The 71734-nt window shown below is 43.2% G+C and overlaps 5 protein-coding genes and 2 long non-coding RNA genes across 8 annotated transcripts in view; 4 read left to right on the top strand and 3 right to left on the bottom strand.

The window, feature by feature from the left end:
* LOC311108488 (myosin-6-like) overlaps window positions 1–5651 on the top strand; it is a gene marked incomplete at both ends in the record, with an annotated part of 5799 nt that extends 148 nt beyond the window's left edge. Inside the window, one exon of the mRNA XM_084151119.1 lies at window positions 1–5651. This exon is cut by the window's left edge and continues 148 nt beyond it. Within this exon, the coding sequence (XP_084007245.1) occupies window positions 1–5651 (5651 nt within the window).
* A 7681-nt stretch (window positions 5652–13332) lies between these two features.
* On the top strand, window positions 13333–22803 carry LOC311108723 (uncharacterized protein). Its single transcript, XM_084151452.1, has 2 exons — window positions 13333–15375; window positions 17249–22803. Exon 1 carries the CDS (start codon window positions 13755–13757, stop codon window positions 14718–14720), a length of 966 nt encoding a protein of 321 aa, XP_084007578.1. The 5' UTR covers window positions 13333–13754; the 3' UTR covers window positions 14721–15375; window positions 17249–22803.
* An 89-nt stretch (window positions 22804–22892) lies between these two features.
* LOC311108724 (complement C1q-like protein 2) lies at window positions 22893–24325 on the bottom strand. Of its 2 annotated transcripts, none has more exons than XM_084151453.1 (3): window positions 24036–24325; window positions 23633–23770; window positions 22893–23277 (listed from the first exon to the last, which is right to left on the bottom strand). In XM_084151453.1, exons 1-3 carry the CDS (start codon window positions 24271–24273, stop codon window positions 22985–22987), a joined length of 669 nt encoding a protein of 222 aa, XP_084007579.1. In that variant the 5' UTR covers window positions 24274–24325; the 3' UTR covers window positions 22893–22984. The 2 variants fall into 2 exon arrangements, with proteins under 2 accessions (XP_084007579.1, XP_084007580.1); XM_084151454.1 differs by having other exon boundaries at window positions 24024–24288.
* A 2225-nt stretch (window positions 24326–26550) lies between these two features.
* Window positions 26551–27873, bottom strand: LOC311108247. The gene is made up of 3 exons (XR_014610496.1): window positions 27628–27873; window positions 27333–27470; window positions 26551–27109 (listed from the first exon to the last, which is right to left on the bottom strand). It is a non-coding gene; the product is annotated as an uncharacterized lncRNA (long non-coding RNA).
* Window positions 27874–43178: 15305 nt separating this feature from the next.
* On the top strand, window positions 43179–44655 carry LOC311108317. The gene is made up of 5 exons (XR_014610505.1): window positions 43179–43399; window positions 43587–43728; window positions 43870–43943; window positions 44275–44370; window positions 44535–44655. It is a non-coding gene; the product is annotated as an uncharacterized lncRNA (long non-coding RNA).
* A 17109-nt stretch (window positions 44656–61764) lies between these two features.
* Window positions 61765–68627, bottom strand: LOC311108512 (zinc finger and BTB domain-containing protein 1-like). The gene is made up of 2 exons (XM_084151148.1): window positions 68466–68627; window positions 61765–65056 (listed from the first exon to the last, which is right to left on the bottom strand). Exon 2 carries the CDS (start codon window positions 65050–65052, stop codon window positions 62956–62958), a length of 2097 nt encoding a protein of 698 aa, XP_084007274.1. The 5' UTR covers window positions 65053–65056; window positions 68466–68627; the 3' UTR covers window positions 61765–62955.
* Window positions 68628–70688: 2061 nt separating this feature from the next.
* Window positions 70689–71734, top strand: part of LOC311108487 (zinc finger and BTB domain-containing protein 25-like) — a gene marked incomplete at both ends in the record, with an annotated part of 1893 nt that continues 847 nt past the window's right edge. Inside the window, 2 exons of the mRNA XM_084151118.1 lie at window positions 70689–70861; window positions 71330–71734. The exon at window positions 71330–71734 is cut by the window's right edge and continues 847 nt beyond it. Coding sequence (XP_084007244.1) covers window positions 70689–70861; window positions 71330–71734 — 578 coding nt within the window. The remainder of the gene's footprint in view (window positions 70862–71329) is intronic.

Raw genomic sequence — 71734 nt, 5'->3', positions numbered from 1 at the left:
AGATCCAAAGCAAAGAGGGGGGAAAGGTGATCGTAAAGAGGGAGGACCAGACTATCGTGACCGTCAAGGAGGTGGACGTCCATCCCCAGAACCCGCCAAAATACGATAAAATCGAAGACATGGCCATGTTCACCTTCCTCCACGAGCCAGCTGTGCTGTTTAACCTCAAAGAGCGTTACGCAGCCTGGATGATCTACACCTACTCAGGGCTGTTCTGTGTGACAGTGAACCCATACAAGTGGCTTCCTGTCTATGACTCTGAGGTGGTGTCTGCCTACAGGGGGAAGAAGAGGACTGAAGCCCCCCCTCACATCTTCTCCATCTCAGACAACGCCTACCAGTATATGCTTACTGATCGGGAGAACCAGTCTGTTCTTATCACCGGAGAATCCGGTGCTGGGAAGACTGTCAACACTAAGAGAGTCATCCAGTACTTTGCCAGCATTGCAGCAGTTAGTGGGGTTAAGAGGGATCCAAGCAAGGGCACCCTGGAAGATCAAATCATCCAGGCTAACCCTGCACTGGAGGCTTTCGGTAATGCCAAAACACTGAGAAATGACAACTCATCACGTTTCGGCAAATTCATCCGTATTCACTTCGGGACCAGTGGGAAACTGTCCTCTGCCGACGTAGAGACTTACCTTCTTGAGAAGTCCCGTATCACCTTTCAGCTCAAAGCTGAGAGGAACTACCATATTTTCTTCCAGATATTGTCCAATCAAAAGCCAGAGCTGTTGGACATGCTGTTAATCACCAACAATCCATATGACTACTCCTACATCTCTCAAGGAGAGGTAACAGTAGCATCCATCAATGATTCTGAGGAACTGATGGCCACTGACAGTGCCTTCGATGTACTCGGCTTTACTGCAGAGGAGAAACAGGGGGTCTACAAGTTGACAGGTGCCATCATGCACTACGGCAACATGAGGTTCAAACAAAAGCAGCGGGAAGAGCAGGCAGAGCCTGACGGTACAGAGGCTGCTGACAAGTCAGCTTACCTAATGGGGATCAACTCTGCAGATCTGATTAAAGGACTTTGCCATCCCAGAGTCAAGGTTGGCAATGAGTATGTCACCAAAGGTCAAGGTGTAGATCAGGTCTACTACTCCCTCGGTGCATTGGCTAAGTCAGTGTATGAAAAGATGTTCAACTGGATGGTGGTGAGAATCAACCACTCCCTTGACACAAAACAGGCTCGCCAGCATTTCATAGGCGTACTGGACATTGCTGGTTTCGAGATCTTTGACTTCAACACCTTTGAACAGCTCTGCATCAACTTCACAAATGAGAGACTGCAACAGTTCTTCAATCATCACATGTTTGTGCTCGAGCAAGAGGAGTACAAAAAGGAGGGCATTGACTGGGAGTTCATCGACTTTGGGATGGACTTGCAAGCTTGCATTGACCTCATTGAAAAGCCACTTGGGATCATGTCAATTCTAGAGGAAGAGTGCATGTTCCCCAAGGCCAGTGACCAGACCTTTAAGGCTAAGCTATATGACAACCATTTGGGCAAGAATAGAATGTTTCAGAAGCCAATTCCAGGTAAGGGCAAGGCAGAGGCACACTTTGCCCTGCTCCACTATGCTGGCACTGTTGATTACAATATTTCTGGCTGGCTGGTGAAGAACAAAGATCCATTGAATGAAACAGTGTGTGGTCTTTACGCAAAATCCTCCCTCAAGCTGTTGAGTCATCTTTTTGCCATCATAGCAACGGAGGGAGGTGACAAAGGTGGTGGAAAAGGAGCCAAAAAGAAAGGGTCTGCTTTCCAGACTGTATCTGCGCTTCACAGGGAAAACCTAAACAAGCTGATGAGCACCCTGAAAACCACCCATCCCCACTTTGTCCGCTGCTTAATCCCAAATGAGAGCAAAACGCCAGGGATCATGGACAATTGCCTTGTGATGCACCAGCTTCGCTGTAATGGTGTGCTGGAGGGCATTCGAATCTGCAGAAAGGGCTTCCCAAACAGAGTCCTCTATGGCGACTTCAAACAGAGATATAGAATCCTGAATGCATCCGTCATTCCTGAGGGCCAATTTATTGACTCCAAGAAAGCTGCTGAAAAGCTGCTGGGTTCATTGGATATTGACCACACTCAGTACCGGTTTGGCAACACCAAGGTCTTCTTCAAAGCAGGCTTGCTGGGTACATTGGAGGAGATGCGAGACGAGCAACTCTCCCGCATCATTACCATGATCCAGGCCAATGCCAGAGCCATCCTCATGAGGGCAGAGTACCAGAAGCTTGTGGAACGCAGGGATGCTCTAATGGTCATCCAGTGGAACCTTCGCGCCTTCTTAGGGGTTAAGAACTGGCCCTGGATGAAGATGTTCTTCAAAATCAAGCCACTGCTGAAGAGTGCTGAGTCTGACAAGGAGATGGCAAACATAAAGGATGAGTTCACTAAGCTCAAAGAGGCCTTTGAGAAATCCGAAGCAAGACGGAAGGAGCTTGAGGAGAAAGTGGTGAGTATTCTCCAAGAGAAGAATGACCTGCTCCTACAATGCCAGTCTGAGCAGGACACACTAACAGATGCTGAAGAGCGCTGTGAGCAGCTCATAAAGAGTAAGATCCAAATGGAAGCCAAATTGAAAGAACTGACAGAACGTATGGAGGATGAAGAGGAGATGAATGCAGATCTCACAGCAAAGAAACGCAAGCTGGAGGATGAGTGCTCTGAGTTGAAGAAAGATATAGATGACCTTGAGCTGACATTAGCCAAGGTAGAGAAAGAGAAACATGCCACAGAGAACAAGGTGAAGAACCTCACAGAGGAGATGGCTTCCCAGGATGAAAACATCATGAAGCTGACCAAAGAGAAGAAGGCACTGCAGGAGGCTCATCAGCAGACACTCGATGACCTACAGAGTGAGGAGGACAAAGCCAACACCTTGACTAAAGCTAAAGCTAAGCTGGAGCAACAGGTGGATGACCTTGAGGGCTCCCTGGAACATGAAAAGAAAGTCAGAATGGAGCATGAGCGCTCCAAGAGAAAGCTTGAGGGAGACCTAAAACTGAACCAAGAGAATTTGATGGATTTGGAGAACGACAAACAGCAGCTGGAGGAGAAACTCAAGAAGAAAGATTTTGAGATGAGCAGCCTGACTGGAAAGATTGAGGATGAGCAGGTGGCTGGAGTTCAGCTCCAGAAGAAACTGAAGGAAAACCAGGCACGAATCGAAGAGCTTGAAGAGGAGTTGGACGCTGAGCGAGCAGCCCGAGCCAAAGTGGAGAAGCAGCGGTCTGATCTCTCCCGTGAGCTAGAGGACATAAGTGAGCGTTTGGAGGAAGCGGGAGGGGCCACATCTGCCCAGGTGGAGCTCAACAAGAAGAGGGAGAATGAATTTCTGAAGCTTCGCAGGGACCTGGAGGAATCCACGCTTCAACATGAGGCCACTGCTGCATCCTTGAGGAAGAAGCATGCGGACAGTGTGGCCGAACTGGGTGAGCAAATCGACAACCTCCAGCGTGTCAAGCAGAAGCTAGAGAAAGAGAAGAGTGAGCTGAAGCTGGAGCTAGACGACCTGTCCTCAAATATGGAGAGTGTGGTGAAGGCCAAATCCAACATGGAGAAGATGTGCCGATCGATGGAAGACAATATGAATGAATACAAGACCAAGTATGAGGAGGCCCAGAGGTCCCTCAATGACTTCTCCTCACAGAGGGCCAGGCTGCTCACTGAAAATGGAGAGTTGGGACGTCAATTGGAGGAGAAAGAGTGCCTGATTTCTCAACTCACCAGGGGCAAGAACTCCTACACCCAGCAGGTGGAGGATATGCGCAGGCAGCTCGAGGAGGAGGTCAAGGCAAAGAATTCACTGGCCCATGCTGTGCAGTCTTCCCGTCATGACTGTGACCTGCTCAGAGAACAGTTTGAGGAGGAGCAGGAGGCCAAGGCAGAGCTGCAGAGGGCGTTATCCAAGGCCAACACTGAAGTGTCCACATGGAGGGCAAGGTATGAGACTGATGGAATCCAGAAAACTGAGGAGCTGGAGGAAGCTAAAAAGAAGTTAGTCCAACGGCTGCAAGAAGCAGAGGAGGCTGTGGAGGCTGTGAATGCAAAGTGTTCCTCCCTCGAAAAGACCAAGAGTCGCCTCCAAAATGAAATCGAGGACCTGATGTTGGATCTTGAAAGATCTAATGCAGCATCTGCAGCTCTGGACAAGAAGCAGAGAACCTTTGACAAAGTCATGGCTGAGTGGAAGCAGAAGTATGAGGAGTCACAGTGTGAGCTTGAGGGTTCCCAGAAGGAGGCTCGGTCTCTCAGCACTGAGCTCTTCAAATTGAAGAATGCATATGAGGAATCCTTGGATCACCTGGAGACCATTCAAAGGGAGAACAAGAACCTGCAGGAGGAGATCTCTGACATTACTGATCAACTTGGTGAGGGAGGGAAAAGCGCCCATGAATTGGAGAAACTTCGGAAGCAGCTGGAGCAAGAGAAAGCAGAGCTCCAGTCAGCACTGGAGGAGGCGGAAGGTTCCCTGGAGCACGAAGAGGGCAAGATCCTTCGGGCACAGCTGGAGTTCAACCAGGTGAAGGCGGATATTGAGCGCAAGCTGGCCGAGAAAGATGAGGAAATGGAACAGGTTAAGAGAAACTACCAGCGCATGGTGGAGTCACTGCAGACCTCCCTCGAGTCTGAGACCAGGAGCCGCAACGAGGCCCTGAGAGTCAAGAAGAAGATGGAGGGTGACCTCAACGAGATGGAGATCCAGCTTAGCCAAGCCAACAGACAGGCGGCTGATGCCCAAAAGCAGCTTAAGAGCATCCAGTCATACCTGAAGGATACCCAGCTGCAGCTGGATGACTCTACACATGAGAATGAAGACCTGAAGGAGAACATTGCACTTTTGGAGCGCAGGAACAATCTGTTCCAAGCGGAGCTGGAGGAACTTCGGGGCGTTCTTGAGCAGACAGAGCGTGGCCGCAAGCTGGCCGAACATGAGCTCACCGAAGCCACAGAGCGCATGCAGCTCCTGCACTCTCAAAACACCGGCCTCATCAACCAGAAGAAGAAACAAGAGGCTGATCTGCTCCAACTGCAGACCGAGGTGGAGGAAGCGGTACAGGAGAACCGCAATGCTGAAGAGAAGGCCAAGAAGGCCATTACCGATGCAGCCATGATGGCTGAGGAGCTGAAGAAGGAGCAGGACACTAGCGCCCACCTGGAGCGCATGAAGAAGAACATGGAGCAGACCATTAAGGACCTGCAGCACCGTCTGGATGAGGCGGAACAAATCGCAATGAAGGGTGGGAAGAAGCAGCTCCAAAAGCTGGAGGGACGCATCAAGGAGTTGGAGAGTGAGCTGGAGGCGGAGCAGAAGAGGGGCACAGAGTCCATCAAGGGGGTGCGCAAGTACGAGAGGCGCATCAAGGAGCTCACCTACCAGACGTCGGAGGATCGCAAGAACATGGCTCGCATCCAGGACCTGGTGGACAAGCTGCAGCTGAAGGTGAAGTCCTACAAGCGTGCCTCCGAGGAGGCGGAGGAACAGGCCAACGCCAACCTGGCCAAGTTCCGCAAGCTGCAGCATGAGCTAGAGGAGGCTGAAGAGCGAGCAGACATCGCCGAGTCTCAGGTGAACAAACTCCGGGCCAAGACCAGGGACGGGTCCGGCAAGAAGGGCTTGGATGAGTGATGAGGTCCCAAAACAGCAATATCACAGGTGTGTTGATTAAAACAATTATAACTTTTTTTCTCACAATGACACTATAGAGCAGAATGTAGGATTTGAAGAATATAACCCGTATTCCAGACAATGAGTACGTTTTACATGCATACTTATAATTCATTATGACTTACTTACTCTGATTATTTTAATCGGCGTAAAGGCCATAAGCGAAGTAAGCATAAACCGATTAAAACACCTAGATTTTTTTAGCAATCTTTCAAATTATTACCTTAATCGGAGTTCCTGCTGTGTATTTGATCTGCACATATGCTATCACCAGCAGTGCGAGCCTCCCTCTTTGGCGCGAGTGAAGTGAGTTTGGAAAATCCGAAAGTATGCATCATATAAATTATTTTCAGATGCAAACTTATATGTCCAAACTCAGAATCCAATAGGCTTCCCAAAAAGTATATGATCACTGTGATAAAACGTTTACGTTGATAGGGTATTTTCTGCTTTTTTCAGTCCCATCAGGTTGCCTGATTTACAGCTGTCCATGTAAACCAGATTATAAGGGAAATCGATCTTCTTGCAAAGCATGTAAATGTTTTAATCACACTATTATAGCAATGAGAGTAATCACAATAATCATATTATTGGGCGGCAGGTAGCTTAGTGGTTAAGAGCGTTGTGCCAGTAACCGAAAGGTCGCTGGTTCTAATCCCCGAGCCGACTAGGTGAAAAATCTGTCGATGTGCCCTTGAGCAAGGCACTTAACCCTAATTGCTCCTGTAAGTCGCTCTGGATAAGAGCGTCTGCTAAATGACTAAAATGTAAATGTATTGAATGCATGTACATTTACCTAATTATTTAAGAGGAATAGGCTTCATCGGTTTAAGAATACATACCTAATTCCAATGCCCTAAATAATTTCCCTGTGCTACATCAATCACGTTGTATTGTAACTACACAATTAAAGTGAAATGTGAATACCATGGTCGGTTATGATAATTACTAAAATGTCACGCTTAGGGCTTATGCATGTCTTTACCGTGTTGTACACAGGTTTAAACTATACAGCAGGAAGATGCATTGGTGGATTTGTAAGTGTGGCTTCATGTCTAGTAAGTCTAACATGTCCTGTTGTTTTTGAGGACAGTGTGTAAACCGTAGCGGGGAGATGCTGTGTAATATTGGTGATCTAAAGCAGAGAAAAGGATGGGAAATGTTTTGATGTCAATAAAAGATGTTTCCTTAAATTATTTTGTCTGATATATAACTCCCATGTTGTCTATTGATCCTTTAACTCAAAACATGAGTTACTGTAAGCCTTTCATTTGAAATAAGCCATTGATTTGATTCTGTTCCAGTAATGTGTCCATTATCAATGTAACAATACCGAATTGTCTCCACATTTTTAAAGTACATTGGAAATGAATGCTGCCAACTGTGCACCATAACATCTTAAATCCTTCAAAGACTGAAATGAAACTATCAACATTGTAATACAAATAGGAAAATATCGCACTGCTCTGCACATTGCATAATGTATCCTCTGGTTTTTCTGAGGATTACGTAACTTGATGAATACTCTACAGTTTGAGGAAGTTAACACACTTGGCAGGTGTATCATACATCAGAATACAAGGAAAACAGGGTAACAGGCCTGTACTCGATCCCAACCCCACAGCTTCTCTTCAAACAAGGGAGAGAGAATCTTGTCAGACCAGACTGAAACTGTCACTGTAACTGTGCTGGGTTTGGTTCAAAAGCATTCATTTTTTGTTATGTAAAACCTTACAATAGTTCAATTTAGCACCATTTTGGAAAAAGTATTATTTTGATCTTGCAATGTCAAAACAGTAAGGTTAAAAAGCAACACAAGCATGATCACGGAGGCCTGCTTATCTATATAGCCAAAGGCTATATAGGCCAAATACAGGTACGCTCAGTCACACACCAATCCGATCAGACATAGCCAAACAAACGTATTGCTCTTGTTTTGGCAGTGTCTGAGGCAGAACTGCGTTATATCCTGCCCCTTTTTTATTGGGGTTATATCTCTTTAAAATGAGCGGGTTCATTCCCTACATGTAAATAGATCTATCGCTCTACTGATACAAACATGAATCAGGCATTCAATGACATTGCACCGTATTTTAAATTGTGTCAATTGTATTCTAGCTGATCAGTGACAGCATATATTGACCAACACTGACCTCTAGAGGGGTTTATGGGAAATGTTTGTGGTTCGTAAAAACTACTGTACAAAGAAAATTAATAACACTAATAACATTTACATTTTACATGTTAGTCATTTAGCAGACAGAATGTGAAACACATTCATAGTACTCACGGTAAAGACAAACAAAACATGTATTTAATTTAAATGTAATTCTTTTTTAATTCTGACATTGTATGGAGAAGTGTCATATAGCCTAGTTCTACACAGTGCCCTGGGTTGAAATATGGTACCAACACAACAGTAATATAAAACCATAGCCTACTCAATCAACAGCCATTTTGTTGATTTAATGTTGTGTGTGTGTGTGTGTGTGTATGTGTGTGTGTGTATTTGGGAATGTGTGTGTGTGTTTGCGTGTGTGCGCGCAGTAAATTTACAGTTGATCATCCAAATGGGATGAATATTATTATGATTCGGAAGTCATGGGATATACTTCTATTTGTGCTCTAGTGTAGGACAAAAACAGGGCAGTGGTATGAAGATGTCCTAAAATGTCCTTTCATTCTTATTAAACACGTGATGACTAAAATGACTAAATTATGAGAAAAATCATATGAAAACAACGTTTAAATGAATCAGGGAATTAATTGAAAATGACAGGATATCTTGTGTTACCAGGGCACGTGCTAAAGATGACAGTGATAACGGCGTGTCACATTTTTACAAAGAGCAGAACCTGCCCCCTTTCAAGGCTGTTTTGGTGTCTGTCTCATGTCATCCACCCTCCCAGTATATGGTATGCTGCTATAGACACAAGCATACACACACATTTGTGCACGCACACGAATTGACAGATAAAAGGTGCATGCACACACGGACATACACACCCAAACACACACACACAGACAACAAGGTTTCGGCCCGCATTGCGTTTCCACACTATTATGCCTCTCCCTCTCTGATCTCCTCTGGTTGAGGTGGTTGGGGGTGAAAAGAGAGAGAGAGAGACAGTTGCCTGTTTGATGTGCAGACGGTGGGCCATTAGAACCAGGCACTAGAGATGCACCTCATTCTGGCAGGAGATGGTGATGTCACAATTAGCCTCTAGACAGACGGGCTGCTTGCTTAGCTTGCGATGCTCCAAGGTCTGGGATACCTGAGACTACATCACTATCAGTAGCTAACAGCGAAAAAAATAGGCCAGTTAGGCCAACTTGTCCTACTAAGGTGAAAAACATTGGATTGGTGTAAACATGGGCGAGAAAGAGTTTCCTTCCGTCATATTTTTTTACACCAGTCTCAGCACTATTCCTTTTAAATCCAAGTCACATTGCAATTGACTTTATAATTGAAAGGACCAATCAGCAGGTAAAATAATAACAAAGCCGATTCTCCGCCACTGTTTCGGTAAAAAGCTGAGGGATGGGGTTGGAGAATTGTAACCACTCTAAAATTAACAGACAGACCTATGGATGCAAGGACTGACCCTCCAAGATATCAACATTATAGTTTTAACCATGTTTTGAGGCTGTACAGTGTTTGTTTACATTTACAAACATTGAAGTAAAACAAGCTTATATTTTGGGTTCTGATGGGGAACGACAGTCAAACTAAGCTTATGAGGCATTTATAAGTTATATTCTTCAAGAATCAATGTGTACAGATAATTAATTTATAAGTAAAAAAAATTGATGTAGAAATTGCTGATTGCCCCTTTAAACCTATGACCTGACTCATCATATTATGCATTGCTGTCCCCCAGACATCCCAGAAAAAACAAGAAAAAACGATACAACATAAATGTCTCCTAGCCACACATGCTTTCTCTCCCTAACACTAATACTAAAACTGAAATGTAATCATATGAAAACAAAATATAAATCCTTTTATACAATTAAAATTAAATAAATACTAGCAAATCAGGTCTGAAAACTAACTGAAATTAAACTGAATTCCAAATAAAAAAAACTAATAGAAATACAAAGTAAAAAGAACAAAACGATAATAACTTTGGGATGCACACATACAGGCAGGCAGGCAGGCAGGCAGGCAGGCAGGCAGGCAGGCAGGCAGGCAGGCAGACATACATTCTTGTCAAACACCTCAAACCTGTCAAACAGGACACTTCTTCATGTAAGATATGAAACATAGATTGTGTAGCCATACACACGTGCTGAAATAACATGAATGAAAAACAATAGTAAAATATACCTAACCACATTTTAAATGAAAATCAGTCAATTCAAATAAATTCATTAGGCCCTAATCTATGGATTTCACATAACTGGAAACAGATATGTATCTATTGGTCACAGATACCTTAAACAAAAGGTCAGGGCTTGGATCAAAAAACCAGTCAGTATCTGGTGTGAACACCATTTGCCTCATGCAGCGCAACACATCTCCTTCGCATAGAGTTGATCAGGCTGTTGATTGTGGCCTGTGCGATGTTGCTGGATATTGGCGGGAACTGGAACACGCTGTCGTACACGTCGATCCAGAGCATCCCAAACATGCTCAATGGGTGGTAACATGTCTGGTGAGTATGCAGGTACTGGGACATTTTCAGCTTCCAGGAATTGTGTACAGATCCTCGCGACATGGGGCCGTGCATTATCATGCTGAAACATGAGGTGATGGCGGCGGATGAATGGCACTACAATGGGCCTCAGAATCTCGTCACTGTATCTCTGTGCATTCAAATTGCCATCAATAAAATGCAATTGTGTTTGTTGTCCGTAGCTTATGTGTGCCCATACCATAACCCCACCGCCACCACGGGGCACTCTGTTCACAACGTTAACATCAGCAAACCGCTCGCCCACACGACGCCATACACGTGGTCTGCGGTTGTGAGGCCGGTTGGACCTACTGCCAAATTCTCTAAAACGACATTGGAGGTGGCTTATGGTAGAGAAATTAACATTACATTCTCTGGCAACAGCTCTGGTGGACATTCCTGCAGTCAGCATGCCAATTGCACGCTCCCTCAAAACTTGAGGCATGTGTGGCATTGTGTTGTGTGACAAAACTGCACATTTTAGAGTGGCTTTTTATTGTCCCCAGCACTAGGTGAACCTGTATAATGATCATGCTGTTTAATCAGCTTCTTGATATGCCACACCTGTCAGGTGGATGGATTATCTTGGCAAAGGACACTAATAGGGATGCAAACAAATTTGTGCACAAAATTTGAGAGTAATAAGCCTTTTGTGCGTATGGAAGATTTCTGGGATCTTTTATTGCTAATACAAAATAACCTTCAGTGTGTCTGGCTTGTGGGCATTGGTTAATTGGCTGTAATTGAGTGTCCTGGCAGCACCAAAGAGTCCTGGCCCGTGCCCATGCAGTCTGCCCTCGGTTCCTCCTCCCCTGAGTTTATAGTGCCCAGCCACTTTATTACCCAACCCCGCTGCTCAAGGGCCACCAAGGGATTCTGTCTCTCTCTCTCTCACACACACACACACACACACACACACACACACACACACACTTGTTACCGTGTCACAAGATGCCAAAAGCGTAAAACCTACGTAAAGACAGGAAATGATGTCACAGGAGTATTGACAGATGGGCTAACTATAGCTCTAAAGAGGACATCATGATGTCATGATAGCGGCCATGTTCCAGACAGATTTGGAGGCCACCTGCTGAGCACCAAAATGGATACAAGTGGATTGGCAATCTGCAGTGACTGGTTACATCTGTCACTCTAACACACAGATCACTAGTTACACATGAATGAGCATACTCACTCACTCAAAAAAAACGAAAAAAAGTACACATAGGCCTACATTTCACACACTTGCAGGAATAACCCCCCCCCCCCACCAACCACACACACACACCCTCCCCCCCTCTGGAGGATGAAACGCAGAGGAGCAAAATGTGAGCTGGAGGCTGTCGCCATTGGAGACTGTCACCAGGGGAGACAGACTGACTGACGTAGGCCTGCTGTCTGTCAGCAACATTAATCCAGTGGCCCCTGTCTCTGCCTCCCTGGTGACAGATAATGATACTATGATGCTCCACAATGACCTTGAAAATACTAAAGCATCAATGATTGATCACCAAATCCAATTTAGATCAACATACCAGGCTGCTATGGGGACCACGAGGAACCTTTTCATAGTCTGAATTGAGTTATGACAGAGGTCTGGACCCAACACAGGAAGTCAATATTAATCTTCCATGTAAAGAGAAACAAGTAAACGCATTCCTGGCTGTGCTAGTTGGATGGAGTCCCAGAACAACAAGGTCCCCTCCCTTGACAGTCCCGGGTGCGTCGCCGAGCTGAAAGAGCTGTGCCTGCTTGCTTGGGAACGTAGCTTGCGTCATGGCGCTGACGTGATTCGCGCAATGCCATCATCGTGACAAACCCGACGCCCGTGTGTGACCGAGGTGTGAAATGTGAAAACTTGGATTGTTGCATGTAAAAAAAACGGTCTCCTGTGATATTTGTTTCGCATAGACAATGTGGCTTAAATATATTTGTTATTCTATTAAAAGAGCAATAGAAATTAAATACATAATTATTGTGCACAGCCTTCCTTGTCTGGTAATCGGCCGGCAGGTAACTTAGTGGGTAAGAGCGTTGTGCCAGTAACCGAAAGGTCGCAATTCAAGCAATTCCTCCATCCTTCAAATTAAACTTTGATAGCCAGGGAGACCCTTCTTGGGGTTTTAAAAATATTTCAATAAGATGACAGTTCTGTATTCTATCACAATTGCCAACACGTACACCTAAGCTTAGCTCATACCTCTGTTTGTCCCAATGGTTTACTACGCGGAGCTGTCCATGCAATCGATCGCTTGTGCTCAATGCCAACATCACTCATTGCGCATCAAGACTTTATGTAGTTCAAGTATTAGATGACTGAACAACCAAAAAGTAATCAAAATAGATCCTGGGGAATTAATTAAGCAACCAGCTGTGTACTGAATTGATGTGCATGTGGAACATTTACATTTTAGTCATTTAGCAGACGCTCTTATTCCAAAGCGACTTACAGTTTTTTAGTGAGTGCATACGTTTTCATACTGCCCCCCCCGTGGGAATCGAAACCACAACCCTGGCGTTGCAAACGCCATGCTCTACCAACTGAGCTACACGGGACATGTCTGGGATCTTTTATTTCTAAATCAAAATAACCTTCAGTTTGTCTGGTTTGTTGGCATTGGTTAATTGGTTGTAATTGAGTGTCCTGGCAGGCAGGCAGGCTTTAGCTCTTTAATATAGTCTATAGGCGACATACAGTGTGTGTTGCATGTGGTCGTAAACCAGTATGGTAGGTTTTTATCTTTGTGTTTTTACATGGACGCAAAAAATAAAGATCACTATGTGTATTCATCTATCATGGAGCAATAATTCATGAAGTCTGATGTGTTAAAATCATGGCATTTGAGGATAGTAAAATGGATCAATGCAGGGTAAAAAAAAAAAAATCAATTGCATCGCTTCTTCAAAGACCCGCCTCCCGACCATGTTTTGAGACCAGACCGTCCACTTAATTTGCTGGACAACAGAGAGGCTCCCTTTGTACGTTGCTTCATTTAATGAGTAGGATAAATCACCTCCTCACTGCCGGGACGCAGAGCCTCTATATAATCGCCTAACAGAGCTTTCGCTGGTGTAAACAATTGCGGTGAGTGTAGCAGAAAGCGCACGGACCACGGAGACTAGCGCACCGCACCAGCTCATTTCCTTCCCAGTAAATGACTGGGAATGGTGCAACCGCTTTATGAAGTGAGCCCGTGTTGTATCCGAGCCAAGATGAGCGCGATAGTAATCTGTTTGATTACGAAGTGATCCGTCTGTGTGAAAGACACATTTTGTGTGCGTTAATTAAGCGTCCAACGGGCTAAGCATCTTCTCTTGCACGGTGGATACCATATAATCCTTCAAGACGGACGGCGTGGCGGAGCGAAGAGGGAGAAGGGCGAACATGAGGGACAGGGACTTCATGCCCAACATTGAACGGGGTAAACCCGCCACATACACGGGGGAGAAAAAGGCGAAAATGGCTGCGAAGACTAACAAAAAGTGGGTGAGACTGGCCACAGTTTTCGCATACGTGTTGTCTGTGTCTCTGGCGGCTATAATATTGGCCATATACTACAGCCTAATATGGAAACCGACGTCTGCCTCCTCATCATTTGCGAGACCCAATGCTGTGACCGTCGTCGCGGCGAATACTACTGCGAACATAACCACTAGTAGTGTGCCAAATAATACAATGCACACAGGTACGCAGACGGACGCTAGTACACGTGACGACACGAGGTCCAAGGCATCACCAGTTACCATCAGAACAGAGACGTCTGGGACGGAGGCATTTCAGTGGGGGGATAGTAGTAGTAAAAGTCCCACGGTTCCCGCAGACGACAATACGGCCAAAACAGCGATTGTCGGACCAACGAATGGACAAGTGGTCTCCGCGCAAAGCTACGCAATTACAAACAACAAATTGTCAACTCCGACAGAAGTCAGACACGCGTCTCCAAGTGTCACTGGAGAGGATTCAGCGAACTTGCCGACGCACGCAACCAGGGACCAAGAGGAGAAGTGGTGGACGTTTAGCTTGGTCTCTCCCGCTGTTGGAGTACAACAGGAGCCTGTGGAAGGATCTGGGCTGGATTCTATTCAAGAGAGCCAAGCCACGGATTCTTCTCGGATGAGCGGAGTGACGCTCGCGGAAGCCTCGGCGGCTACAAACGCAGACCAACAGACTCTGCGCACAGACTCTACCTCTGACCAGACCCAGGGTTCATGGGGACCGGTTACCGTTACCGATGCACAACGTGATTCGGATTTAATAACGGAAGGGTCCTCTAATTTACCAGAGCAGAGGCGGGAGGAGCTAGTTCAAATGGACAACGGAGACGCCTCAGCGAGAACTACACAGTCCTAAACGCACATGCTTTTTTGGGCACCATACAAACTGCGGTATAGGGCCTATTCATATAACACATTAACGCTTTTGGAAAATTAGCATTATAGCCTAACATTCCAATATTTAAGTTATGCCTTCATTTGGTACCCTTATTTGGATTGTTGGCATCACAACATTTCTATTGATGCATCTTCAAATGTGACCCCATAATGTTGAGGAAATTAACGAAATAATTTGACGCGTCTGGATTGGGCTAAAGGCCTATGTTTAAATGTGTTGTTTACATTGGACCTTATTCCCAAGGATAAGGGAGCCATGATACACAAACAGCCTATAGCTATTTAACGGGAAAGAGATTTGAATGATCTATCTTTATATGCTCTGTCCCAAGGTAAGATGATATCAGGAATGGATTGGCAGAGGAAAATATGTAGTCCCTCTCAGGTAGCCTATGTCCATAACCTTACACATTTAGCCGCAAGATGCACTGTGTTTTGGTATTTTCAGTAGGAGTAACATTGTGCGCACCGACCTTTGTTGACGTTATAGCCAAATGTAGGCACTTTTTTTTTTACAATATCCATGTGCAATATGTAGCCTATATGAAGAGACAAATAAAACATTTTGATAATAATATTGTTTTTCATGGTTTGTCACGTTTACACTGTAGTAGGTTACAGTGGCGGCTCCTGAAAAAATTCTCAGGAGGGGCAATTTTTCTGATGATTTAGGTGACCTACACACATTTTTAAAAAGATATGTCCAGCAACAACATGAAGACAGGGGCAGCATATAAGTCAATACCAGAAGCATTTATTGACTGATCTCAAAAGTGTTGGCTTACAAAAGCAAAATAAGTTATCACAGTAAAAATAATCAAGGGTGTTCTTTCACATTCCTCAACACTGCATAAACAATATGTATGGCTTTGTAAAAATGAACAACCATATTCTGGCCAATTGTATAGATTTGTAAATATGAACAACCATATTCTGGCCAATTGTATAGATTTGTAAAAATGAACATGAACAGATGTTTTATTTTTTTGAATGGCAGTACCTTTCAAACATGTCTGCTTGCAGTAAGGTAGCACTCACAAGGTGGCCAGAGAAAGAGAACCTTTCTTTGGTGTGATCCAGGATGGTGTTGCAGACCTCTTCAGACAGCCTCTGCTTCTCCTCTTCTCTCAAAGCTGTTCTGGGTCTTTTGGCTCCTGTTGCTTCTTGCAGCTGCTGTTGAGAGGAGTCCCTGAAGGCAAACAGACCAATGTGTTTGTTGGCTTTGTACAGTATTGTTGTCTATGTGATGCACAGGTATATGCAATGTATCCATGTATAGTACAAATACTTCAGTTCCACTTAAAATGGGCAGGGATGCATAAAGTCTTTAGTGTTTAAGTTAGCCTTTGTGTCTCACATAGCCTGGATGTTCAGCACAGTATACAGTGGTGCTCATAAGCTTATGATCCCATGCTAAAGTTGACTAAAAAGAGGAATAAAAAAGAAAAGAAAATTGGTGTCCTTAAAGGTTGGATTTTCCAACTTTTTTAATTAAGTCATTAAGATCAATTTCCAAAAGATGATTTTTTTATTTTTTTATTCCTCTTTTTAGTCAGCTTTAGAATGTGTTCATACACTTATGAGCACCACTGTACAGTACACATAGTATATAAAATAAGATAGATTACACCACTGGCCATATATAATGACAATAATGTAATTTCAAACACAAATGCAGTCTCCTTTCATGCATACATTTTCAAATAAAGCTCTGCTTTGAGAAAGATCGAATGATATTGTTTAATCTTTATCTTACCTTATGGCCTGCACACTGCTTGCGAAGCTGTCGAGGGCACGTTTGATAAAGACAGCATCGATGTCCTTATTCTGTAGCTTCTGGTACGGTGGGCTGGTCAAATGAACCCAATGAACCCGTCCGGATGGCTTCAAAACATTCTATGAGGTCGTCTCGATTCTCGTAGACAGTGTTCACGACTCTGCTGTTGCTAACCTCATCGTTGTGGCGGCGGACAGCTAGCCTGTATCCCTCATCCAGTTGAGTGGCAATATTCACTCTCACCAAAGCAGACAATCTCAAACAGCTATCAATGTGGGTCTTTGACAGCTCATTTTTCTTAATCTTTTCTGAAAGATGGTGCATGTCGGTTACACCAGTCGCTGTCCAAGCGTTGCTGTCTGCCGTTCATGGTTACGTTACGTTACGTATGACGAAAGCGCGTAAGTGCAAGCCCTCAGACACCCATAGAGAATGTATTGAAAGCTCAGAAATTTGAAAAAAAATTATTTTACATTAGAGGCTATGAGAGACTTCTGGGCGATTTTCAACCTGACTGAAATCGCCCCAAAACGGGCGGGGACATTTGAAGCACGACTTTAGCCTGATTGGACATTTAGTGGCTGGCAGATCAGACGTGAACACTGAACTACTGTTGCCATGATATAATTGATTAGAAAAAAAATCCCTTCCTTTTCCCGTTTGGCAGTGCGTCGCCCATATCGCCCTATTGAACACACCGCCCATGGTAGGTTATTTAGACAACCGGACTTGAGATCATGCTTTATGCACTTATTTCAATAACTTTTGCGCACGCACTCCTTCTTCGACTAAATAAATGACCCAATTATCAAATAGAGTAGGGTGTTCTTATTATTTCAACTGGGAACCATTGAGATCTTTATGCTCTGAAAGGTTGCTTTGTCTTTCATATTTTTCAATTAGATATTGCTTGTTGGCGCAAGGGATACTTTTTCAGGGCGGGCGGGGAACAATAGGCTACATTAAACACTTTGGAACGTGTCCATGTATGATCCAAATATACAGAGGTACTGTACAAGAAAGCACGTTCTCGTTGTTGTAAACAAATGATGCACTGGGAGGGAGGAAACGGTGACACAACGGCCCTCAGCTGAGAAAATGTATTATATATTACCAGTGGTGGAAAAAGTACCGAATTGTCATAGTAAAGATACCTTAACAGAAAATGACTCAAGTAAAAGTGAAAGTCACCCAGTTAACTTCTACTTGAGTAAAAGTCTAAAAGTATTTGGTTTAAAATATACTTAAGTATCAAAAGTAAAAGTAAAAGTATAAACCATTTCAAATTCCTTATATTAAGCAAATAAGACGGAACCATTTTCTTGTTTTTTTAATGTACGGATAGCCAGGGGCACACTCCAACATTCAGACATCATTTACAAACGAAGCATGTGTGTTTAGTGAGTCCGCCAGATCAGAGGCAGTAGGGATGACCAGGGATGTTCTGTTGATAAGTGCGTAAATTGGACCATTTTCCTTGTCCTGCTAAGCATTCAAAATGTAACGAGTACTTTTGAGTATCAAGGAAAATGTATGGAGTAAAAAGTACAATATTTTCTTAAGGAATGTAGTAAAGTAAAAGTAGTCAAAAAATATGAATAGTAAAGTAATGTACAGATACTCCAAAAAACTACTTAAGTAGTACTTTAAAGTATTTTTACTTAAGTACTTTACACCACTGTATATTACAAAGTATGACAGCTGTTTCCATGTTGGTGTATTGGCAATGGGCCATGAAATGGGTTGCTTGCAAACTGCAGACATTGGGCAATACCAGAGTGACAACAGTTTACTGGCTGACACATTTCCTAATACATTTCACATTACGTTTACATGAAGAATATATTTCAGAGTTCTGGGGCATTGGACATTAAATGCTTTGTGAATGTGTGAAGGAAAGAAATGAGAAATAAACGGCACCAGAGAGAAAGGGAAAGGTTAATGTGAGAGAGAGAGTTTTCATCTAATCAGATTGAACTCCAAGAGGAATCGAATTTCTTAATTAGCATAGACTTCCATGTTATCCTTCCACCCTATCCTTTCATTCTGCTGAGACCAGAATGGGCTCTGCTCTTCAGTGTCATAAGAATGTCCTGCACATACGAATGGGAATCGAACATGGGACGAGAGCTTAACAGATCTACACACAAAAAACTTGAGTCAACAGGTCCCTTTACATGCCGGCTATTAGGAAAGGTGAATTCCCTTGAAAACAGTGGCCATGGTTTAGCTTGGTCAGTTCTGAAATAGTATAACACAACGATAAAAGTCATAGCCATTGTTTTTCCGCTGTCAATTTGATGCAATGCTGCACAATAATCTTAGCTTGACTCTGTATCATTCTATGCCACAGTGAGTTTTCAGTCCCTGCCTTGACAACCTTCCAGAATCCTTTTCCCAGGGTCGGACTAGCCATCTGACGTTTCGGGCAAATGCCAGATGGGCTGGTCCAATTTAAGCCTAGTGGGCCTGTCTAACTTTTTTTTTTGCAACATGCTAATTATCTGGCTAATAATGGGGCCTCAAGGAGAAAAAAATGGGCCGGTGTATTAGAAATGCCAGGGCCTATTTTTGGTCCCAGTCCGACCCTGCATTTACCTGTGCCCTGCACCATACCATGTGTGCTCCCAGGCTCTCCTGGCAAAACCTGGCCATTGTTCAACAGAAGGCGAGGCCGGGCTCTTCATTACCGTGAGTTACCTCACTCCCGCTCATCCAAGTAATAGCTCTCCATCCCCAATGGGACCTGCATTAGTTCTGCCACAAATAACTGTACCCTCAGAGGACTATCAATTTCGCTGTCATCCCTTACCCATCCTTCCAGTCTTTAACACCCTTCTTCTAGAGACACCAGTGTGTTTTCTTAGGACTAAACTAACAAACAGATGCTAGTCCAAAGAGGAGTCTGGTGAACACTAAAGTGCCCAAAGCCCGTTGAGGGCTCACGGTGTCATGTGGGCCTTTCTGTCCTTCATGCAGGAGAAATGGATGCATGCTATTTCTCTTCATGTTATGTTGAGTGTCGGTAGGAGGTTTTGAGAGTAAGGGAGGTGGAAGGGCAGGGGGGTTTATCTTACAGATAGCCTTTTGATGGTGCAAAGTTCAAGGATCAAGGCCTGATCCAGGTCTTTTAGCAATAACAAATACAAACAGAAAACAATAGGCACTTCAAACTGGTCTAAAGCCAAGAATAAGTAGTATTTTACTGGGTGACTTTCACTTTTACTTGAGTCAAGTAAAAATGACTCAAGTAAAAGTGAAAGTCACCCAGTAAAATACTACTTGAGTTAAAGTCTAAAAATATTTGGTTTTAAATATACTTAAGTATAAAAAAAAATAGATGTAATTGCTAAAATATACTTAAGTATCAAAAGTAAAAGTATAAATCCCTTATATTAAGCAAACCAGACGGCACAATTTTTTTGTTTTATACATTTACGGATAGCCAGCAGAACTCTCCAACACTTAGACAATCATTTACAAAGAAAGCATTTGTGTTTACTGAGTCCACCACATCAGAGCAGTACGGATGACCAGGGATGTTCTCTTGATAAGTGTGTGAATTTGACAATTTTCTTGTCCTGCTAACCATTCAAAATGTAACAAGAACTTTTAGGTGTCAGGGAAAATGTAAGGAGTAAACAGTACATCATTTTATGTAGGAATGTAGAAGAGTAAAAGTAAAAGTTGTCAAAAAATATAAATAGTAAAGTAAAGTACAGATACCCCACAAAACAATACTTAAGTAGTACTTTAAAGTATTTTTACTTACATCACTACATTTTTGCGATAGTGGTGCAATCAGTTGGTTGTAATTTTGGATAGAGCAGACGTTTCCATATATTTTTGTTAGCTGCATGTGTGACATAACTCCGCCAGTCCTACTTATGATATCATTAACAAAGATTATACCGTTTGTAAATCTTTCTCTCCAAAAATATATGTATTTTTTTTATCAATTAGTATATGAGTTTAACCATAATATTTGTTGTAATATTTGTTCTATTTTTTCTGGTGCATTAAACTGAAATTGCAACCAGCTTTCTATCGCTTGTTTAAAAAAATAGCGATATTCTGTAGATTATATCATTTTTTATGACCTTTGTCTTGCTGCAGTTGATAACCAGGCCTACTTGCTGGCCAAAGGACTGGAGTCTGTCAATGTTGACTTGTAGATGTTGGTGTGTGTGAGATAAAACAGTCGTATTCAAGGTCTTCTAGAAGACAAGGTCCATCGTATTCCTCTTGCATGATCTTCTGTTGTTCAACGTATGACCCAGTCTATTGCCAGGTTGAAGAGTAGGGCTGAAATCACACAACCTTGACGAACTCCAGACTTCACAGCAAAGCTCATGTTGTTCGTTCTGACAGTGCATGAGAAGTTGCTGCAGAACTGTTTTATGATGTTAACAACATGGGTGGAGATTCCATAAATTCTTAAGATCTTCCATAAGCTTTCGCAGTGGATGCTGTTAAAAGTATTCTGGAAGTCAATAAACTTTATGTAGAGCTTCCAATGCAACTCACTACATTGCTCAATAATGTTCCTGAGGGCAAAGATCTGGTCTGTACACCTCCTTCCTCCCCTAAAACCTGCTTGTTCGTTCATAAGCACTTTGTCTACAGCTAAAGACATCCTTGGAACGATAATCTTGCAAAATATCTTGTTGGGAACTGATGCCCATCCAGTTGTTGCAGTAGTGTGCCCTTCTTAGGTACCTGTATGATGATCCCCTTGGTCCATTCTGAAGGTATCTTTCCTTTCATCCAGATGTCAGTGAAGAGCGGAAGGAGGATGTTTGCAGCCAAAACTGGATCGATCTTGAACAGCTCTGCATTGAGGTTATCAGGACCTGGAGCTTTTCCATTTTTTAGTGACTTGATGGTAGTGATTATTTATTCTTTGGTTGGTGTTTATGTCTAGATCTTCTGGAGCAGCTTCAGGTGTTTTAATTAGATCCACAGGGGGTTCTCTGTTAAGAACCTCTGAAATGTTCTTTCCAGCTTGCTTCCTGTTCATTTTATGTATTTCACTTGAATTTTCTGCCACAGATTAGGTTAGTGATTTTGTATACTGTTCCTTTCGCCCTTTTGACTCTTCTTACTAGCCTTTTGACTCTTCCAATGTCTGTTTCAGCCTTTTTGATTTGGCATCTGTTTTGTTTTTCAGGTCCCTTCTTTCCTCAATCATTTCCCATGTTTCCGGGGTGATCCATTCCTTGCCACCTTCTGTGTCCATGGTTTTCTTGCTGCTTTTACTGTACGTTTTAACCAGTTTCTCCCACTTCCTATCTATATTCCCCTCAGTTTCCTCCTCATCTTCTTCTTCTGTGTTGTTTGAAAGGGCTTAACACACTTGTTGTGAAAATGCATTATGAAGGTTTTCTTGATGGTTTGGTCTCTCAGCATGCCAACATGTTGGTGGTCCTGAATGTTTCAGCTTTAGTTTGATGTTGGCAATCACAAGATGGTGGCCACTGGCGACATCTGCCCTCCTTTGCACCTTGATGTCCCTCAGCGAGCTTCTCCACTTGCCGTTGATCGTCAGGTGGTCAATCTGGTTCTTGTACCATTTAAGCTTGTGGATATTATTGTGGCTGCCACCTATCACCAGGTTATTTGTGACGCAGAATGTTGCCAGTCTGTCACCGTTATCATGGCTAGTCTGGCTGTTATCATTCTACTGCTGATTGGTTTCCATTCCATTAGAGTTCTCTACACCTTTCTGTAGGATGATGGCGACACCAGAGCGTAGTACTGTTTCTCCAGTGCTGGTTGTCGTGGATCCAGAGCTAGTCCACCTGGCTTCACTCACCCCAGGATCTGTAGCTTGTATCTCCTCATTTCATTGGTAACCTGTGCCAGCTTTCTGGACGCAAACATTGTTAGAAAATTCCAAAAGCCAAAGTGCAGTTTGTTTTTGGTGTTCAGTGCTCCCATAAGTACGTCACTAGTTTCCCGTAGGCTTTCACTGATGGCGGTCATACAAGTCTGGGAATCTGGGAGATCTTCGCATCCAGTTGTAGAATTGTAATTTGTTGCGGTTTCTGTAGCACAAAGTTTTTGCGGGATGCCATTGCTAGCCCCATGCCCAACCATCCACCTTTTCTGGTTTCGGGAGATTTTGGAGTTATTTGTTAGTCCTCTCCCCTAGCCGTTTGTCTTCTTGGTGATGGATTACAGTCTCGTACCACGTGAGGCCAGACAGGCTTTGGGTTGTGTACAAGCAGCTCCGGCGTGTCAAGCCCAACCAACTCCAGCTATGTTGGTTTTGGTTTCACCAGTTCATACCAGCAGCGCAAAACATTTCGGGACTGTATCGACAGTGGACAAATGAAAAAAAATACCAGAAGATAGTTTGAGTGGATTATTCCTTTAATGAAATGTTGAAATAAGTATTTACAATTCTTGCTAAGTCATGAACTGTAATGATCAGCCTTTTACTATTACTTATTATTGGTAGGAAATAGAAGGTGACCACTGAACATGCTAATCCTGCTGTTGTCAAATATGCTACTGCCACTCCAGAGAACCACACAGACTTTGTCTCCTTCCACTAGGTCTAGTGTGATTCCATTGGCCCCGCCGTGGTAAATGCCGGATTTTGGGTTTGCAGTTTCATAGACGGCAGCCATTTTCACACCGTTCTTAAGCAATGCTGCATTCGCCTTCCCTGAATTCCCAACATTGCAAGTGAATGTGAAGTAGTAGGCCCCTCCCACAGGTGCAGTAAAGACACCTGCATCAGGTGAGAAAGCAAGGTGGACAAAAACAACTGTGTGATTATGACACAACAGAACATGGACATACTGCTAAAGAAAAAGTGTAATATAAATATTTTTTAATTAAGAGCGTTACAAAGACACCCCAGTAAAATACATAAAGGTGCAATCTGTAGCTTTCATCATTGCCAGTGCCAACTCAAGGTACTACAAACACTTTCAGCCAAGAACCGAAAGATTAATTAAACCGTTTGATTCGCTAAATCCCATCCCCATAGTTTACAAACAAGTGCAGGGCAGCGCTTGACACAAAATGAAAGTTACAGATTGCACCTTTAATATGATGTTGAGACTTATCTAGTGGGTAAATACCTGTATCTGGGTTATATGCTTCACCGATGTTTGTAGTGACCTTTTTGTACACCACGGTGGTGTCATTGTCGAAAGGTCCTAAGTGATAATGTTCATCGTTGACCGTAAGTGAAGTGGAGAAGGCCACTTTTGGTTTGCCTGTAGAAAGACGAATAATGTCCAGATTACTACACATCAAAGGTTTGAATCCAGATAGTATGACAGCCTGAACTTTTACACTTCTGTCCAATGATAGTGAAATAATTACAGAGCATGATGAACGCACACTTCCATTGATCATGCATCCGTGCAAACACACACAGTGTCCCTGCACGCCCGTAGGAACACTGACACACAAAGAAACTAAGGCTAGGGACAATTTCCAATCATGATAAGAAATGGCCAACATTACCGTTACACTCACTCTCCAGTTTCTCCACTCGGGCTACCAGTTCCCTCAGCAGCATGTCAACCTCGGACGCGAAAGCTGTTGAGGTGGGAACCAGGTTAGGCCAAGTTGTTGGTGAAATTGGCTCACTCTCCGTCCGAGTCTCAACCACACAACAGCACAGCAACATTACCACAGCCAAAACAGACTCCATCGCAGGGCTTTCAACGAACCGGGTGTGAGAGGTTTGCTGAGATGTCTGACTGCTCCTCATATGTTGAGTTAGATATATATGGATTGGTTTATTTAAAATGTAACCAGGGTTGCAAAATTCTGGTAACTAAAAAAAAATTCCCAGCTTTAGCAGAAATCCTGGTTGGAATATTCGTGGAATCAGGAGGGAATAAGCAGGAAATCCGGGACTTCTCCAACCGGGATTTCTGGACAACCTGGGATTTTTGGTGTAATTACCAGAATTTTGCAACCCTAGTATCAGCAAAGTTCACTCAACTCTGTGCATCAACAAATTACATCAAACCAACCCTACGCTTTTTACTGTAATAGAGCAGCAAAGACAAAAGTATATTTTGATTAAAGGAGCATTCCACAACATTTCCATGAAATGTATGTCTGTTTTATCTGCAGAAGTAAAGGAATAAAATAACTAAACATAATACCTGTATGGCCAACTGGCATAACCTTGAAACAACATATTGATGATAACAAGAAACACTTGTTTCTCTTTAACAAATGTTTAAAATAAATTTGAGACACGGGTAGGTTGGATCCTTATATTTGTTTTATTTTCCAGAACAGAACAAAAAGCATTTGTGAACAAAACTGTTTTCTGTGAGACCGCAGTATATATGGTACAAACAGTATCTGAGGCTCCTTGGTTCCAAATCAACTAAACATATGCTCTACAGAGTGCTCAGACTCACTGTAGTTAGTGCTGGATATCTTAGTGGGAGGATTCCTATGCATCTGTGACATCTGATAAACCAGTTATACTGTATTGGTGATTAAGAATAATTATAAAATCATACATTTGTAAAACCTTAAAAAATCCAGTGTGCGTAAACATTGGAGAAATGCACCTGCAGTATTTCCTGAAGGATGATGAGCATCAGCGTTTGATTATTGTACATACAGTCGTATGAAAGAGTTTGGGCACCCCTCCGAGGCTGCATAATCATTTACTCTGTCGTCACAGAAAATGATCACAGTGGCATGCCATTCATTTTCTAATAAAAGCTGAGTACTGGGGTATTGTTCAGACAAAGATGTTTAGTGTAGCAATATTAAGTTGTATGAAATTAAAATCAGATGTGAAAAATAGGCTATGCAAAAATTTGGGCACCCTTGTCATTCTGTTGATTTGAATACCTGTAACTACTTAGCACTGATTAATTGGAACACACAATTGGTTTGGTGAGCTCATTAAGCCTTGAACTTCATAGACAAGTGCATCCAATCACGAGAAAAGGTATTTAAGGTGGCCAATTGCAAGTTGTTGTTCTCTTTGACTCTCCTCTGAAGAGTGGCAACATGGGGGCCTCAAAACAACTCTCAAATGACCTGAAAACAAAGATTGTTCAACATTATGGTTTAGGGGAAGGCTACAAAAAGCTATCGCAGAGATGTAAGCTGTCAGTGTCCACTGTGAGGAACATAGTGAGGAAATGGAAGACCACAGGCACAGTTCTTGTTAAGGCCAGAAGTGGCAGGCCAAGTAAAATATTGGAGAGGCAAAGGCGAAGGATGGTGAGAACGGTCAAAAACAGCCCACAGACCACCTCCAAAGACCTACAACATCATCTTGCTGCAGATGGTGTCACTGTGCATCGTTCAACAATTCAGCGCACTTTGCACAAGGAGAAGCTGTACGGCAGAGTGATGCGGAAGAAGCCTTTTCTGCACACACGCCACAAACAGAGTCGCTTGAGGTATGCAAACGCACATTTGGACAAGCCAGCTTCATTTTGGAATAAGGTGCTGTGGACTGATGAAACAAAGATTGAGTTATTTGGTCATAACAAGGGGCGTTATGCATGGCGGCAAAAGAACACAGCGTTCCAAGAAAAACACTTGCTACCCACAGTAGAATTTGGTGGGGGTTCCATCATGCTGTGGGGCTGTGTGGCCAGTGCCGGAACTGGGAATCTTGTTAAAGTTGAGGGTCGCATGGATTCCACTCAATATCAGCAGATTCTTGGGAATAATGTTGAAGAATCAGTCACAAAGTTGAAGTTACGCCGGGGCTGGATATTTCAACAAGACAACGACCCAAAACACTGCTCAAAATCTACCCGGGCATTTATGCAGAGGAACAAGTACAATGTTCTGGAATGGCCATCCCAGTCCCCAGACCTGAATATCATTGAGAATCTGTGGGATGATTTGAAGCGGGCTGTCCATGCTCGACAACCATCAAACCTAACTGAAGTGGAGATGTTTTGTAAGGAGGAATGGTCCAAAATACCTTCATCCAGAATCCAGACACTCATTAGAGGCTATAGGAAGCGTCTAGAGGCTGTTATTTTAGCTCTACTAAATATTGATGTGATTTTTCTGTTGGGGTGCCCAAATTTATGCACCTGTCTAATTTCGTTTTGATGCATATTGCACATTTTCTGTTAATCCAATAAACCTCATTTCACTACTGAAATATTACTGTATCCATCAGTTATTTGATAGATCAAAATGAAATTGCTGATCCAAACACCCAATTATTTATAAATGGAAATCATGGAAATTGTCAGGGGTGCCCAAACTTTTTCATATGACTGTACATTCCTACAAAACTTTACAATCATTAAAGCAAATGGTATGCTCTCCTCACATTGGAAAAAGCAGGGCACCAGTGAATATGCTCCTGTATCCATTGTCATAGATGCTGTTGCCACCCCAGAGGATAATGTTCACTTGATCACCTTCATCTAACTGCAGTATTACACTATTTGACCCCATGCTGTCAACATTACCCCTTCCAACCATGGCAGCCATATTTTGGCCGTTCTTCAACAGGGCCGCATTCACTTTTCCTGAAGTCCCAGAATTGCAAGTGAACGTGAAGTAGTAGACCCCTCTCACCGGTGCAGCAAAGATACCTGCATTGCAGGGAGAGGAGATGCATGCAATAGATGCATTAATTTCAACATCATACTCGTGGTACACATTCATTTCGTTTGGTTCAATTTATTTAAAAAATAGTTGAATTGCATGTTCGATGTCCGAAGGTATACAAGTCACGGACACTCAAAGCACTATGTTGAGCTCAAATTAGAATTCAAAATAAATCAGAAACAGTAATTATGCTGTAAAATAGGCTACCTGTTCCAGAGTTGTAGGCTTGGCCAATGTTTGTGTTAACATTTTTGAATATCAGGGTGGTGTCAGTATTAAAGGGCCCTCTATTTTGAGCTGATGCAGGTGGGAAGAGTGATGCTGAGAACGCCACCTTAAGTCTCGCTGTGAAGAAACAGCATGTCAAATAATTCAAGAACACACACATACCACAACTGATTTAAATTAACTTCAGCTTTAGAAGTACCGGCCATTGGGGCATTTCACAATATTACAAAATGTAGCAAGAACACCATCATATCGTGCTCAGTCACTCACTCACCATCACTTGCCTTCTCCAGATGTTCCACTTTGGCGCTAAGTTCTCTCAGCACAGTGTAGATGTCCGATTGGGAGCCGGTTAGGCCTTGCGCCCCAGACAGACTGCAGAAGGCCAGCAACAGAACACAGACTGACTCCATCTCTTAATGTCACGAGAATTTCTATCTCAATGTTCAAACTGAACTATTTTATATCTCTGTCTGAGTCCTGAAGGTTGTAAAACTCCAGTTCAATGAATCAGACAGAGTCCCAACATACAATAATCAGTCTTTATTCAGAGAGAGCTCCGAAAATCATACAATGCACAATGTCTTTTATACCTCTACTACGCCCCTAAGTGAGCCAATAAGAAAGCTCCTAGTCAGCCTTAGCCACTATCATATTCTTCTTGCAAGCTCACGCAACAGCCTTTACTTTCCTCTGCAAGCTCACACAACAGCCTTTACTTTCCTCTGCAAGCTCACACAACAGCCTTTACTTTCCTCTGCAAGCTCACGCAACAGCCTTTACTTTCCTCTTGTAGCTATTTCACCCCTACTCAGACTTCCATTACTGGTTTTACAAGACACAAGTACTCTGTTTTTGGGCAAATATGCATCTTATACAAGCAAATATGATTAACTCTCTAAGCTCTCTTACTGTCCTCACCCTATGCAGATATTTGTAAGGATACAAGTAAGTGTTTTTGGCCTGTGTCCCCACCCCGAGCCATTGGAATCCTCACTGGTCATTACAAATATTAACCATATTACGAGAAGGAAGTTAACCACAGAAAAACTAAGTGCCCATCTTTAATCTTTTATTTTTATTGGCCAGTCTGAGATATGCTTTATCTTGGCCAGGTCGCAGTTGTAAATGAGAACTTGTTCTCAACTGACTTACCTGGTTAAATACAAATAAATAAATATGGCTTTTTCTTTGCAACTCTGCCTAGAAGGTCAGCATTCCGGAGTCGCCTCTTCACTGTTGACTTTGAGACTGGTGTTTTGCAGGTACTATTTAATGAAGCTGCCAGTTGAGGACCTGTGAGGCGTCTGTTTCTCAAACTAGACACTAATGTATTTGTCCTCTTGCTCAGTTGTGCACCGGGGCCTCCCACTCCTCTTTCTATTCTGGTTAGAGCCAGTTTGCCCTGTTCTGTGAAGAGTAGTACACAGCGTTGTACGAGATCTTCAGTTTCTTGGCAATTTCTCGCTTGGAATAGCCTTCATTTCTCAGAACAAGAATAGACTGACGAGTTTCAGAAGAAAGTTATTTGTTTCTGGACATTTTGATCCTCTAATCGAAACCCCAATTGCTGATGCTCCAGATACTCAACTAGTCTAGATCCTCAACTAGTCTCAAGAAGGACAGTTTTATTGCTTCTTTAAATCAGCACAACAGTTTTCAGCTGTGCTAACATAATTGCAAAAGGGGTTTCTAATGATCAATTAGCCTTTTAAAATGATAAACTTGGATTAGCAAACACAACGTGCCATTGGAACACAGGACTGATGGTTGCTGATAATGGGCCTCTGTACGCCTATGTAGATATTCCATAAAAGAATCTGCCGTTTCCAACTACAATAGCCATTTACAACATTAACAATGTCTACACTGTATTTCTGATCAATTTGATGTTATTTTAATGGAACAAAAAATTGTTTTCTTTCAAAAACAAGGACATTTCTAAGTGACCCCAAACTTTTGAACGGTAGTGTGTGTGTGTGTGTATATATACAGTGGGGAGAACAAGTATTTGATACACTGCCGATTTTGCAGGTTTTCCTACTTACAAAGCATGTAGAGGTCTGTAATTTTTATCATAGGTACACTTCAACTGTGAGAGACGGAATCTAAAACACAAATCCAGAAAATCACATTGTATGATTTAAGTAATTAATTTGCATTTCATTGCATGCCATAAGTATTTGATCACCTACCAACCAGTAAGAATTCCGGCTCTCACAGACCTGTTAGTTTTTCTTTAAGAAGCCCTCCTGTTCTCCACTCATTACCTGTATTAACTGCACCTGTTTGAACTCGTTACCTGTATAAAAGACACCTGTCCACACACTCAATCAAACAGACTCCAACCTCTCCACAATGGCCAAGACCAGAGAGCTGTGTAAGGACATCAGGGATAAAATTGTAGACCTGCACAAGGCTGGGATGGGCTACAGGACAATAGGCAAGCAGCTTGGTGAGAAGGCAACAACTCTTGGCGCAATTATTAGAAAATGGAAGAAGTTCAAGATGACGGTCATCACCCTCGGTCTGGGGCTCCATGCAAGATCTCACCTCGTGGGGCATCAATGATCATGAGGAAGGTGAGAGATCAGCCCAGAACTACACGGCAGGACCTGGTCAATGACCTGAAGAGAGCTGGGACAACAGTCTCAAAGAAAACCATTAGTAACACACTACGCCGTCATGGATTAAAATCCTGCAGCGCACGCAAGGTCCCCCTGCTCAAGCCAGCGCATGTCCAGGCCCGTCTGAAGTTTGCCAATGACCATCTGGATGATCCAGAGGAGGAATGGGAGAAGGTAATGTGGTCTGAGGAGACAAAAATAGAGCTTTTTGGTCTAAACTCCACTCGCCGTGTTTGGAGGAAGAAGAAGGATGAGTACAACCCCAAGAACACCATCCCAACCGTGAAGTATGGAGGTGGAAACATCATTCTTTGGGGATGCTTTTCTGCAAAGGGGACAGGACGACTGCACCGTATTGAGGGGAGGATGGATGGGGCCATGTATCGCGAGATCTTGGCCAACAACCTCCTTCCCTCAGTAAGAGCATTAAAGATCGACCCGAAACACACAGCCAGGGCAACTAAGGAGTGGCTCCGTAAGAAGCATATCAAGGTCCTGGAGTGGCCTAGCCAGTCTCCAGACCTGAACCCAATAGAAAATCGTTGGAGGGAGCTGAAAGTCTGTATTGCCCAGCGACAGCCCCGAAACCTGAAGGATCTGGAGAAGGTCTGTATGGAGGAGTGGGCCAAAATCCCTGCTGCAGTGTGTGCAAACCTGGTCAAGACCTACAGGAAACGTATGATCTCTGTAATTGCAAACAAAGGTTTCTGTACCAAATATTAAGTTCTGCTTTTCTGGTGTATCAAATAGTTATGTCATGCAATAAAATGCAAATTAATTACTTAAAAATCATACAATGTGATTTTCTGGATTTTTGTTTTAGATTCCGTCTCTCACAGTTGAAGTGTACCTATGATAAAAATTACTGACCTCTACATGCTTTGTAAGTAGGAAAACCTGCAAAATCGGCAGTGTATCAAATACTTGTTCTCCCCACTGTATGTATGTATGTATGTATGTATGTACAGTGAGGGAAAAAAGTATTTGATCCCCTGCTGATTTTGTTCGTCTGCCCACTGACAAAGAAATGATCAGTCTATAATTTTAATGGTAGGTTTATTTGAACAGTGAGAGACAGAATAACAACAACAAAAAACAGAAAAACGCATGTCAAAAATGTTATAAATTGATTTGCATTTTAATGAGGGGAATAAGTATTTGACCCACTCTCAATCAGAAAGATTTCTGGCTCCCTGTCACGATCGTTACATGATGAAGCGGACCAAGGCGCAGCGTGATATGCGTACATTCCTTTATTGCAGTACACAACACGAACCAAAACAACAAAACAAACGATACGTGAAGTCCTGGGTTGAACACAAACCTTCCAGAACAAGATCCCACAATAAACATGTGCCAACAGGCTGCCTAAGTATGGATCCCAATCAGAGACAACAAGCTACAGCTGCCTCTGATTGGGAACCACCCTGGCCAACATAGATATACACGAACTAGAACACAAACCTAGAAAACTAAACAATGAAACCTACACACCCTGGCTCAACATATAAGAGTCCCCAGAGCCAGGGTGTGACACTTCCAGGTGTCTTTTATACAGGTAACGAGCTGAGATTAGGAGCACACTCTTAAAGGGAGTGCTCCTAATCTCAGTTTGTTACCTGTATAAATGACACCTGTCCACAGAAGCATTCAATCAATCAGATTCCAAACTCTCCACCATGGCCAAGACCAAAGAGCTCTCCAAGGATGTCAGGGACAAGATTTTAGACCTAAACAAGGCTGGAATGGGCTACAAGACCATCGCCAAGCAGCTTGGTGAGAAGGTGACAACAGTTGGTGCGATTATTTGCAAATGGAAGAAACACAAAAGAACTGTCAATCTCCCTCAGCCTTGGGCTCCATGCAAGATCTCACCTCGTGGAGTTGCAATGATCATGAGAACGGTGAGGAATCAGCCCAGAACTACACGGGAGGATCTTGTCAATGATCAAGGCAGCTGGGACCATAGTCACCAAGAAAACAATTGGTAACACACTACGCCGTGAAGGACTGAAATCCTGCAGCGCCCACAAGGTCCCCCTTCTCAAGAAAGCACATATACATGCCCGTCTGAAGTTTGCCAATGAACATCTGAATAATTCAGAGGAGAACTGGATGAAAGTGTTGTGGTCAGATGAGACCAAAATCGAGCTCTTTGGCATCAACTCAACTCGCCGTGTTTGGAGGAGGAGGAATGCTGCCTATGACCCCAAGAACACCATCCCCACTGTCAAACATGGAGGTGGAAACATTATGCTTTGGGGGTGTTTTTCTGCTAAGGGGACAGGACAACTTCACCGCATCAAAGGGACGATGGACGGGGCCATGTACCGTCAAATCTTGGGTGAGAACCTCCTTCCCTCAGCCAGGGCATTTAAAATGGGTCATGGATGGGTATTCCAGCATGACAATGACCCAAAATATACGGCCAAGGCAACAAAGGAGTGGCTCAAGAAGAAGCACATTAAGGTCCTGGAGTGGCCTAGCCAGTCTCCAGACCTTAATCGCATAGAAAATCTGTGGAGGGAGCACAAGGTTCGAGTTGCCAAATGTCAGCCTCGAAACCTTAATGACTTGGAGAAGATCTGCAAAGAGTAGTGGAACAAAATCCCTCCTGAGATGTGTGCAAACCTGGTGGCCAACTACAAGAAACATCTGACCTCTGTGATTGCCAACAAGGGGTTTGCCACCAAGTACTAGGTCATGTTTTGCAGAGGGGTCAAATACTTATTCCCTCATTAAAATGCAAATCAATTTAATACATTTTTGACATGCGTTTTTCTGGATTTTTTTGTTGTTATTCTGTCTCTCACTGTTCAAATAAACCTACCATTAAAATTATAGACTGATCATGTCTTTGTCAGTGGGCAAACGTACAAAATCAGCAGGGGATCAAATACTTTTTTCCCCTCACTGTATGTATGTATGTATGTATGTATGTATGTATGTATGTATGTATGTATGTATGTATGTATGTATGTATGTATGTATATATACACACACACACGAGAAAAAAAACCGTATGGGGGATTGGAAGTGATGCAGACAATTACATTGATGGAAGTTACAATCTGCAATATTAAAGCTGATCTACCCCAAAAAAAATATACAAAAAAAAATAAAAAATAAGTGTTTGTCCCTTCAAGTAATAATTCATGGCTTTATCTGAGAGATTAGATAGGCTACTATAAACCAGATCAGATATAAAACATGCTCAGATAAGAGTTTCCTCATCCTGGCATGAGTCTTCCAAGGTTTAACATTGTTTACTCAAGTACTGACCAGTCAAAAGACACTAAATGAATATTGGCATGGCGCCCCGGTCTCTTTCAACTCATAGTATCTCCTTGGAGTGGACCCCAAGTGATGCAACTACCACTTCATATTTCATTTAGCCAGGATGGTCCACTCAGTAACACTTGCCACTGTTGTTCCTCAGGGAGTTCCTTCTCCCATTTAACCCTCAACCATTAGCAATACCATGTTTATAGACATGCTGTTAGCATAGATTCTAACAGCATACAGTGCATATCAACTAGGAGAGAAGCCTCAAGAAGCAACCAGGACAACCTCATGAGTCCCTAAGGGCATCGTGTCCCACTAGCAATGGTTTCGTCTGCACAGCGTCCCCCATAGCAAGGAAAGTGAAAAGATGCCAATATATACATCTATTTATTCAGAGTAGGTCGACTGAGGCAAGGAGGATCAGGACACCTAGGCCTTTGCAATCACTTTTTATCACTGCGCCATAACAGCAGAAAGGGCTCTTCAATATTTTATCATTGGGTGGTTTTTACGTAAGCCTGATAATATTGAGAGTGGACAGCGTTCGCTGCAGAGGCGTTCCTCCTCTTCAGGGCCCTAATCTCTGCAGGTGTCGAGGTGGAAACTAATGACTTATAGGCATTAAATAAGACACACACAACCTGCTTCCAAACACATACACCCATCCACCAGCCCTCGAGACATTGGCTGGTGGATGGGTGTTTGTGTTTGGAAGCAGGTTGTGTGTGTCTGTGTGGTGGGTGTCATCTGTGTGTGGGGCTTTGTGTGTATTGCGTTCGCGGGCAGCATTGGGATTTTAATGCCTATAAGTCATTAGTTTCCACCTCGACACCTGCAGAGATTAGGACACTAAAGGATTAAAAAGGATGGCGTGTGGCTATAGGGACCATACTTTCAATCAGTGTACTGCATACCATTAAAAACACACCCATGTGAGACTGGGACAACACAGAGCCTGGTTCAGTGATTGATGCAGATTTCTACAGACGTGAACAATTTACACTCACGCTTGTGTCATCCTGATTAACCCGGAGAAGCCAGCTAGTTGTTTGCTGTAATTGTGTTAAGATGTTTGGGCTTATTCTAAGCCTGGGGGGTAAACAATAGCCAAAACAATTCAATGAAGCCCCAAGGTCAACGTTGGCCAACACAATTCAATGAAGCCCCAAGGTCAACGTTGGCCAAAACAATTCTGAGGCAGGCTTATTCTATTTACAACAGTCAGTCACTTCATGTTGTTAAGTGACTTTGCACCTCATGAAAGATACCACAAAATAGTTATTAAAAGCCAGAAAAATGACCTGTCATAAAACAAAATGGAATTATGATTGAATAGAGACATTTGACCTTGAGATAACCTAACATACCAACACTTTAGTCAGTCATTTTGTAGTCTCCTTTAAACACAAGGATTTGTCATCTCTACTACTCCCAAATATGGCAAGGCATTCTGATCCCATAGTAAAAATACTCTCCCTTCCTCAATCCTCCCCCCCGCTAACCATCCACACTGTATTGTCTGACAACAAGCTCTTCTGGGAATTAATTTGCTTCCTCCCACCATTTAACTGCACGTCATAAATCGGTTGGTAGAATAACTCTACTCCGGATGCATGCAGTGACTTGGGAAAGTTGTGAATAGCCTATGCAGGCTATTCTAAACTGCAGTATGCAGGTACAGTTGAAGTCGGGAGTTTACATACACTTTAGCCAAATACATTTAAACTCAGTTTTTCCACAATTCCTGACATTTAATCCTAGTAAATATTCCCTGTCTTAGGTCAGTTAGGATCACCACTTTATTTTAAGAATGTGAAATGTCAGAATAATAGTAGAGAGAATGATTTCAGCTTTTATTTCTTTCATCACATTCCCAGTGGGTCAGAAGTTTACATACACTCAATTAGTATTTGGTAGCATTGCCTTTTAAAAAATTTAACTTGGGTCAAACATTTTTTGGGTAGCCTTCCATAAGCTTCCTACAATAAATTGGGTGAATTTTGGCCCATTCCTCCTGACAGAGCTGGTGTAACTGAGTCAGGTTTGTAGGCCTCCTTGCTTGCACACGCTTTTTCAGTTCTGCCCACAAATGTTCTATAGGATTGAGGTCAGGGCTTTGTGATGGCCACTCCAATACCTTGACTTTGTTGTCCTTAAGCCATTTTGCCACAACTTCGGAAGTATGCTTGGGCTCATTTGCGACCAAGCTTTAACTTCCTGACTCATGTCTTCAGATGTTGCTTCAATATATCCACATAATTTTCCTTCCTCATGATGCCATCTATTTTGTGAAGTGCACCAGTCCCTCCTGCAGCAAAGCACCCCCACAGCATGATGCTGCCACCCCCGTCCTTCACGGTTGGGATGGTGTTCTTCGGCTTGCAAGCTGCCCCCTTTTTCCACAAAAAACATAACGATGGTCATTATGGCCAAACAGTTCTATTTTTGTTTCATCAGACCAGAGGACATTTCTCCAAAAAGTATGATCTTTGTCCCCATGTGCAGTTGCAAACCATAGTCTGGCTTATTGATGGCGGTTTTGGAGCAGTGGTGTTTTCCTTGCTGAGAGGCCTTTCAGGTTATGTCGATATAGGACTCAATTTACTGTTTACTCCAGCATCTTCACAAGGTCCTTTGCTGTTGTTCTTGGATTGATTTGCACTTTTCGCACCAAAGTACGTTCATCTCTAGGAGACAGAACTCGTCTCCTTCCTGAGAGGTATGACGGCTGCGTGGTCCCATGGTGTTTATACTTGCATACTATTGTTTGTACAGATGAATGTGGCACCTTCAGGCGTTTGGAGATTGCTCCCAAGGATGAATCAGACTTGTGGAGGTCTACCTTCTTTTTTTTTCCTGAGGTCTTGGCTGATTTCTTTTCATTTTCCCATGATGTCAAGCACTGAGTTTGAAGGTAGGCCTTGAAATACATCCACAGGTACACCTTCAATTGACTCATATGATGTCAATTAGCCTATCAGAAGCTTCTAAAGCCATGACATCATTTTCTGGAATTTTCCAAGCTGTTTAAAGGCACAGTCAACTTAGTGTATTTAAACTTCTGACCCACTAGAATTGTGATACAGTGAATTATAAGTGAAATAATCTGTCTGTAAACAATTTTTGGAAAAATTACTTGTGTCATGTACAAAGTAGATGTCCTAACCGACTTGCCAAAACTACAGTTTGTTAACAAGAAATTTGTGGAGTGGTTGAAAAACTAGTTTTAATGACTCCAACCTAAGTGTATGTAAACTTCCGACTTCAACTGTAGGTACTAGTCCCAATGGAGTGTGCACTTATTAGGTTGCAATATACTGTATATCCATGTCTGAAATGTCTTGGTGCAGAGCTGGCAGAGACGGTCGGCCAAGAGGACAAACTGACAATGCAAAAAATCCCCCACTCGCTACGAGGGTCAAAGTAGTTTGGTCTTCAAATAATATAAAATGGAGAAACCTTAACCAGAGATGGCATATCTAAAAATAAGCTTGTCATTACAGTATCCGACAACTGTCTACAGTACCTACCCACCCAGATCCATTAATGGGATAGTTCCCCCAAATAACTTGGTTTCCTTACCCTGTAAGCAGTCTATCGACAAGGTAAAACAGCAATCCATGCTTTGGTTTCGTTTCCTCTGGGATGTGCAAAAAATGCTAATATAGATACCATGACTTGGGATTTGTGTCACAAACGCCAAAACGTTACCATTTGGAAACCGTGAAAGGGAAACAAAACCAAAGCATGGCTGGCTGTCATACTTTAAAATTGCTTCCTCTATACCAATGAAAATTTCCCCTAAGAAGTTTCAATCAAAAATGAGTCATTGGCATAGATAGTACATAACATCTGACAGTCGGTAAGCTTCAGTCGTTTTCCCAATGTTTGAGGGATGTTGAGGCAATGTTCTCCAGGGGAGTATTCTTTACATAAACCGTTTAAGAAACAAAACGGAGCAAAAAAAAAGTGTATTGGACAAATTCAGATAGTTTCCTCCCTGTATCAAATTGCACATAAGCTACGCAGATTTCCTCCAAACAAAAAACCCATAAAAAAATAAAAATAAAAAACGAGGAAAGTCGTCAGGGAACACTTCCTTACACATTAACAGAACCGTATCAGTGTACAAACTAAGTTACGGCTTGGATATAAAACCCAGAGCAAAGAAAACGTTTAATCAAGAACCATGGTGTTCCATCTCCCCTGGGCATCATGCTAGAAAAAGAGAAACAAGAGAAGGGTTCCATTGAGTGTTCTTTATTCTCCCTCTAAGTATCTCTGTCAGAAAGCCAACTTGCAAGTGTGAGGAAAGGGACAAAAACAAAGCTTGTGGTTGCTCGTTTTACAGATTGTTTATAAAGTACAGAAAAATTGAACATTCACAGTGCAAATATCAAAATATAAAGTGCAATACGCCAGTTAACATGCAAAAATACAAAAACAGTGGTTGACTTAGAACAAGCCTCTTTTACAGAAAATAAGAATTATGTCATTGTCCAGCTACCGGGCCTTCCTACGCTGCTCCCTGCTGCTCTGGAGGTGTACTGCCAGGTCATCCTGGTTGAGCAGTTCCACCTGCTCCCTGCTGCTCTGGAGGAGTACTGCCAGGTCATCCTGGTTGAGCAGTTCCACCTGCTCCCTGCTGCTCTGGAGGAGTACTGCCAGGTCATCCTGGTTGAGCAGTTCCACCTGCTCCCTGCTGCTCTGGCGGTGTACTGCCAGGTCGTCCTGGTGTTGGTCGAGCAGTTCCACCATCGAGCGGTTGCGTCTCTTCTTCCAGCGTAGGTACTCTCGCCTCTCCACGTCCGACGTGGAGCCACTGTAGTCTGTGCAGTAGCCTCCTGCATCCTGGGAGATAAAGAGAGATTACTTAGAATAGGAGCCACTTGAGGAACTCTGATGTTATGGCGCCATTTTGCTTCCACTGGTCCTGTGGCCCTTGTTAAGGTCAACGGCATCATGAATTTTACCAAGTACCAGTTTAGCCAGAAAACTGGTTGCCTCTGCCAGGAAGCTGACACTTGGCCGCAAGCCTATACAACTAACACCAGCTGTGGACTGATAGCTTGTGTGCAGTTCTGAGCCCATGCCTCCCCTAGGCTCCTTCTCCCCACCAGAGAATTTGGGTGGGAAAAAAATAATAAAAGCAGCTGGACTGATCGCCTAGGGCTTGTGTAAGCAAAAGAGGATGATGTAATGTTCCAGCAAATTTCAAGCATTTTGTTTTTACTGTTTGAGACAGGGTTTTACAGAGTAGTTTTTCACTAATTTACAGTGCATTTGGAAAGTAATCAGAACCCTCGACTTTTTCCACATTTTCTTACGTTACTGCTTTATTCTAAAATGTATTAAAATTGTCCCCCCCCCCCTCCCCTCCCTCAAACCTAAACACAATACCCCATAATGACAAACTAAAAACTGGTTTTTAGAAATGTTGGCCAATTTATTAAACATGAAAGTACATAAGTATTCAGACCCTTTATTCAGTACTTTGTTGGAGCACCTTTGGCAGCAATTACAGCCTAGAGTATTATTGGGTATGACAACACAAGCTTGGCACACCTGTATTTGGGGAGTTTCTCCCATTCTTTTATGCAGATCCTCTCAAGCTCTGTCAGGTTGGATGGGAGTGTCGCTGCACAGCTATTTTCAGGTCTCTCCAGAGATGATCGATCCGGTTCAAGTCCGGGCTCTGGCTGGGCCACTCAAGGACATTCAGAGACTTGTCCCGAAGACACTCCTGCGTTGTCTTGGCTGTGTGATTAGGGTTGTTGTCCTGTTGGAAGGTGAACCTTCGCCCCCAGTCGGAGGTCCTGAGCGCTCTTCATCAAGGATCTCTGTACTTTACTCCGTTCATCTCTTCCCTCGATCCTGACTAGTTTCCCAGTCCCTGCCGCTGAAAAACATCTCCACAGCATGATGCTGCCACCACCATGCTTCACTGTAGGGATGTTGGCAGGTTTCCTCCAGATGTGACGCTTGGCATTCAGACCAAAATAGTTCAATCTTGGTTTCATCAGACCGGAGAACCTTGTTTCTCATGGTCGGAGTACTTTCGGTGCCTTTTGGCAAACTCCAAGCGGGCTGCCAGGTGCCTTTTACTGAGGAGTGGCTTCCGTCTGGCCACTCTATCATAAAGGCCTGATTGATGGAGTGCTGCAGACATGGCTGTCCTTCTGGAAGGTTCTCCCATCTCCACAGAGGAACTCTGGAGCGCTGTCAGAGTGACCATCGGGTTCTTGGTCACCTCCCTGACCAAGGCCCTTCTCCTCCGATTGCTCAGTTTGGCCGGCCGGCCAACTCTAGGAAGAGTCTTGGTGGTTCCAAACTTTTTCCATTTAAGAATGATGGAGGCCACGGTGTTCTTGGGGACCTTCAATGCTGAATATATTTTTTGGTACCCTTCCCCAGATCTGTGCCTCGACACAATCCTCTCTGAGCTCTACGGGCAATTCCTTCGACCTCAGGGCTTGGTTTTTGCTCTGACATGCACTGTCAATTGTGGGACCTTATATAGACAGGTGTGTGCCTTTCCAAATCATGTCCAATCAATTGAATTTACCACAGGTGGACTCCAATCAAGTTGTAGAAACATCTCAAGGATGATCAATGGAAACCGGATGCACCTGAGCTCAATTTCGAGTCTCATAGCAGAGGGTCTGAATACTGAATGTAAATAAGTATCTGTTTTTCATTTTTAATAAAATTAGCAAAAATGTTTAAAACATGTTTTTGCTTTGTCATTATGGGGTATTGTGTGTAGATTGATGAGGAGTTTTATTGAATCCATATTAGAATAAGGCTGTAACGTAACACAATGTGGAAAATGGGAAGGGGTCTGAATACTGCATGCTCTGGCCACAACTACAAGTAAAGGACAAGGCAAAAGCTATTTGGGTAAGAGCAAACAGAACAAACTTTTAAAAATGAGAATTTCACTGGACAGTTTAACTACTGGTGTGACTATGGCGTGTTTGAGCTGAGGGGGGGGGGGGGGGGGACACATCGAGTGGTGAGGGACTGGTTGATTTCTGTGAAGGCACCAGAGCAGGTAAGCAGATCTTGACAAAGGAAGTGGGGATCAAGTGAGCAAGTGGTGGGCCTCATTATCCTAACCAGCTTGTTACATCAGCTGCAGTAACTGTGGAGGAGAACCTTGACTCAGGGATTGGAGGAACTGGGTAGATCATTTACAGGGGCTGAGAGGACAGGATGGGGATGTTTTACATTTTAATTTGGAAGAAGCACATGTATTGATTGCATTGTTCTGAGGAGGTTGGAGAAGCTTTCTCACAGTAGAGAACAGCACCCCGGAGTTACCGCTGCCGTTGCTGATCAGTTGGTAGTAGCATGTCCGAGCTGCATTTATGGCCCGTTTGTAGACTTGCTGATGCTGCGCACATGTACAGCTCCATACAACACCTTCCTAATATTGAGTTGTACCCATTTTGCCCTCAGAGCAGTCTCAATTCGAGGCATGGACTCTACAAGGTGTCAAAAGCGTTCCACAGGGATGCTGGCCCATGTTGACTCCAGTGCTTCCCACAGTTGTGTCAAGTTGGCTGGATGTCCATTCTTGATACACACAGGAAACTGTTGAGCGTGAAAAAGCCTTGAGACATGGATTGTGTATGTGTGCCATTCAGAGGGTGAATGGGCAAGACAAAATATTTAAGTGCCTTTGAACAGGGTATGTAAGTATGTGCTAGGCGCACCGGTGTGTCAAGAACTGCAATGCTGCTGGATTCTTCCACACTCAGTTTCCCGTGTATCAAGAATGGTCCACCACCCAAAAGGACATCCAGCCAACTTCACAACTGTGGGAAGTAATGGAGTCAACAGGTGACAGCATCCCTGTGGAACGCTTTCGACTCATTGTAGAGTCCATACCACAATGAATCAAGGCTGATCTGATGGCAAAAGGAGGGTGCAACGCAATATTAGGAAGGTGTTCCTAATGTTTTGTAACACTTGGGTATATTTCCATACTGACGTTGGAATAATACTGTGAAAATGATAATGCCCTTTTAGTGTAAGAGTGGTTTGATAAGACCGCCTGAAATGTCTGCCCGTTTTGGTGGGATGGAGTTTTAGCCTGTCTAGTGACGTCACCAAGCAGTAAATTATACTGAACAAAAAATATAAAACTCAACATGTAAATTGTTGGTTCCATAATTCATGAGCTGAAGGTAAAGATGCCAGAAATGTTCCATACGCACAAATTTGTTTAAATTTCTCCTTTGCCAAGATAATCCATCCACCTGACAGGTGTGGCATATCAAGAAGCTGATTAAACTGCATGATCATTACACAGGTGCACCTTGTGCTGGGACAATAAATATGCAGTTGTGTCAACACAATGTTACAGATGTCTCAAGGTGAGGGAGCGTGCAATTGGCATGCTGACTGCAGGAATGTCTACAAGAGCTGGTGCCAGAGAATGTAATGTTAATTTCTCTACCAATGTCATTTTACAGAATTTGGCAGTACGTCCAACCGGCCTCACAACCACACCAGCCCAGGATCTCCACATCCGGCTTCTGCGGGATCGTCTGCGACCAGACCATCCGGACAGCTGAAGAAACTGTGGGTTTGCAACCCCAAAGATTTTCTGCACAAACTGTCAGAAACCGTCTCAGGGAAGCTCATCTGTGTGCTTGTCGTCCTTACCAGGGTCTTGACCTGACTGCAGTTCGGCGTCGTAACCGACTTCAGTGGGCAAATGCTCACCTATGGCCACTGGCAGGCTGGAGAAGTGTGCTCTTCACGGATTAGTCCCGGTTTCAACTGTACCGGACAGATGGCAGCGTTGTGAAAAGAGTGCCCCATAGTGGCGGAGGGGTTATGGTATGGGCAGGCATAAGTTACGGACAACAAACACAATTGCATTTTAGCGATGGCAATTTGAATGCACAGAGATACCGTTACAAGATCCTGAGGCCCATTGTCGTGCCATTCATCCGCCGCCATCACCTCATATTTCAGCATGATAATGCACGGCCCCATTTCGCAAGGATCTGTACACAATTCCGGGAAGCTGAAAAGGTCCCAGTTGTCCATGGCCTGCATTCTCATGTCACCACCCATTGAGTATGTTTGGGATGCTCTGGATCGACATGTACGACACCGTGTTCCAGTTCCCGCCAATATCCAGCTTCCCACAGCCATTAAAAAGTGGGACATTCCACAGGCCACAATCAACTGCCTGATCACCTCTATACGAAGGAGATGTGTCGCGCCGCATGAGGCAAATGGTGGTCACACCAGATACTGACTGGTTCTGATCCACGCCTATACCTTTAAAAAATGTATATCTGTGACTAACAGATGCATATCTGTATTCCCAGTCATGTGAAATCCATAGATTAGGGCCTAACGAATTTATTTAAATTGACTGATTTTCTTATATGAACTGTAACTCCTTAAAATCTTTGAAATTGTCGCGTTTATATTTGTGTTCAGTGTAGTTAAGACCAATAAAGCGAGTTCCAAACCTCTGCCTATAACTGCTAGTTTCCCCCTCCCCACTCAGACCACTCCCAGACAGTCCTAGCAAAATTATTGCTTGAGAAATTGCTCTTTGCCAAGAAGCTGTGTTTCTTTTTGACAATTTTAATTGAAATATCACAGTAAGGTACTTAATTACCCAGAAATGATTTGATGTTGACATAAAAACAGCTGCATTGGACCTTTAAATCATTTACTGGGGTAATTTTGGAATTTCCCTGTGCCTTAAAAAGTTCGACCTTGGTATCAGTAGGAGCCTAGACCCAACAGGCTAGTTTGGGTAATGTGAGGAAGTGGCTCCTCCCCTCATTCCGGTTTTTATCATATTTACTCAAAATATTTACTTATTGAAGTGCAAGTTGTGCAATTTGGGTAACTTCAGTGTTTCACTTAGGGAGAAACATTCTCTCGAAAAACCAACACATCTCTATGTAAATGTAAGGTTTTTCAGGTGTTTCATTTACAAATCAATGCTTCCTTCTTGTTAAGACCATTAGTTATCTGAAGGCTCAGTTTACTGTGATCTACACGATGTGTGTTCTTTACGTACTCCCGCTCCTTGCTCTGTTGACTGTGGGAAACTGTTGTGTAGGGATACCCCCCTCACCGGCAGACCAACATACGGTAAGTACATCACCTATGGAGTGGGCCTAAGCCACGCTGGGGTATGTAAAACAAAAAAAGGCATTTGACGTCAACTTTTGTGCTGATAGGCAGAGTATGCCCTCGGGCACAATGCTCCACAGAAAAATAGTGCTCTAAAAACAGAAAACTATTAAAGGAAATGACAGACCAACACATTCTCCCACAGATCTTTGGGAAGTGGCTCTTCATTGAGGGTTTTGCAGACCATGAGATGTTCAATGCGGTACTGAGAAAGACCAACAGCTCCTGGATTGAAATCTTTCCGACATCACACAAAGAGAGTATTTTTCAAAAGAGGGAAACATGATGTAAGTAATAGTGATAAGTAAACCTCTACAGCCTTGTCTCTAATGACTTGTGCCATGCATCATTAGACTCAATGGCTATGTGAAGAGACATTCTACAGCTCTAAGAAAAGTATTTAACGATCATCTCCTTTCCTCTGCCAGTGATGGAAAATGCTTCCACTCCTCTGACATGACCTTTTCCGAAATACCTTTTCCAAACACCATCCACCTCACACGTAAGTCAAAACATTGTTGACTGGCTGGCCTGCTTCAATTCAACATCCTATGTCAGATTATCAAATAGAAATTAGTGTTGTGTGTCATTACGTAGACAGTAATGTGACTTCCATGGCAAACTTGCCCCGACTGTCTCGTCATGGACTTCAATAGCACCATGGCTGAAGCGCATATTCGATCTCTCGATATCTTTGGTATGTGTGTTTGTGCTTTTGAGAACCCTACAATGGCCAGCTAATACCCAAACATTTACCCAAAAGCTTTTGGAAACCTTGAAGTCAATCAAGTCATGTAACCAACAAGTACGTTTTTCTTTCTTTCTTTGACCAGGACACTGCCGGAGTCAGAGCTGAAGAATTTCCGTGAAAGCAGCAGAATGCCTTGAGTATCCTCAGCCTGCGCAGTATTCCTAGGACGGAGTCACAGGTCATTATTTACCCTGACCTACTCATTTTTTTTTTTAAAGGGACACTAGGCAACATTTAGTATTGATTTAGAATGTCATTTATCAGTCTAGTATAGATCGCTATTGGCCGTTTACTAAAACCCTGTCCAAGTTCTCACTAACGTCTCACCTCTTCTCTATGCAGAGTTCTGCGCTGAGGAAAAGGAGAGCTCACACATTGCAGAGTCTCATGATGAAAATGATGGTTCTTAGTGATATGGCTAATGATGATGGAATGGTTGCATTATTAAAATCATTTGTACTCTAATACGATGTTTGTGTTTCCAGATTATTATTATTTTTTTTAAATTAAGTGCGTCCTCATCCATAAATGCACACGCAGGCAAACAGCCAGACAGTTATGGCCAAAAAAAAATAGGGTTGCAAATGACCACTGTCCCAGTTTGGCCTTGGGGAATTCACCTCCTAGCGAGCTTTTAATTAAATTAATTAGTAAAATGTAAAGCAATGCTAGGTGATATAAAAAATAAAAGGTTTACTAACCTCGATTTGGAAGGACTTTACTTCAAATGAGTTGGAAGCGAAATAATTATTCCCGGACCAGGCCCAAATTCACTGCACAATAGAGGCCTCACGCGGGCTACCTGAGAAGACTACGGCGAGTGGATAAACTGCCTCTACAGGCCAACGTGCAATCACTGGAGAATAAACTGGAAGAGCTTTTATCCAATGTTGCAAGTCTGCACTAGCTTCTGGCCGGACCAAGTTAACAATTGATAATGTTTCAAGTTCAGTTATTTTTTCTGATCTGGCACTATTCATCTCTGGCTCCCGCTTTAGTAATTTGTGAGTCTTCATTTAAAATCAGTGCTTAAAGCATCAGACAAGCACAGTAGCCTACATATAGTTGATTTTATTCAAACACACACAGGGTATGTCGATATGTGAAGAAAAAAAAAAGTTACACCAATCGATTGGTCGAAAGAACAGAAGACTCTCGGTCAACCAAGATTATTATTATTAAAATCAGGGACAGCCCTAATGTACATATTTACCTCATACTCCTGCACATCGACTCGGTACTGGTACCCTATAGCCAAGTTAGTGTATTTATTTATTTATTTATTATTTCTCTGCATTGTTGGGAAGGGCCTGTAAGTAAGCAATTCACTGTTAGTCTACACCTGGTTGTTAACCAAGCATGTGAAAAATAACAAGGACAAATATATCCTCTGATGCCAACCATAAAAATCACACACAGCCTGGGTCATGTTCATTGGGCATCAACTGGAAGAAAACTGACTGAAACTGGGAGGGACTACCAGAGCTTGCCCAATAAGGAAAGCATATTTTAGTTTTTTGTTGTAAAGCATTTTTAAAATGTTCTGTTGCTAGCCTTAATGAACACAAACCTAGTCACGGACGATTAACTGGGATCGTAAGCACTGTGGTCTTGGACAGGGGTATTCAAACCTCTTCTTGGGGACCCCCAGCCGTTCCACAGCTAGCACACCTGATTCAACTTGACAACTAATCAAGCCCTTGAATAGGACAATCAAGTGAGCTAGTTAAGGGCTACAACAAAATTGTGACATGTCTCGGGGTCCCAGAGGAGAGGTTTAAAAACCACTGGTCTAGGGCTCAGTGCCTGGGAAAGAGTAGCTATTTCCCCCTCTTATCCCTAAGGATAGAGGGATGTGATGCAGGCAGGGAACACAGCTGGTGTTCAGATAGAAACATAACGTAGAGCAGACAAGCCTTTGACATGTAGACAGAGGAATCGGTTCGGCTCCATCTCCAACGTTCAGTTCTTTGCCCCCCTGGGTGAACGCTGCAGCCCTGATGTTTGGATAGCAAAGCCCTTTCACTTCCCTGTTTTGTTACAGCTAAAAAGTTGTCAAATCACAGTTTAAGGAGGACTTCACAGGGAGAGAAAAGATAAGACAAACGAGAGCATGGCTTGGGAGAAATCTGGAATCCATCCAGATAAAAGCATGGAGGGAGAGAGACAGGGGGCCAGTATGAAAAATGTATGTACTCACTAAAACTGTAAAATCGCTCTGGATAAGAGCATCTGCTAAATAACTAAAATGTCAATGTAATGAGAAATGCTGAGAAAGGTTGTTGCATGAGGTGCTGCCCATCTCCTCTGAGATGTGGGTGGGGGAGGGGTCTTTTCCATTAGTGCTTGGGGACAGCATGAGGGACAGTTGGGGCTGGGCGATATGGCCAGAATATCATATCACAATATTTGTCTAATATTTGATTGTTTGGCTGTATTTTACGTTTGTGAATTATAAAAGTTCTAAATATGTTTTACGAGTAGGGCATGACCTTAGGATGACAAATAAAGTGATTTTACTGGGTTCTCCACTCTGTTTAATACTCAAACGAGAACAGAACGGACAGTGAATTAGACCAAAAATTAATACCAGTATATACAATATTGCCCAGCCCTAGGGACAGTCAGCGGATTACCTCTCTCGCTCCCAGGCCTCACCAGGCTCCCACAGCAACTAGTGCTTTCAATTTCCCTCTTCCTCCTGGGTCTTGGAGTGTGTGCACGTGTGTGTGTGTGTGGTGGGTGCAGCGTCCGTAGAGGCAGACCACACCCCTGTTGCATAACCTGTAGAATAAAAAGGCAGTGCGCTTGCGCGTCAAACCCATCCCCTGTAAAGACACCTCGATTGATGGTCACGACCGGGGTAGTGTCATTTGTTCCCAAGACACACCAGAGAAGTTGTGCGCACGCACATGCGAGCGTCCGTTATTCACAATCCACGGAGACTAGTGTGGCCATCTGTCAAACCCCATAATGAATCTTCATTTGCAGGTTGGGTGTGGGGGCAGAATGATGGATCGGGAAGTGAGAGAAAACTGAGGGAATCCAGACAAAACGAAATTCAACAATATTTAAAAAATGGATTTAACTTAGTAGGGAATCAACTAAATGTATTGAAAATGAACTTGCCCTAGTTTATCATGAGACGTGTACAGTGATTCATATTTCCTGCAACATTCTGAAGAGGCTACGAGAATTCCCGTCCTCCCTGTTTATGTGCGGTACGTGCCTCTAACACTATGTAGCCGTTAGTGGTGTAACGGTTCAACCAAACCCATGGTTTGGTACGGATTGCAGTTTTGGGGTCAAGGTTCGGTTTCGGTACAATGGGAAAATGAAATACTAACCTTTACTGTAGCTAAATTGTTTCTTTAATCAAATACAAAGTGTTGGTATATTTATGTGACCGACCGCCTCAGTCTTATGTAGCAAATTGTGAATTTTTTATATATATTTTTTTACATTGGATAAAAGTAGAGACTCAGAGCTAGAAAAATGGTAGTTGAGGAACAATGGGAAAGTAATCCTGCTTTGAAAGTTGATAAACTTGTAACCCCACTTTTGAGAAAATGGCCCTTGAATGTTTTGGTCCACCTACTGGAGAGCTCGTCTACACCCATTCAACATCGTTCACACCCTCTTAAACCTTGGCCTCATGTGAATCCTTAAAAGAGATGGGTGGGGCTATGTGGTAAACACACGCTAAAATCTAAGTTTGTTTGTCACAAGCACAGGATACAGAAGGTGTAAACGGTACAGTGAAGTGGATACTTGCACAGTGGCAATATCAAAAACAGAAAGTGTCCAGATGAAAATATTTTATCATTATTAGATGACGCTTACCCGACACTCTTGTCTAAATTGATGGTCATGTGAAACAAACGCTATAACCACCCCCCAGCCACATCTAGCTACGTGGATGGGTCACTATTGTCTAGACATGTACACATGTTCGTGAAATACAATAGATGGCCGTAATCACCCCCAGACACACCTGGCTAATTTGATGGGTCATGTAATAATGCGGCCGAAGTGGAGTCTTCTGTTTAGACATGTAGCTAGCTAGCTACAATGAACCGGCATCATCCCAACTCATACTACTACCAATAAACATTGTCATAGCTGTAGTATGAATCTGCAGGTAGCTAAAGCTAACAAACTAGGTTCCATGTTGGCTAGCTAACATTAGGCTATAACTAGCAATGCAAATCAATTTCTGATTCAAATAATATTACTACACAGATCATACATGTAACCTTAGCGAGCGAGCCAGCTAACTAACAGTGCGCATTAACTTGCAATAAAAACAACTGACAAAATTAGAAACGTATCTGAAGATGTAGCTAGACTCTTACCCGTATACATGGATGAACGCTTCACGGCAAACAGACCATTTAACTCAGTTTTGTTTGTAGCTAACGTTACATCTTGTTTGACCAGTGTTGTGTCAAGTCACTCTGGTTCACACTGACCGTGGCGTGAGCAGAAAGTAGCCCATCTGTCGATAGCACCTGCTAAATTCAGGGCATCAATGTTGAGAATATTTTTGTAGTTCTCGATGGCTGTTATACCTTTCAAAAATGGCACAGTAGAAAGGACTTTCAACACATACTGAGCAGCTCACGTTATAAACAGAAGCGTGCTACATGGCAGACCAATCCAAACTCATCTCCCGGCATGTCCATCCCATCCATTATCTCAGCCAATCATGGCTAGCGGGAAGGTTCCTGTCTTTTTCTGTGGCTAAACCAACTAGGCTTGTAATTTAACAATTGTATTCGTATTTATGGATGGAATATACGTTTGTTATTAAGGCACATGAAAGTTCACATGTTCCAGAAGGCATTTCTGCCAAAAAACACATTAATAAAAAAATTACTTTATGTTCAAATGCCTCTCCTGTGAAGTAGTGACGCGCGACATACACCTAGTTTCCTGAAACGAGTCACATACGACCATGAGTCATATAAATGCCTGATGAGCACAATCAGGAATAACACAATTGTCTTAAAATGAAAAACACACGATTAATCATCAACACCAAAATAAAAGTGCAATAAGCGTGTGAAATCAATATATGTAAAAACATGTCTCAGACATTGTATAGGCCTACGCTATAATAAAATGCTCAAAAAAATAAAAGGGAACACTAAAATAACACATCCTAGATCTGAATGAATGAAATAATCTTATTAAATACTTTTTTCTTTACATAGTTGAATGTGCTGACAACAAAATCACAAAAATTATCAATGGAAATCAAATTTATCAACCCATGGAGGTCTGGATTTGGAGTCAACCTCAAAAGTAAAGTGGAAAACCACACTACAGGCTGATCCAACTTTGATGTAATGGCCTTAAAACAAGTCAAAATGAGGCTCAGTAGTGTGTGTGGCCTCCACATGCCTGTATGACCTCCCTACAACGCCTGGGCATGCTCCTGATGAGGTGGCGGATGGTCTCCTGAGGGATCTCCTCCCAGACCTGGACTAAAGCATCCGCCAACTCCTGGACAGTCGGTGGTGTAACGTGGCGTTGGTGGATGGAGCGAGACATGATGTCCCAGATGTGCTCAATTGGATTCAGGTCTGGGGAACGGGCGGGCCAGTCCATAGCATCAATGCCTTCCTCTTGCAGGAACTGCTGACACACTCCAGCCACATGAGGTCTAGCATTGTCTTGCATTCGGAGGAACCCAGGGCCAACCGCACCAGCATATGGTCTCACAAGGGGTCTGAGGATCTCATCTCGGTACCTAATGGCAGTCAGGCTACCTCTGGCGAGCACATGGAGGGCTGTGCAGCCCCCCAAAGAAATGCCACCCCACACCATGACTGACCCACCGCCAAACCGGTCATGCTGGAGGATGTTGCAGGCAGCAGAACGTTCTCCACGGCGTCTCCAGACTGTCACGTGCTCAGTGTGAACCTGCTTTCATCTGTGAAGAGCACAGGGAGCCAGTGGTGAATTTGCCAATCTTGGTGTTCTCTGGCAAATGCCAAACGTCCTGCACGGTGTTGGGCTGTAAGCACAACCCCCACCTGTGGACGTCGGGCCCTCATACCACCCTCATGGAGTCTGTTTCTGACCGTTTGAGCAGACACATGCACATTTGTGGCCTGCTGGAGGTCATTTTGCAGGGCTCTGGCAGTGCTACTCCTGCTCCTCCTTGCACAAAGGCAGAGGTAGCGGTCCTGCTGCTGGGTTGTTGCCCTCCTCCACGTCTCCTGATGTACTGGCCTGTCTCCTGGTAGTGCCTCCATGCTCTGGACACTACGCTGACAGACACAGCAAACCTTCTTGCCACAGCTCGCATTGATGTGCCATCCTGGATGAGCTGCACTACCTGAGCCACTTGTGTGGGTTGTAGACTCCATCTCATGCTACCACTAGAGTGAAAGCACCGCCAGCATTCAAAAGTGACCAAAACATCAGCCAGGAAGTATATGAACTGAGAAGTGGTCTGTGGTCACCACCTGCAGAACCACTTCTTTATTGGGGGTGTCTTGCTAATTGCCTATAATTTCCACCTGTTGTCTATTCCATTTGCACAACAGCATGTGAAATGTATTGTCAATCAGTGTTGCTTCCTAAGTGGACAGTTTGATTTCACAGAAGTGTGATTGACTTGGAGTTACACTGTGTTGTTTAAGTGTTCCCTGTTTTAAGACCGGAAGTTAGAGGTAATGTTAACTAGCGCAATGACTGGAAGTCTAGGCAACAGCGGTTAAGAGCGTTGGGCCACTAACCCAAAGGTTGTATTTTCGAATCCCTGAGCAGACATGGTGGAAAAATCTGCCGTTCTGCCCTTGATCAAGGCAGTCAACCCCAAACAACAACTGCTCCCCGGGAGCCGATGATGTGGGATGTCGATTAAGGAAGCCTCCCGCACCTCTGCGATTCAGAGGGGTTGGGTTAAATGCAAAAGACACATTTCGGTTGAACGCATTCAGTTGTGCAACTGACTAGGTATTCCCCTTTCCCCTATGGGTAGCTACACACATGTGGTGTGCAGTGGGGGAATGTGCTTGATATCAGTATTCAAAGCAACGCACCAATGAGAAAGCCCAGCTCCTACCAGGTGAAAACGGTTGGCCTTCGCTACAGGATGATTTGCTGTCCATCAAAGCCTAGCCCCTCCCTCCAATCGACCTGTGATCATAGGCCTCAATCCTAACATGAGACATCTCCCATTGACATCAATGCACGATTTATCCTACATGATTTATCCTACACGTGGGTTTGGAATTACAGGCACAAAGATTTGCCCAAACATCAAAAGGTGGTAGACGGCACCAGCAACCTACAGACCACAACAAATACAGTAACCTTAGCCGACGTGTTCCACAATATGCAATACATAGAATCATTGTAAGATTTCCATGAGAACATTGAGCTTGGCATGATATAGGCCCATTATAGTAACAGGGTACCCACTATAAAAAATAAATGGAACACTGCTAGGCCTAGTGTGGCATGTATGGTCTACGCACATTTGTACCAGTGTATATTCGTCAGCAGTGAATGCTGCGTCCTGTCTTGACCGGTGGGTGTAATCAGGCCTAATTGTAATCTCTCAGGAAACAGAGAGAGACTTAAGTTTTAGTGGGGGAGAAATGTGACGTAGCAGATTTGATGTTTTTTTAGTGGAGAGGGCTCCACGGCTGCCCAACAGAAGGCAATAGGGGCACTAGTTGATGTCCAATAGGTGATATTTAAGAGGTTCTGATCATGCACTTTAACGAGTGAAAAGTAGAATTCAATAAATAAAATAAACTTCATTAAAATGCTGATAAATGGGTAAATTAACATACATGACTAAAACATGGGTCAATAAATGCTGTAGAATAGCCCTGGACTAATTCAAACAAACAAGTAGTGGAGAAAACAGCTCACAGCGTGCAACAGCGCACTCAAGTGGACAAGATAGGATCCACAGCCCAGGGGACCAATGTCAAAGAGGTCAAGCCTGGACAACCTTAATTCATCACCGCCAGGATGATTCATGCATAGTTCCTGTATTGCATCATATTAAAAGCCAACAGAGTGCATCATCAAACACTATGCACACTGTGTTAATCAAAGCGTAGCAAACAATGACGGCCGATTGTGGTGGTAATGTGCCTCCACAGGGATCTAGCCAACAACAATCCCCATGGGGAATAAATAGCAACTCAGCTGCAGTTGAATAATTAGCAGTTAGATTGGCACCTATCCCTGAGCTTCCATTCCAGCCCGATTCCACAGTCACAGCCAGTTACTCAAGTGTCTAAAAGTGGGGCATTTATGCTTCCTCTGTGGCCTTGTCTGGGCCGTGTTCAAAAGGGACGAAACAGTAGAAAAACCTCCAAAACAGAGTGAAACGGGGATGTACTGTGAACTTGTCCAATAAGAAACACTAGTTCGTTTCCCATTGCAAAACAATTTGCCACACTGTGCCCTAATAAACACCATCCTGATGTGTGGAGGAGAGTTTTCTGGCACAAAATGGCATTATCCAGGTGGGTACGTCACATTAGCAGTGGATGGGAGTACTCCCCATACAATGTAAAATGCCAAGAGCACTTAGAGCAGCACTAGCTGCATATAAATCCAATATCATCAAGTTCAAATTCTCAACAGGACTGGATACAAACAACCGATCTACAGTGGGTTCCACAGTAGTGTATACTACTGCTGACCCTATGGTAGCCTCCCATACAGTAGACTACATGGCAGACCACTAGCTCCTACCAGTTAGCACAGGATAGCGTGCCATGCAGCGGATGACATGCTGCTTTCATTGCGCTTGGCAGTCTGCAGGGCGCTGTGCTCTGCCTGTGAGGGGTTTCCCAGCATTCCAAGGGGATCAAAGACAGCTGTTAAGAGAAACATGACTAGAACATGGTTGAGAGTCTGAAATATCAGTTAATGGTGTAAACCTTTTCTTGTGTAACATTTCCCATGGAGGAAAGGAGACGAGGAAGGAAAGGAAGCTAGGTCTAGTGGATTGGGACACGGCCAAGAGTGTCTCAAACTGGTAGTGTGTATATTTTTTGATGTTTTATTGTCACATACACCACATAGGTGCCGTTGAAAATCACTTCAGTTTGAGCTCTGCACTGAAAGCTGACGAACATGTTCATGTTTTAGCAGACAGGGCCGCATTAAAAGGTTTTTAAATTGCATTCATCTCCATTTCCAGAGACACAGAAGAACCGCCAAGCTTTACAACTCTCAAATGACAAAAATGTCAACCTCACATTAGTACATTAGACAGCCTCCTTTCAAAGCGTCTAATTTCCTACTCCTTGAGAGAGGGGATGGGGTTTCCTTATATTTTTATTTTATTGCCTGTGTGTTTCTTGAGCAACACGAAGGTCACGCGTTCAACGCTTAAACTCGTCAATGAAATGACAGCAGCGTCCATGTCATAGTGGACAGTTCTGACCCGTGTTGGTAAAAGCACCTACCTCGCCGTTGTCTATAGTGCAGATTATCAGCTGCCTTTCCTCCAAAATGTTCTTCTCCTCCTCCTCACATCTCTTTTCCAGGCGGTCGTCCATCCTCCGTGATTTGGGCTGCCTTCTGCCTCGTTCAGACCGCTTTGCCACCGAACGGGAGTCCTTCTCCATATGACACATAGCAGAGGGGATTTAGATGGTGCATTGACTTCATAAATGAATAGCATTAATTTTCAGAGGGAAAACTGCATGTCACCAGCAATGTCACCCCATCAATAGATATAATGGGAATAGCAATGGTGATCCTGTATATAAAAGTTATCCCAAATTGCTAAATTATTATCTGCAGCTTTTCAGAGGTAAGTTAGAAAACAGCTGCCTGCATTGTTGGGGTGTGATCAAATGGATGAATCCACGTCAACTTTAGGAGTCTTTATCAGTCCATTTGATGAATTTCAATTAACCAATTAATTTCATGACTTGGGGTTACTCGGTTTACCGCTTTCTTATTTTTCCTTGCAGTTGAGTAGCAAGTGAGAAAAAAGTGCAATGGCTCCCCCAAGTGGGCTGCACAGGAGAAACCTGGGTTGGCACCTGGTTCATTACGGTGATGGTGAGGCTCTCCCACTGCTCCGACACATCAGCGGTATGAGCTGAATAACTGGTTTTGACCAGTTTGGTGCTTTTGGGCAGCAGGGCTGCCCCCCTACGCTCGGCCCTTCTCCTGTCCTCCTCAACTTCCTATGAAGAATGAGACATGTCACGTGACTTAAGTGAGGTGGCTATATCAGAGGCCTAATGCAGCCATAGACATGAGGAAAATGTAAAGGTAACCAATTCAGTGGCCATATGCGTTCTGCTTTTTAAGTAATAAAAGCCTCTACTGAAAATACACCATCGATCATTCAGATAAATGCTTCAGAATATGCTGAAAGGCTTCAGTTTCGACTTCCTTAATAACTAAAGCTTTTCAAAACAGTAGCATATAAATGCATGGTGTTTACCTTTGTATGATATCAGTTTCTTTCATTCAGGGCGCTGCACTAGCTACTGATACACTTACATTGAACCGCTCCAGCAAAGCCTCGTTTCTCCTCCTCATCTCCTCAATCCTCCTTTCCAGCTCTATGGCTGGGACTACAACCTCTGGCTTTGCAGAACACTAGCATGTGGAAAGTAATGGGTTTATTAACAAGTATAGCATATTATATATATATATATATATATATATATTATCTTAGAAAAAGTAACTGAAGGCAAAGCAATTTGAATGAGAGAGAACCACCACTATTGGCCTCTTTTGTGCCATTCTCCTGAGCTGGTTGCTAGGCAAGTTTGCCAGAACACCAGCATTAACTAAATCAAAGCCTTGCCTTTACAATGGTTTCTTCTTTAGATTCCTCAGATGATTCTAAAGAATGTAGTTCCAGTATGCCGCTGCATTCAGGTTCGTGCATGACCACATCATCGTTGTCCTGGTGAATCTTGCATTGGCAAAGACTTTTCCCAGTCTGACCCGATCTGTGCTTGTCACCTGCAGACCATCACCAAGTTTGCAAAACACGGTGAAAAGGTTGGATAATTGCATGACTAAGTACGTGACTAACGTTACAGTATTTCGTTTGAAACTGAAATATTGAGTAACTAAGTGTGCACCGCTAAATAGCTTACTAAAGCCAAAATTGAAGGAGTAGAAATTCACTAGCTAGCCATAACTGTTTGTAGCAACTACATTACCTAGCTAGCTACATGTACTTGTAACTTACCTTCAATACTTTGGGCCATGCCGAATTTGTAAACAAAACCACTTTGGCGCATACTCTTTTTGCTAGCTAGCTACTAACCACCGACAGCAATATTTTTTGGGAGGAGTTGAGTGGAGAAAGTCGGGGGAAGCATTTGCGTCAGAGCACGAGGTACAAACAAGCAACTACCTGTAATCAATTATCTAATTAACATGGCCAGCTGGCCAACATAGGCTGCATTTAGACAGGCAGCCCAATTCTGATCTTTTTTCCCACTAATTGGTCTTTCGGCCAATCAGATCAGCTCTGAAAAAGATCCGATGTGATTGGCTAGATGGCATACATTTTATGTCAAAGGCTGCATTTACACAGGCAGCCCAATTCAGATCTTTTGCCCAATTATTGGCATTAGAGCTGATCTAATTGATCAAAAACACCAATTAGTGGTAAAAAACAAAAGATCAGAATTGGTCTGTCTGTGTAAACAAAGCCAAAGTGACTTCAAAAGTTGCATGGGGGAGAATTTTTGCATTTTAGCTAACCCTAACCCTTTTCCTAACCTTTAACCTAATTCTCCTATCCTGCTGCGTAACTTCTCCTTACCTGCTGCGTAAATTCTCCAACCTGCTACAAAAAATCACTTCTGACTCTAGCTACCTACCTGCATGTTGATAGAAAAAATAAGTTTGCAAAACACCACACTTGGTTGGTGAATTTTTTTATTATCAATCTTGTTCATTTTATTTTTCATTTCATGCAATCAGTTGCTGCATCGTGACCATCAACTTGTGTTTATCCTAAAAATGTCCCATATCGACAGTGTAGTTACAGCAAAACCACTCATCATATACAATTTGCAATGCAAATGAACATGGCTCTATGGCTGCATTTACACAGGCAACCCAATTCTGATCTATGCCCAATTATTGGCAAAAGAGCTGATTTGATTGGTCCAATTATAGGGGGGGGGGGGGGGGGAAATCAGAATTGGGCGGCCTATGTAAACGCAGCCTTTGTTTTCTGCCCTGTGTGTGGATTAGAGAACAAATCAGTTCTCCCTCCAATATCGATCTTGGATTGTTGTCAGGTGCAGACCATAGGAGCTAGTCCTAGTTTGGCTGTGTGTAGTTAAAGGAAAATCACTCAACATATACCATTTGCAATGCAAATGAACATAGCTCAATGGCTGTGTTTACACAGGTGACCCAATTCTGATCTTTTGCACAATTATTGGCAAAAGACCTGATCTGATTTGTCCCCCCAAAAATCAGAATTAGTCTTGCTGTGTAAACACAGCCTTTGTATCTTTTTCCTTCATCATGAAATATATTAAATACTACAACCCTTGCCAAGGTAGGCTCCTTACAATCTCTCCCAAGTGGGTTAACTCGATAAAAGCCTCACTTGAGGTGATAGGAGTTATCAGATTGTATGCATACCAACACATTTTCTTACCCATTTTGCAGTACTTTAACGGTTCTAAAAAGCAATAACACATTTAAATTGCAGCAGTAAAAAACACAAAAATGACGAATTACCTATGCTTTTGTTTAACACCGGTTTGGTTCTCAAACTCTTCTCACTCCAATATACTTTAACGAAAGGAAACATGTTTTCCATCTTCCCCACCACCAAGGTACAGTTATACATAGTAAGATGAATGGTTCTTACAGAACTGTTACGGTGTGAAGATCAAAAAGGATCATTTCAATTTGTTTTACCCCGCTTTTGATTTAATAGGGTCCTGAGTAGTAGATCATATACAGAATATTGATTGCTTGCTCATTACAAGCATTTCGCTACACCCGCTATAACATCTGCTAAACACGTGTATGTGACAAATAACATTTGATTTGATTAGTAATGCTTATTTTACCCCCTGAAGGGATGTCACTCCTGTTAAGGTGACTAAAATACAACCTCCATACAGATGTAGGATCTTAAATTTGACCTATATTGTCACAGCAAAAATAATCCTGCAGCAAAAGTATTTTAACATTTAGTCCATAAATTGCTTGATCTGTGGTTAAGCTATTAGCTGGCCAAAAGTAGGCTACATGAAAAGTCCAATACTGTTAATATAATCATGGGTTAGTGTGGGTTTTCAGTGAATTTATATAAATCACGAAGCTCATCTTAATTTTCTTAATTTTCAGCAACAAAAGAGTGATCAAATTAAGATCCTGCATCTGTACATGGTCATGTTGTAGGCCTACATTGTGATGGCTTAAAATAACTGTCCAGTTAAAATCTAACTTTTAAAAGCTCATAATCTGTTAACTCGTACCCAAATAATGTTGTTGACTCATCCTATACTTGTATTTGTGGCCAAAGCATACATTAGAGAGAAAAAATGCTTGTTTTTGGCCGAGACAGCTCAATGAGGGGTTCGATTAATCTCGCCCGGGCGCCCGTGTAGGTGGGTTTTGCACCGGGTGAAAGTTGATTGCATTCGTTTTGGAACCGGGTTGCCTCCAGGCATGAGCTAGGTGCCCTGTTCAAAGCCCATGGCGAAGTCGGCTCAAAACAAAGAAACGTAGGAGCACGTGGAGTAATAAGTAGGACTCTCTGTTTTCAAATGCAAAAGTGATTGCTTTTGAGCTTTATTTGCCTTCCCAATTAAAATGAGTTAGCAAATTCTAACATTTATTTGATGGAAAATAGATGTATGTTTCTGGACAATGCACCATGGTACCTTGTTGACAGAATGACAGAGCGGCGCAGAATACTGTTTGATTTGAGAAGGGTGCTCCTCCCCTCTTTCGCCCGATGATGTTATGAGCCTTTGCCCGGGACCCCGCGACTCAGTATAATCGAATCTGCCCACTGACTCATTGGCTGAGCTGGCCAATCAGCTGTTTCCTTGTCATGGATATTTTAAATCGACCGGTATACGCCCACACCATTCAAACAGAAAAGCTGCTTTTTAATATTATAATTTTTTTAATAAGGAAAGATATTTCACTCATATTAACCAGGTTTCCATCTAACCTTTTTATGCGAGTAGATTACATGTCGGATATAAAATGTAATGACAGGCCTGATGGAAGAAAGATTTTCGGTAAATTTTCCAAATGTCGACAAAACAAAATACACGAGACAAGGTGGGATCTTTTTGTGTCTGTAAAATGAATTATGCGAGAAATGTTGGTGGAAACACTTTTAATAATAATCTCATCATGTAGGCCAGGGTTCCCCAATTTGGCCCCTCAAGCTTTCTGAGCTAATTTTTTAATTGTTATTGTTGGTCATAAAAGACAGTTAAAACACCAGAAAATCAGCTTCAAGTGATTTTATTTTTGGAAATCTGTTCCAAAGTATTCCCACGCATAATAGAGAGATATACAGCATGTGATCATATACAAATGTAAGCAAGGTTTGAAATGATTCTGTTTTAGTTAAATATTATATCCGTTTAGGCTTCTTGCGGACAATTTGCAGTTGACAAATTATTTGTAATTATGTTCCTGCCCCCTGACCATCCACTCAAGAAAAAAAATCTGCCCACGGCTGAATCTAGTTGATGATCCCTGATGTATGCTATAAGTGCGCTCTAGCCAACAGTACTGCATCTGTGCACTGTTGGCTAGAGCGCAGTGCCAATACCGGAGTGCGAACACTCAGCTATATAATGCAATTTTTTTGTGAGAAAACCATCTTGTGTTTTTTTTGACGGTACATGGGATTTTAACCGCAAAAGGTATTTTTATGTGCACTACGTCATCACCTATAGCCTTTTATCTGCAACATCTCTGGTGGGAAAATGCGCATTTTGTTTTTATGCGGAATTTGGAATATTCACATGAAAATCTGTCGCCAATTGGATGGAAACCTAGCTATAGTAGCATACAGTGCCTTGCAAAAGTATTCATCCCCCTTGGCGTTTTTCCTATTTTGTTGCATTACAACCTGTAATTTAAATTGATTTTTATTTGGATGTCATGTAATGGACATACACAAAATAATCCAAATTGGTGAAGTGAAATGAAAAAAATAACTTGTTTCAAAACATTCAAAAAAATAAATAACGGAAAAGTGGTGCGTGCATATGTATTCACCCCCTTTGCTACGAAGCCCCTAAATAAGATCTGGTGCAACCAATTACCTTCAGAAGTCACAATTAGTTAAATAAAGTCCACCTGTGTGCAATCTAAGTGTCACATGATCTGTCACATGATCTCAGTATATATACACCTGTTCTGAAAGGCCCCAGAGTCTGCAACACCACTAAGCAAGGGGCACCATGAAGACGAAGGAGCTCTCCAAACAGGTCAGGGACAAAGTTGTGAAGAAGTACAGATCAGGGTTGGGAAACTTTTAACATCCCACGGAGCACTATTAAATCCATTATAAAAAAAATGGAAAGATATGGCACCACAACAAACCTGCCAAGAGAGGGCCGCCCACCAAAACTCATGGACCAGGCAAGGAGGGCATTAATCAGAGGCAACAAAGAGACCAAAGATAACCCTGAAGGAGCTGCAAAACTTTAAGACGTACACTCCACAGAGCTGGGCTTTACGGAAGAGTGGCCAGAAAAGGCATGTGGGAGACTCCCCAAACCTATGGAAGAAGGTACTCTGGTCAGATGAGACTAAAATTGCTTTTTGGCCATCAAGGAAAACACTATGTCTGGCGCAAACCCAACACCTCTCATCACCCCGAGAAGCATGGTGGTGGCAGCATCATGCTGTGGGGATGTTTTTCATCGGTAGGGACTGGGAAACTGGTCAGAATTGTAGGAATGATGGATGGAGCTAAATATAGGGAAATTCTTGAGGGAAACCTGTTTCAGTCTTCCAGAGATTTGAGACTGGGACGGAGGTTCACCTTCCAGCAGGACAATGACCCTAAGCATACTGCTAAAGCAACACTTGAGTGGTTTAAGGGGAAACATTTTAAATGTCTTGAATGGCCTAGTCAAAGCCCAGACCTCAATCCAATTGAGAATCTGTGTTATGACTTAAAGATTGCTGTACACCAGCGGAACCCATCCAACTTGAAGGAGCTGGAGCAGTTTTGCCTTGAAGAATGGGGAAAAAATCCCAGTGGCTAGATGTGCCAAGCTTATAGAGACATACCCCAAGAGACTTGCAGCTGTACTTGCTGCAAAAGGTGGCTCTACAAAGTATTGACTTTGGGGGGGTGAATAGTTATGCACTCTCAAGTTCTGTTTTATTTCTCTTATTTCTTGTTTGTTTCACAACAACAACAACAACATTTGCATCTTCAAAGTGGTAGGCATGTTGTGTAAATCAAATGATACAACCCCCCCAAAAAAAATCAACCAGGTTGTAAGGGAACAAAATAGGAAAAATGTCAAGGGGGGGTGAATACTTTCGCAAGCCACTGTAATTATAGATCATATTTCATAGAAATCTGGAAACACTGGACAGCTACTTTAAGAGGCTTTAGCAGCTTCCACATTACTGCATATCGTTTTAAGATGTTTTAAGGGAGTATGTTCTCTCTGCAGTGCAACAAAAGGATTAGCATTTCACAATAGCAACGCGTGTGACACTGTCCAACATGCAGGAGACATATTGTTCAAGTAACTCCCCGCAATATAACACCACCAACGTAGGACAAAGCTTAATATTGGCTGTGTAATGCAATCAAACACAAGTTAATACAAAGGCAAATGTAAAGGCAATCTTCCTACTAAATCTATCCAAGCTGAAGAGAAGGCAAATGTAACATGAATGAAATAGAAGTAATCAATTGGCACATAAAAGTTCCCAAGAGTGGATTCAGACATACGTTTTAGTCTGTGTACAGTATGCAAGAAGAAAATATGAGTTTTGATTGTCTGTAAAGCCAAATTACTGTCCTATAGTCACTGGGTCTAAGTTATGTTGCTAATTGTTTAGGTAATATACAATACTCCTACCTTACCAGGAAAACTGAATAAGAATCATTGTAGACATCATAACTGTTTTCTCACACAGTGATAAAAGTAATTATTTACTGTATATCAACAATAGAAATCCTTTGAATCGACACTTGTGTTTGAAAAGCGAATGAAAGTTTCAGAGTTGTGTATAGCCCAACATTGCATAGTAAATCATTGATTAAGCAAAAGAGCGAGTGCATGATCTTGCCTTGGTGGCATGAAAGATTTCATATGGAATTAGGCTAACCATTGTCAAGAGTACAGCATGTGTTTCTATTGGTTCAGGTTCCAACCAGTGGAGCAATTCTAGTGTTTTTTTGTGTGTTTTGATATGCAACCTATTCTCACAGCCATTGAACTTTCCCTTTAAAAAGCAACTCATCATTTATTTTTATATCTGATATGAGTTGTAGTCATGTGTATCAACTCTGGTAGAAAAAGAAACTACGTTATGGTGTAAAAAATATAATTTGGGGCTTAAAGATCCAATGCAGCTGTTTTTATCTCAATATCAAATCATTTCTGGGTAACAATTAAGTACCTTACTGTGATTGTTTTCAATTAAAATGGTCGAAAATAAACAAAAATGTCTTCTTAGCAAAGAGCAATTTCTCAAAAAAGAAATTTGCTAGGACTGTCTGGGAGTGGGAAAAACTGAAAACTAGCTGTTATTGTCAGAGAGGTTTCGAACTCTTTCTTATTGGTCTATTAACTAATTTACTGCATGGTGCTGTCACCAGGCAGGCCAAAACTCCATCCCACCAAAACCATGCAGAAATGTCAGGCATTTGAGTCATTTAGCAGACGCTCTTATCCAGAGCGACTTACAGTAGTGAGTGCATACATTTTTTTTTTACTTTTTTGTGCGGTCCCCTGTGGGCTCTTACACTAAAAGGGCATTATCATCATTTTCACAATTTCACAGTATTATTCCAACCTCATAGTGTGTAAATAGATTAAAACACAGGAAAATCACGTTTTTGACTGCACTGGGCCTTTAAAGACAGGAATTTCAGAGCCTGTGATGTAGCCTATGTTATGATTGGGCTAAACAAACCGTGCCTCTCTTTTCATTTCGTAGTATCATTTTGAAAATACAAGGTGCCAGATCAGTCGATTTGTTGAGATATTCAGTTATGCTTGTCCATGTCCCCTAATGCGTTACATTGAAATGACAAAGACGTGAGCATTGCACAGTGGCATCGACTGGCAGACAATGTTTAGGAATGCAATGCCACTCATGCACCCCTGAAAAGCAAAAGCAAGGCCATTCTTAAATTGTCAATGCATAAGTGCTATGTACAGTAACTGTTCACAAATACTATATTGAAATGTGGATTTATATTACAATCAAAACACCTCTTTGCAATGAACTTAAGTTGAATCCACTTCATTCCATTAACTGTGTATTGCATAGGCTGTTTGCTGAGAAACACTAGATTCCAAAAGCCTTCAAATGTGCCAAGGATTTGTCTACTGTGGCAACGTCATCAAATGGCATTAATGTGTGTTTAGTACAGGGGTGTGAATCTGAATGACAAATGACAAAAATTTGAGGCAATAACACACTTCGATTATTCATACAATTTGAAAGTGCAGATTTGATAGGTTTTCTTTTTTTGGTGTTTAAGTGCATAAATTTGTTCTCACATTTATGGCTTTTAGGTAACAGACGCATAAATTCAGGCAGGACAAAGTCTTTTGGTGTGCTTGGAGTTGTAGTGGCTTCGCATGTCCTTGCGAAGGCGAAACTTCTCCCCGCAGACGCCGCAGATATACAGGTGCACGTCCATGTGCTTCTCCAGGTGCTCTCCGCTGGGGAAGATCTGGAAGCACACCTGGCAGATGGTCTCGCCGGCGGACAGGTGCGAGATCATGTGGCGCACATGGTCATGTTTGAGGAAGGTGCCCTGGTCACACACGGGGCAGACGTAGCGTGCCATGCCCTTGTGCATGTCGGTGTGCAGCCGGAGCTGCCGCTCACGCAGGAACTGCTTGCCGCACGTCTGGCAGGTGAACTGCTTCTCCTTGGTGTGGACAGTGTAGTGCTCCCGCAGGTGGCAGCGCTGGTAGAAGCCCTTGCCACAGATGGCGCAGAAGTGCTTGCGCCGGTGGTCCGGCTCGACGCCGCCATCCTCCAGCTGGGCGGGGCGGAACAGCTCCTGCTCGTGGCAGGCCAGAGCATGCTCCAATGCCAGGCTCTCGCTCTGGAAAAGTAGGCCACACTGGGGGCAGGCCAGGTCGCCCCCGTCCAGCAGCCCATCGTCCATGGCCTGCGGGTCCTCGGGCAGGGGTGAGTCACCCTCCTCCCCATGGGAGTCGGTGTCCGCACCCTGAGGTTCACCACAACGCTCAGCGTGCTCCTGCAGTTGCCGCCCCTTGATTAGGACCTGGCCACACCTCCCGCAGGCGCAGATGTGGCCCATGTGGCTGGAGATGTAGTGAGCCGACTGGTCCTCCTTCGTGAGCAGTTCTCCACAGAGCTCACATGGCAAACTGTCCCCGTCCTGCTTCTCCACTTTAACCTTGCGCATCTTAACAGGTATGACAGAATCGTTGTTGCTGGACATGTGCCCCTCGAATGGCTCGTTGCTGTCGTCCATGACTGAAACATCAGCCTTGGCCTCCCGGTTAAATTTAATCGGTTCCCTCATAGTGTCGCTGAGTGTACTGTGCCTCGCACTGATCTCTCCCACCTGGACCACCTTAATGCCATCCATCTCGGACACCACGTTTTCTTCCAGCTCCATCTTGATGGTGATATTCCTGGCAGAACCAGGCTCGTTATCCGTACCAATTGTCACGGACCTGATCACTGTGTCGGCGTCTGACTTGTGGTCCGGCCAATCCTCTTCGCCCTTGCAGACCACCCTGTGCTCCTCCATCCCCTCAGAGGCCGAGCTCTCCGCCTTGCTGGAGTCGTTGTCTGCCTCGGCGCTGGTCCTGGGGACCTGAAAGGCCTTACGGTTGGTGCAGGTGAGGATGTGCTCTATCAGCAGCTTCTCGCAGCTAAAGACAAAGCCACAGTCGTCACAGGTGTATGTGCGCCCGAAGCGGGGGCGCTCTTTCAGGGTGGCACTCCGGCCGCCAGGCCTCTTGCGCAGGTCACAAGGCTGCTCAGCCACACTGTCTAGAAACGGTGGTGCAACTACTACCAAAGGGGACGCCACATCCTCCACCACAAGTGGAGGCCTGTTGACTGGGACAGGAATGCTTGGTCGCACAGGCACAGCAGTGATGGCAACTTTGGGCAAACTTTTGGGCTCATCCTCTGGGGCGCTTGGCTTCTGCTGATCGTACATGCGGACTCCAAACATCATTTTTCCTGTAATTGCCGGGCCAACGGAGGAAGAGGAGCCGGACGAGGTGGTGGAGGAAGAGGAGGAGGCAGAGGAGGACGGCGTAAGGTTGGAGGCGCTCCTGATGTCCCGGAGGTCCTCCAGGGTGTCTGGGATATAGTACATCTGCAGGTAGGCCATTGAGACCTTGAGCTCCTCGAACTCGTAGCTGCCCACCACTATGCAGCCCAGGTACATGAGCTGCAGGATGAGGTCGAAGCACTCTGCGCTGATCTGCATGTTGCTGAGGTCCATGCGAGCTGTCCCCTGCTGGTCCCGGATGAACATCATGCGGAAGTAGGAGCTGCACGCAGCCAGCACGGCCTTGTGGGCCCGGAAGTAGATGTCGCCAATGGCGATGCAGCAGTCGCACAGGAAGCCCCACTCCCGTTGGTTGTTGAGCTGCTGCAGGACATGCTCGCTGTGGCTTGGCCTCGCCATCACCCTGGAAGAGTGAAGGGGAGAGCAATTAGCAAAGCAATGCTTCAATCTAAAGATGCTAAATAACTAATGTAGCAGGCACCAAATCTGTTTAAAAACACAACTGTGTAAATTTGCACATGTTAAGATTAATTAAGCTGTTATTATCCCTGTACAATAACCCTCATTAAAAACAAAGGTTAAATAAAACAATAAATAAATAAAAAATCTGAATCAGTCTATTCACAACTCAAGAGGAAACAGCCACTTAACACCACATGACAACTAAATGGTAGGCTTCTCCAACCTCCAAGTCATAGGATGATTAACACATGAATGGTTGCTTATTGGATTCAAACAGAGGAAATACAAAAATATTAACTCTCAGTTGGTAGAGCATGGCGCTTGCAACGCCAGGGTTGTGGGTTCGATTCCCACGGGGGGCCAGTATGAAAAATGTATGCACTCACTAACTGTAAGTCGCTCTGGATAAGAGCGTCTGCTAAATGACGTAAATGTAAAAAGTTCACAAAATAGTGCTCAACATTGCATGTTGAAGTAAAGTATTTTCAAAAGGTCTACATGTGGCACATAATTGTACCACAAAAAGGTCACCTTAAAATAACACTCTCGCGATAAGATCACCCTAAAGATCATTAGTCACACAGGTGTGCACTCACACAGGACTATATTATCAAATTGACGGATTTCAAAATTATCTAGCCTAATTCTATAATATAGAGCACAGCATATTACGTCTTGAACTAGTGTGGCGGCATAAAGCCTAGAGAGGTGGGCCTGCAACCGGAGGGTCGCTGGTTTGAATCCCAAGTATGAAGGGGAAAAGTATGTCGGGATTCGGGTATTCCATCTCCTGCCTTTGTGCCCATGAGCAAGGCACTTAATCCCTAAACTCCAGGCGTGCTACACTGTAACAGACCCTGGCCTCCAACCGCTCAGTGTGTGTGTGTGTTTATGTAAGTGTTCCTCAGGAAGCCGTGTTCCTCTGGAAACAAAAAATTGTATACAGCTAGCTTATCATTTTTATGTCATTTACAGATTTACAGTGATGTCAATGACAGATTTTCTACAGTAACAGTGTTTACATAGTGGAGTTTGTATTTGTATTTATTATGGATCCCCATTAGCTCTTCCTGGGGTCCAGCAAAATTAAGGCAGTTCATACAATTTAAAAAACATTACAATACATTCACAGATTTCACAACACACTGTGTGCCCTCAGGCCCCTACCTACTCTACTTCCACATATCTACACTAATAAATCCATGTGTACGTGTGTATGTTATCATGTGTGTGTATGCATGTGTCTGTGCCTATGTTTGTGTTGCTTCACAGTCCCTGCTGTTACATAAGGAGTTTTTTCAAATCTAATTTTACTACTTGCATCAGTTACTTGATGTGGAATAGAGTTCCATGTAGTCATGGCTCTATGTAGTACTGTGCGCCTCCCATAGTCTGTTCTGGACTTGGGGACTGTGAAGAGACCTCTGGTGGCATGTCTTGTGGGGTATGCATGGGTGACCGAGCTGTGCGCCAGTGGCTGAAACAGACAGCTCGGTGCACCCAACATGTCAACACCTCTCATAAACACAAGTAGTGATGATGTCAATCTCTCCTCCACTTTGAGCCAGGAGAGATCGACATGCATATTATTAATTTTAGCTTTCTGTGTACATCCAAGGGCCAGCCGTACTTCCCTGTTCTGAGCCAATTGCAATTTTCCTAAGTCCTTTTTTGTGGCACCTGACCACACGACTGAACAGTAGTCCAGGTGTGACAAAACTAGGGCCTGTAGGACCTGCCTTGTTGATAGTGCTGTTAAGAAGGTAGAGCAGCGCTTTATTATGGACATACTTCTCCCCATCTTAGTTACTGTTGTATCAATATGTTTTGACCATGACAGTTTACAATCCAGGGTTACTCCAAGCAGTTTAGTCACCTCATCTTGCTCAATTTCCGCATGATTTATTACAAGATTCAGTTGAGGTTTAGGGTTTAGTGAATGATTTGTCCCAAATACAATGCTTTTAGTTTTAGAAATATTTAGGACTAACTTATTCCTTGCCACCCACTCTGAAACTAACTGCAACTCTTTGTTAAGTGTTGCAGTCATTTCAGTCGCTGTAGTAGCTGACATGTATAGTGTTGAGTCATCCACATACATAGACACTCTGGCTTTACTCAAAGCCAGAGGCATGTCATTAGTAAAGATTGGAAAAAGTAATGGGCCTAGACAGCTGCCCTGGGCAATTCCTGATTCTACCTGGATTATGTTGGAGAGGCTTCCATTAAAGAACACCCTCTGTGTTCTGTTAGACAGGTAACTCTGTATCCACAATATAGCAGGTGGAGTAAAGTCATAACACATACGTTTTTCCAGCAGCAGACTATGATCAATAATGTAAAAAGCCACACTGAAGTCTAACAAAACAGCCCCCACAATCTTTTTATCATCAATTTCTCTCAGCCAATCAATAGTAATTTGTGTAAGTGCTGTGCTTGTTGAATGTCCTTCTCTATAAGCATGCTGAATGTTTGTTGTCAATTTGTTTAATGTAAAATAGCATTGTATCTGGTCAAACACCATTTTTTCCAATTGTTTACTAAGGGTTGGTAACAGACTAATTGGTCAGCTATTTGAGCCAGTAAATGGGGCTTTACTATTTTTAGGTAGCGGAATGACTTTTGCTTCCCTCCAGGCCTGGGGGCACACACATTCTAGTAGGCTTAAATTGAAAATATGGCAAATAGGAGTGGCAATATCGTCTGGTATTATCCTCAGTAATTTTCCATCCAAGTTGTCAGACCCCGGTGGCTTGTCATTGTTGATAGTCTGCACTGCATTTGTAGCCTTTTTTAAAGCCTATAACATAAAATGTACTTGAACTTAGTTGGTCACAATGAAATATATGTTTGTCTAACAGCTGTAGTCTAGTCTATCTGCATTCTATCAATGGTCTACTTTTTCTAAATGTGCAGTGAGGTGATGTCCTCTTATTTATGGCAAAAAAAAAATGCAAAAATGCCGTCTCTTTGTCGTTACTCGTCGCCTGCTCAAATCCCGCCCACCCATTTTCATTGGCCTATTTTGGAGACTCAGTCGTGCGGACATCGTGGCTGTCAATCATACCTCACTAAAAGTAATGAACTAAACAGCTTTACAATAATTCCAATCGGAGCAACAGAGTGAATGCGTGATTATTATTACTTGTTGAAAATATCGGGAGGACCAAACAATGTGAAACCAAAATGGAGAGACCTCCCACGGCAGTGGCAGTGTTGTCGGAAATCTCACGCAAGCACGCACTGCCACCCCCGCGCTTCTTCCCGCAATCACGCTATGAGAAAAAAAGCACAGGGTTTTTCCGAAAGCAGGAATGTTTACTCTGTGAAAACACTGAATAAATACTCACCGACAATAAATGGGGCAGACTGTGGATGTAGTAAAACTCAAGTTGGGGTGCAATGTCCAGAAGTTCCACCTGAACCGCTTTTATCGAACCATAAACTTGTGACGAGAATAATCGCGAGGGCGAAGCAAGCCCCTTCTGCAGCACGGATGAAAGAACTTCCGCACAGCCGCTCTGCGAGCTTATTCACCGCACTGAGCGAGATCCAGCCCCACTCACGCAAATCCAAACCTCCCGAGACTGGGTGTACGGTAACAAGGCAGTGACTAGGCTGCTCAGCTGGACGCTTACAAGTAAAATGGACGAACATAGAAAATGTGACTGTAATACTGGCATAGGCTATTTAGGTTCATAGCACCAATGCAAAAAATTAACAAGGTTTATTTTCCTCCGCATAAATTGGATTAAAAGCCTATGTTTATTGCCTATTTATTTCGTCTCCATATGCACTTACCAGAATAACCAACCGATAAGGATGATTTAGCTACACATTTGATTCATCTGAGTTTTACAGAAGTAGGCTTACATCTTGATAGGATGTTAAGGCTACATTTCAGCATAAGAAACATCAAATCTCCAAGGCGTGCATTTATGAGGCTGTACTACTTGGTTATTAGAACTTTGATGCGCTCATAAATTGTCATGTAATAATAATAATAAGCCATTTAGCAGACGCTTTTATCCAAAGCGACTTACAGTCATGCGTGCATACATTTTTGTGTATGGGTGGTCCCGGGGATCGAACCCACTACCTTGGCGTTATAAGCGCCGTGCTCTACCAGCTGAGCTACAGAGGACCAATAATAATAATAATAATTTATTTAGAATCTTACTCCTACTTCAATGTTTGTCAACCAACGTCATATGTTTTAGGGGGAAGTAAAACACACGGTATTTACACAATTTGAACAACTTTTTTTCACACACGGTATTTACAAAATGTTCACACCTTTCATGACAGAATTGCAAATGTACTGTAGAACAGTCACGTGATCAATAACAACCTCAGGAGACAATCACATAGGAAGACGCGCGAGACCGTGCGAGAATTTTTCTGCGGCAACAAATAGGCTACGTACGAAATATAAACCTATATTTCGCAAATAGGTGGTAAGAAAGACATACGATTATCGTATTTGCTTTGTTTTGCAAATAGGAGGGGATATCGAAATGCATGCATTGGGGCCCGTGTGGGTTATCGAGGCTGTTCACGGTTGTTGATTTTGTATAGAAGGAACACTTGATTCAGTCGGCAGGAACACTTGATAGTCTACAACGCAGACGTGTGTGAATCGATGTGATGCTGTCGTGAAACAAGCTGGCGAATATATCTTGAGACCGGCTGTGGGTTGTAGGCTACATATGGGACTGGCATATTGACCATCTTTTAGAATGGTATTTTCAGTTATTTGCATATTCCATTCGCCGAAATCTGACCCCTTTATCTGTGGGGGTTTCAAGAATGCATGCGTTGTTGCTATGTCTGAATGTCCATCATATTGACCGGTCTGCTTTGAAGTAAGCAGCATAAATGGATACAATTAAATAAAGGGTTAGCTACAATATAAACATGCCCTATCGATTGCAACAATGTAACATTAAATTATACCGGCCCACGCTCTGTTACAATGTAAAAACCTTGCAGTAAGTCTAAGGAACTGTTTTTTGTCAAAGTAATTTTTAGGTTACGGTTCCCCAATGTTTCATCTTTTCACACCGCACGTGAAACTCCTTTATTATCAAAGATGTCTACAGGTAGAAAGTTAACCAGATGCCAACATCTAACAGTCTATTTGGGGGGGATGCTTCTTTCAGTTCTTTGACCAGCAGAGTACGCCATTGTTTCAGCAACACCTTCAGAAATTCCTTAGTGCATGCTTCAGAGGTGTGACATTTTATGAACATATGTTGGGTGTGTGTTTTAGAGGGTGGGGGAAGAGTTTGATCATATAGAATCGCATGTTGTCATTGCACAGCAATCAGACCTGGCCTGGGTTCCAATAGTATTTGTGTATTTGTGTTCATTTATTGAGCTTATAGAACAATGGAGCCAATAGAATAGTCCCAGAAGTGCAAACCCCACCCAAAGTATTTGAAAGGAAGTGAATACTATTTTAACCCAGGTCTGCACAACATATCCTCTCCTGAACCTAATTTTAACCCTGTATTATGAATTACTGTGTGCGTGTGTTTATGTGTGTGACATGAGGTGGAGTGGGGGGTGTCATGGACGTTTCCAGCCACAGCATGTTCCTCTTGCAGCAGCTCAACGTCCAGAGGGAGTTTGGCTTCCTGTGCGACTGCACAGTCGCCATTGGCAACGTGTACTTCAAGGCCCACCGGGCCGTGCTGGCTGCCTTCTCCAACTACTTCAAGATGATCTTCATCCATCAGTCAAGGTTAGATGCATACTGCATGACTATTGCATTCTGTGTCACACTAAGGGTGTTATGAATGTCTATGTGTATAGCAGGCTCCTTCAAGTAAATAGTTGTCCATATTTTTTGGGGTCATGTTGTACAGTAGCAGGGTCTGGTGACTATCAGAGGTTGTTTCAGTGAAATTGGGGATTAGAAGGGGTGTTGTGTAAGTTGTCTCACATTGCACTGATTGTAAACCACATGTTTCTTTGGCTGCAATGAATAGATGAATAGAATAGAATTGAGACTGGTAATGCACTTGTGTGTTTGTTTGCACATTGTATTTTCCTGAATGTCCTGCACGAGAGAAGATCTTAACTAGTTCGTATACATATATCTAACTTTACAAAATCCAAGGGATACTTTGTTATTAGAGAGAGGAAATATGAATGTGTTTCAAGAGTAAAGGCTAATATACTCTCCCACTGTCTATCGGCATCTTCATAGTGAGTGCATTAAGATCCAGCCCACGGACATCCAGCCAGACGTTTTCAGCTACCTGCTCCACATCATGTACACTGGCATGGGCCCCAAGCAGGCGGTGGACCAGGGCCGCCTGCAGGAGGGCATCAAGTTCCTCCATGCCTACCAGTTGTGCCGTAAGCCTGGTGAGGGGGGGCCCGATGCTGCCACCGCCGACCTTGTCCGCATGTCCAACCTGTACGGTATTCAGATTTCATCCCAGTTAGCAAACAAGGAGGGTACTGGGGTCCCTAAAGGTAGTGCAGGGGCCCGAGGAGGGGGCGGCCCCGAGGACGGGCGTTCGTCCACTCGGGCGGGCCGCTCCCACGCCGCCCAGTTTTCGATGACTTTGGGGTTGGAGGGCGTCCCCTCCTCGGTCCGTCAGCCCTT

This window comes from Coregonus lavaretus (genome assembly GCF_964263955.1).
Source record: "Coregonus lavaretus genome assembly, chromosome: 33".
Classification (NCBI taxonomy): Eukaryota; Metazoa; Chordata; class Actinopteri; order Salmoniformes; family Salmonidae; genus Coregonus; species Coregonus lavaretus.
This window is presented reverse-complemented; position numbering and strand designations above follow the sequence as displayed.

Excerpts from the sequence above, each read along its gene's own strand:
- LOC311108723 (XM_084151452.1), top strand. The coding sequence starts at position 13,755 with ATGAGGGACAGGGACTTCATGCCCAACATTGAACGGGGTAAACCCGCC.
- LOC311108724 (XM_084151454.1), bottom strand. The coding sequence starts at position 24,273 with ATGAGGAGCAGTCAGACATCTCAGCAAACCTCTCACACCCGGTTCGTT. Across the intron at positions 23,771-24,023 it reads ACTGGAGAGTGAGTGTAACG|GCAAACCAAAAGTGGCCTTC; the intron begins GTAATGTTGGCC and ends GTCTTTCTACAG. Across the intron at positions 23,278-23,632 it reads AGCATATAACCCAGATACAG|GTGTCTTTACTGCACCTGTG; the intron begins GTATTTACCCAC and ends CACCTGATGCAG.
- LOC311108512 (XM_084151148.1), bottom strand. The coding sequence starts at position 65,052 with ATGGCGAGGCCAAGCCACAGCGAGCATGTCCTGCAGCAGCTCAACAAC.